This window comes from Sturnira hondurensis, unplaced genomic scaffold (genome assembly GCF_014824575.4).
Source record: "Sturnira hondurensis isolate 20B ecotype Veracruz unplaced genomic scaffold, ASM1482457v3 Scaffold0021725, whole genome shotgun sequence".
NCBI lineage: Eukaryota > Metazoa > Chordata > Mammalia > Chiroptera > Phyllostomidae > Sturnira > Sturnira hondurensis.
The window spans coordinates 62,962-126,476 of NW_028094356.1; the positions used below are offsets into that span (position 1 = coordinate 62,962).

Genomic DNA, 63,515 nt, shown 5'->3' on the forward strand with positions numbered 1-63,515 from the left:
GAGAGCAGGGGTACACTTCATTGAGTCAGATATTTTGCAGGCATTATTGCTATTTTTTCCCTCACTTGAGGACATTTTTTCATTGCTTTTAGAGTAAGAAGATGAGAGAGAGAGATGAAGAAACATCAATCAGCGTTCTTCTTGCATGTGCCCTGATTGAACCTGCATCCTTGGCATGTACCCTGAACAAGAATCAAAGCTGCATCCTTTCAGTCCGTGGGATGATGTTCCAACCAGCGGAACCACAATGGCTAGGGCAACATTATTGCTCTTTTTAAAGTAAATTTTCTAAACATTACACTCCAATGAATCACCAAGCACTATTGAACAACAACTGTTTGTATGACCTTCTTCAAATGGTCTGGGGTACTCTTGCATTCCACTTTTTACTGCTCTCTAACTGTGGCTCTACTTTCTTTTCCTCCAGTCATCACCTGGGATTGAAATAGCTTAGAGGCCCCCAAACTCAACTTCTAAGACCAGTATGTTGGGACATTCTGTGAGCATAGGCCAAAAGACTAGAAGGTGCTGAGGAAAATTGAGTGCAGATGAGATGAAGCATAGTCTTGATTCATCTTGCTTCCCTTTCTACCATCTCTCTGTGCCCTGGGTAGTATAGAGAATGACACTCTCAATCAGGTAATTGGTATTAAAACTATACTTAATGACTGAAAAACAAGAATGAGAGAAAACGGACAAAAAACACAGAAGATACTAAAAACTACAGATCGTCATTAGAAGAGATTGAAAAAGACACATGCACACAAATGGAAAGATATTCCATGTTCATAAATTGGAATAATCAACACAGTTGAAATGGCTATCTTACTCAAAGCAATATGCTGATACTGAAATCATCATAAAAGTTTCAATGTCATTTAAAAAATAGAACACAGAGCGAGGGGAAGATGGCGGCGGAGTAGGACAAAGGATTTAGCTTCCCTTCATGTGCTGGAGAAAAACCGGGCAGCTCTGCAGAGGAGCACAGCGAACACCCAACAGGGACCCAGCATATGGGAAGGCAGGATCCCAGAAAGTCTAGCGGACACTGAATGACCAGAGGTTGAGGAGAGGAGACGGACCGCAGATCAACCAGGTACGAGTGAACAGCGCAGAGGCTGCAGGCCCTCCGCCGGGCTGCGCCAGGGCCCTGGCTGGGCCGCCTTGATCTCTGAGAACCGAGGGTGGGTAACAACAACAACCCTGGGAGAGAACTAGTCACCGGCACCCTCTCTAATCAGCAGGGCGCAGATTGGAAAACACCAGGAGAGATCGGTTTGCCTGTAGTGGCAGAGAGAGGAATGGGCATTGGGAAGCAAACCAGAGATCTCTGATAACCCATGGAGTAAGGTTGTGGTTGCCAGTTTGGGGAACTGAGCAGCCCCGGCATTCCCAGTAGCCTGAGCCAGCGCTCCCACAGTCTCAGAGAGCTTTGGGATACTGGCAGTGCCCCTAGAAGAGCACCAGTCACCAGCTCCCTCCCTACCCAGCCGGGCGCAGACTGAGAAGCACCGGGAGTCCAGTTGTGGTTACCGGCTTGGAGATCTAGGGGTCCCCATACATTCCCAGTAGCGCTCATTCCCGGTGGTGCGCATTTCCGATATCGGGGGACTCGAACCGGCACTCACACAGCCTCGGGGAGCTGCGGGCTGCTGGCGGGGCCCCTGAAAGAGAACCAGTCACCAGCTCCATCTCTACACAGCTGGGCTCAGACTGAGAAGCACCGGGAGTCAGGCTATGGCTGCCGGCTTGGAAGAATTGTGAGTTGCCCCTTGTGTGCAGCCACAGCACTGGGAAAGGTCAAAGCCCAAGCCTGCGAGACCAGGAAAGCCTGGCTGGGAGGGAGCGCCCTCACGCCAGGCCAGAGCTGGGAAGCCTGGGGGAAAACCTGCTCTGACCAGTGCACAGGAGAGCGGCGCCATTCTGGATCTTGGGAGGGCACTGACAAGACCAGCTAAGTTCACCGAGACGAGAGAAAGGCCACACTAATAGCCCCTCAGGCTCCTCCAGCTAGTGAGACGAGAAGAAAATGTTTGACCAGCTGGAAACCAACAAGAGGAGTAGGTGGAAGTGGACAACACCAAGATACCTGCAGAAGACTGCACCACTGAATCTCACAGGCATCCTACCACAGAAGTTCACACCGTAAACCCAGGAAACCAGAACAGATCAATTTAAGAAGCTGAAGCCAACAAGAAGAGCAACATAAACAATGGGAAGACAAAAAAACAATCCCAAAATGAAAGAAAAGGAGGAAGTCTCAGAAAGAATGTTATATGAAATAGAGGCAAGCCAACTATCAGATATTGAGTTAAAAGCACTGGTTATCAGGAAATTCAAAGAGCATACAACGAGCTACCAGAAACTACAGAGGAGCTACAGTGAACTCTCTGCAAACTACACCAACATGAAGAAGGAAATAGAACCATCAATAAAGGCCAAGAGGAAATGAAGAATACAATTTCTGAACTGAAGAACACAGTAGAAGGTATGAAGAATAGAATCAATATGGCGGAAGATCGCATTAGTGAGATAGAAGACAGGATAGAAAGAATCTCCCAGACAGACCAAATAATGGAAAAGAGAATCAGAAAAAATGAGGAGAATTTAAGAGAAATGCAAGACAACATGAAACCTAATAATATCCGAATAATAGGAATACCAGAAGGAGAGGAAGAGAAACAAGGAATAGAAAACGTACTTGAAAGAGTAATAACGGAAAATTTTCCTAAGTTGAGGAGAGATAAAGTCACATGGATTCAGGGATCGCAGAGAGTCCCAATCAGGTGGAACACAAACAGGCCTACTACAAGACACATCATCATTAAAATGGCAAACCTCCAAGACAAAGGGAAAATCCTAAAGGCAGCAAGGGAGAAAAAGGAAGTAACATACAAGGGGGTCCCAATAAGGTTGGCTACTGACTTCTCAATGGAAACATTGCAAGCAAGAAGAGAATGGCAAGAAATATTCCAAGTAATGAGAAACAGAGGCCTACAACCAAGGCTACTGTACCCAGCAAGACTCTCAATCAAGATAGAAGGACAAATAAAGAGCTCCCAAGACAAAAGAAGTCTAAAAGAATACGCCTCCACCAAACCAGCTCTACAAGGATTACTAAAAGGGTTGCTTTAAGGAAAGGAAGGAAAAGAAAGAGACAGAGAGGAACACAGGTACACAAATGGCAATGAATAAGTACCTTTCAATAATAACCTTAAACATAAATGGATTAAATGCACCAATTAAAAGACATAGAAGAGCTGAATGGATAAGAAAGCATGACCCACACATATGCTGCCTACAAGAGACCCACCTCAGGTCAAAAGACCACCACGGACTAAAAGTGAAAGGATGGAAACAAATTTTCCAAGCAAATGGACAAGAAAAAAAAGCCGGGGTAGCAATTCTCATATCAGACAAAATAGACTTCAAAAACAGGCCATAAAGAGAGACCCAGAAGGTCACCTCATAATACTCAAGGGGAGAATCCACCAAGAAGATATTAACATCATAAATATATATGCACCCAACATAGGAGCACCCAAATATATAAAGAAAATTCTGGAGGACCTCGAGAAACATATTGACAGCAACAAAATTATAGTAGGGGATTTTAACACCCCACTCTCTAAAATGGACAAATCTTCCAAACAAAATATCAACAAAGATATTGCAGCATTAAATGACACCCTAAACGAAATGGGCCTAATTGATATATATAGAACCCTCCATCCCAAAGAAGCCAAATACACTTTCTTTTCAAATGCACATGGAACATTTTCCAAGATAGATCACATCATAGGACACAAAACGAGACTCAACAAATTTAGGAAAATAGAAATCATACCAAGCATTTTCTCTGATCACAAGGGACTGAAATTGGAAACCAATCCCACAGGAAAAAAACCAAAACACCCCAAAGCATGGAGACTGAATGGTATGCTATTGAACAACGAATGGGTCAAGATTGAAATTAGGGAAGAAATCAGAAAGCTTCGGGAAACTAATGAAAATGAACTCACAACAACCCAAAACCTATGGGACACAGTGAAGGCAGTCCTGAGAGAGAAGTTCATAGCAATACAGGCTTACCTAAAGAAGATAGAAACATTTCAAACAAACAACCTAACCTGATGCCTCCAAGAACTCAAGGAACAACAACAAGGACAGCCCAGAGCAAGTAGAAGGAAGGAAATAACCAAGATCAGAGCAGAATTAAATGACAGAGAGACTAAAAGCACAATTCTAAGGATCAATGAATCCAAGAGTTGGTTTTTGAAAAAATAAATAAAATAGACAAACCTTTAAGTAGGCTCATCAAGAAAAGAAGAGAGAGGAGCCAAATAAACACAATCAGACATGAAAGAGGAGAGATTACAACTGATACAACAGAAATAGAAAGGATTGTAAGAAATTACTATGTGGAACTGTATGCCAAGAAATTTGAAAACCTAGGTGAAATGGACAAATTTCTAGAAAAATATAATGTTCCAAAACTCAAAGAAAACGAAGCAGAAAACCTGAACAGGCCAATAACAGCAAATGAAATTGAAGCAGTAATCAAAAAACTCCCATCACACAAACGCCCTGGACCAGATGGTTTCACAGGAGAATTCTACAAAGCATTTAACGAAGAGCTAACACCTATTCTTCACAGACTATTCCAAAAAATCCAAAAGGAGGGAAAACTCCCCAACCCTTTTTATGAAGCCAGCATCATCCTAATTCCAAAGCCAGATAGAGACACAACAAAGAAAGAAAATTATAGGCCAATATCGCTGATGAACATAGACACTAAAATCCTCAATAAAATATTGGCAAATCGCATCCAACAATACGTCAAAAACATCATACACCACAACCAATTGGGATTCATCCCAGGGATGCAAGGTTGGTTCACTATACGCAAATCAATAAATGTAATACACCACATAAACAAAAGCAAGGACAAAAACCACATGGTCATATCAATAGATGCGGAAAAAGTTTTTCATAAGGCACAACACCCATTTATGAGAAAGGTACTCAGCAAAGTGGAAATAGAGGGACCATTCCTCAATATAATAAAGGCCATATAAGAAAGAGCTACAGCCAACATCATACTCAGTGGGCTAAAACTAAAACCTTTTCCACTAAGATCAGGAACAAGACAAGGTTGTCTACTTTCACCACTTCTATTTAATATAGTATTGGAAGTTTTAGCATCAGCGATCAGGCAAGAAACGGAAATAAAAGACATTCATATTGGAAAGGAGGAAACAAAACTGTCATTGTTTGCAGATGACATGATAGCGTACATGGAAAATCCTATAGACTCTACCAAAACACTGCTCGACGTAATAAATGAATTTCACAAAACAGCAGGTTACAAAGTCAATATCCAGAAATCAAAGGCATTTTTGTATACTAACAATGAATCAGCAGAAGCAGAAATCAAGAAAAAAATCCCATTCAATATAGCAAAAACAAAAATAAAATACCTAGGAATAAACCTAACCAAGGAGGTAAAATACCTGTATGCAGAAAACTACACAACATTGAAGAAAGAAATCAAGGAAGACACAAACAAATGGAAACATATATCGTGTTCATGGATTGGAAGAATTAACATCATCAAAATGTCCATACTACCCAAAGCAATTTTCAGATTCAATGCAACATCTATTAAAGTACCAATGGCATATTTCACAGACATAGAGCAAACACTTAAAAATTTTATATGGAACCATAAATGACTCCGAATAGCAGCTGCAATGTTGAGAAAGAAGAACAAAGTAGGAGGGATCACAATACCTGATATCAAACTATATTACAAGGCCACTGTAATCAAAACAGACTGGTACTGGCACAAAAACAGGCCCATAGACCAATGGAATAGAACAGAGAGCCCAGAAATAAACCCAAATCTCTACAGTCAATTAATATTCGACAAAGGGGGCAATAACATAAAATGGAGTAAAGACAGCCTTTTCAACAAATGGTGTTGGGAGAACTGGATAGCTACATGCAAAAAAATGAAACTCGAGCACCAACTTACACCATACACCAAAATAAATTCAAGGTGGATAAAAGACTTAAATATAAGCTGTGAAACCGTTAAAGCCTTAGAGGAGAGCATTGGCAAGAAAATCTCAGATATTCCACGCAGCAAGATTTTTACTGATACGTCCCCTAGAGCAAGGGATATAAAGGAAAGAATAAACAAATGGGATCTCATCAAAATTAAAAGCTTCTGCATGGCTAAGGAAAACAGTATCAAGATACAAAGAGAAGCAAAAGCTTGGGAAAACATATTTGCCAATTATACCTGAGACAAAGTTTTAATCTCCAAAATATACAAAGAACTCACTCGAATCCACTCAAAGAAGACAAGCAACCCGATTAAAAAATGGGCAAAGGACTTGAACAGACATTTCTCCAAGGAGGACATACAGAGGATCCAGAGACACATGAAAAGATTCTTGATATCGCTAGCTATCAGAGAGATGCAAATTAAAACCACAATGAGATACCACTTTACACCAGTCAGAATAGCTATCATAAACAAAGAAACAAACAACAAGTGCTGGAGAGCTTTTGGGGAAAAGGGGACCCCAGTTCACTGTTGGTGGGATTGCAGACTGGTGCAACCACTATGGAAAATAGTATGGAATTTTCTAAGAAAACTAAAAATGGATGTGCCTTTTGACCCAGCAATTCCACTGCTAGGATTATATCCTAAGAACCCTGAAACACCAATCCAAAAGAACCTATGCACCCCAATGTTCATAGCAACACCATTCATGATAGCCAAGAGTTGGAAGCAACCTAGGTGCCCGTCAGTAAATGAATGGATCAAAAAACTATGGTACATTTACACAATGGAATCTTTGCTGCAGAAAGGAAGAAGGAACTACTACCCTTTGCAACATCATGGATGGAACTGGAAAGCATTATGCTGAGCGAAATAAGCCAGGCAGTGAAAGACAAATACCGTATGATATCACCGTTAACAGGGATCTAAACAAACCAAACAAGCAAGCAAAATATGACCAATGACACTCAAAGACGGAACAGGCTGATAGGGTCCAGAGGGGAGAGGGGAGAGAATCATAGGGGAAAAGGGGATGGACTCACATGAACAAGTATAAAGGACACATGGATAATAACTAAGGGTGGGGGGAGGAAATGGGAGGGAGGCGGGGAGCACGGGGCGGGGGGAGGGTAGGGTTGGGAATATAAGACAGAGAGCTGTACTTGAACAAGAATTAACTAAAAAATTATTTAAAAAATAAATAAATCCATTTTTAAAATGAAAAAATATAGAACACAAAATTAACAGATTTGTATAAATCCACAAAAGTCCTGAATATCCAGAGCAACCCTGAGGAAAAAGAACAAAGCTGGAGGTATTATACTATGTGAATTTAAATTATACTAGAGAGTTATGATAATCAAAAGAGCATAGTGTTGGCAGGAAAACAGACACAGAGACCAACGGAGAAGAGTTTAGAGCCCAGAAATAAAAACCACATGTATATGGGCATATAATTTTTGTCAAAGCAGCCAAACACACACAACTGAGAAAAGAATGCCTCTTCAATAATGTGCTGGGAAAACTGGAAGGACACATGCCAAAGAATGAAGCTACATTATAGTTTGTTCACATGCACAATAATTAATTCAAAATGGATCAAAGACCTAAATGTAACATCTGAAACAATAAATTTCATAAAAGAAAACATAGGTACTAAGCTTATGGACCTTGATGATAGAGAACATTTTATGAATTTGACACAAAAGGAAGGGAGGTCAAGGCAAACATAAATTAATTGGATTATATCAAACTAAAACTTTCTGTATAGCAAAAGAAACTGCAAACTAAAACAAAACGTCAACCAACTGAATGGGGAATTTTAAAACAAGACCTTGACAAGGGGTTAGTATCCAAAATATATAAAGAACTCATGCAACTCAACACCAAGGAAACAAACAATCCAATTGAAAAATGGGGAGAGGACCCAAACAGACACTTCTCCCAAGAAGACATACAAATGACCAATAGATATATAAAGAGATATTAAACTTCACCGGCCATTAGTGAAAATCAAATCAAAACTACAATTGGATACTATCTCACACTTGTTAGAATGGCTATCATCAACAAGGCAAGTAATAAGTGTTAGAGAAATTTTGTAGAAAACCCTCATTCTCTGTTGATGGGAACATAAACTGGCACAACCATGATGGCAAACAATGTGGAGGCCACTTAAGTTGAAAATAGAATTACCTCCCTGGCCAGGTGTCTTTGTTGGAGACCTGTTCCAATACACCAAAATGTTGCCAGTCCAATCTCTAGTCAGGGCACACACATAGGTTGCAGGTTCAGTACCTATTCAGAATGCTTAAAGGAGGCAAACAATCATTGTTTCTCTCTCACACTGATGTTTCTCTCTCTTTTCCTCTCTCTTTGAAATCAGTGAACATATCCTCAGGAGAGAATTAAAAAAAGAGAGAGAGATAGAGTTACTATGTGACCCAGCAATTCCTCTTTTAGGTATCTACTCAAAAAAGTTGAAAACATATATTTGCAAGGACATACGCACCCGAATGTTCATTGCAGCAATATTGATGGTGGCCAACACATGGAGAAAAGCAAAGTGTCCTTCAATAGAGGATTAAATGAAGTGTGGTACACATGTCCTATGAAATAATACTCAGTCATAAGAAAAAAATGAAATACTGCTACTTGTGACAATATGCACGGACCTTGAAAATATTATGCTAAGCAAAATAAGGCACAAAAAGGCTAAAAATCATATGATTTCTCTGGTATGTGGGAAATAAAGCAAACTTGTAGCCACAAACAACAGTATGTTAGCTACCAAAGAATAGGGGCTGTGGGGGTAGTAAATGGGTAAAATGAGACAATATATGGTGACAAAAGATTATTTGATTTTGGGTGGTGGGTACACAATGCAATATATAGATCATGTGTTATAGAAATGTACACTCAACATTGATTTGATCTCATTAACCAATGTCACCCCAATAAATATGAGAAAAAGGGGGAAATAAACACAGAAAAACTCTGAATCGTGATAAAATGATCACCTTTAGATCTTTTTCAGGTTTTGAGCCCTAAAGGCTGGTTTTCTGGGGGTGTTAGTAAAGAATGATAGGATTTTCAAGATGGGGGCAGAGTAGGTGGAAGTTCTACTCATCTCCTCACAGGACCAAACTGTAACAACAACTAAATGAAAGAACAATCATTTTTAATAACTGAGGACTAGCTGAAGAGGAGTCTCATAAGCAAGGATTTAGAGAATATAACCCTAGTAAACATTTATGCACCGAACATAGGAGCAACTGAATATGTAAAGCAAATCTTGATGGACATAAGGGGAGAGATAGACAGTATTATTGTCATAATAGGGGATTTTAACACCACATTGACATCAATGGATAGATCTTCCAGACAGAAAGTTAAGAAACTTAGCTAAGAAACTTTAGCCTAAAATGACAAACTAGATCAGATGCATTTAATTGATCTCTTCAGACCATTTTACCCCAAAGCATCCAAATATATGTTCAAGTAAACATGGAAATTTTTCTAGAATATTACCACATGTTAGGACACAAAACCAGTCTCAATAAATTAAAGAAGATTGAAATCACATCAAGGATCTTCTCTGACCACAATAGTATAAAACTAGACATCAATTGCAAGATAAAATGTGAAAACACCTAAACACATGGAGACTAGATGACATATCACTAAACAATTAACGAACTTCTGCCAAGATGGAGACATAGGTGGAAACACTGCCTCCTCGAACAACTAAGTTTAAAGACAACAAAGTTTTAGTAACAAAAATGCATCCAAAACACAGAAAATTGAAGTATATGGAAGTTCGACAACGAACCATTCAGCTAGACCAGTAAGAGGGGCGGAGCCAGCAACTGGCAACTGGGTCATGCAGGAGAACTCAGCCACACTAACCCAGGGACCCAGGTGTGTGGGCGGCAGTTGGCAGATCCCAGGTGTGGGCTTGAGATGGGCAGACCCAGTGAGGGAGCAAGGCGGCAAGCAGACCACGTTCACACATTCACGCGCAAATAAGCCAGTGAAGAGCGAGCAGTGAGACAGACCACACAGGCTCCAGTGGTGGAAAGCAGCAGAGGGGACCGCCATTGCCCCTCTTTGACCCCGTCCCCACATACAGCATCACAACCCAGTGGCTGAGTTGCCCCGCCCTGGTGAACACCTAGGGCTCTTTCCCTCATATGTAACAGGCATGAACAGATCAAAACATCATGGCTCATGAAGAACTCAAAGCCCCAGAGCTGATAACTCTAAGCAACCAAGTAATAGCCAACCTATCAGATGCACAGTTCAAAACACTGGTGATCAGGATGCTCACAGAACTGGTTGATTTTAGTCACAAATTAGAGGAATATATGAAGGCTAAACTAATTGAAATGAAGGAAACTGCACAGAAAACCAATGATAGAAAGGAAACTGGAACTCAAATCAAGGGAGTGAACCAGAAGGAACAGTAAAATGACCAAACAGAAAAGAACAAAGTAACAAGAATTCAAAAAAATGAGGAGAGGCTTAGGAACCTCCAGGACATCTTTAAACATTCCAACATCCGGATTATAGGGGTACCAGAAGGGGGAAAGAAACAGCCACAAGTGGAAAACTTATTTGAACAAATAATAAAGGAGAACTTCCCCAGTCTGGCAAAGGAAATAGACTTCCAGGAAATCCAGGAAGCTCAGAGAGTCCCAAAGAAGTTGGACCCAAGAAGGAACACACCAAGGCACATCATAATTACATTAGCCAAGATTAAAATGAAGGAGAGAATCCTAGAAGCAGCAAGAGACAAGGGGACAATCACCTACAAAGGTGCTCCCATCAGACTGTCAGCTGATTTCTCCAGAGAACTTATGGGCAAGAAGTAGCTGGAAAGAAGTATTCCAAGTCATGAAATCCAAAGACCTACATCCAAGATTCCTGTATCCAGCGAAGATTTCATTTAAAATGGAAGGACAGATAAAGTGCTTCTCAGATAAGGTCAAGTTAAAGGACTTCATCATCACCAAGCCTTTATTATATGAAATGTTAAAGAGACGTATCTAAGAAAAAGAAGATAAAAAAATACAAACAGTGAAAGGACAGCAAACTCACAGTTATTAACAACCACACCTAAAACAAAAGCAAACTAAGAGGACAGCTAGATGGGGAGCGGTACCATAGAAATGGAGATCACATGGAGGGTTAGCAACAGGGGAGTGGGAGGAGGAGAAGGGGGGAGAAGGTACAGAGAATAAGTAGCATGGAAGGGAGATAAAAAATAGACAGTGGGAGGGCAAGAATAGTATGGGAAATAAAGAATCTAAGAACCTGAGACACTTGGACATAAACTAAAGGGGGGGGGAATGTTGGGGGGGGAGGGGTGTGCAGGGTGGAGGGTAATGAAGGGGGGAAATAAGACAAATGTAATGGCATAATCAATAAAATATATGAAAAAAAACAAAGTATGCTCATAGGCATTTAATATGCAGTATGGAAATGTCCTTCATAACTGTGTTTTAATTCCAAAAGAAAAAGTTACCAGTGTAATAGCCACTGTCTGTCATAAACACCGATTGGCAAATTTTCTCTGAGCAAAGTGTATAGTTTCTGAAATTATTTTCTCTCTTATATTTGTTCCTATTGTTTATTAAAATGTAATTTGATGACAGCCTTATTTCATATTTTAAAAATCAGCATTAATCCCTGTCTGATGTAGCTCAGTGGATTGAGCATGGGCCTGTGAACCAGAGGATCACTGTTCAAGTCAGGGCCCCTGCCTGGGTTTCAGGCCAGATCCCAATGGGGGATGCATGAGAAGCAACCATACATTGATATTTCTCTCCCTTTCTCCTCTTTTCCTCTAAAGATAAATACAATTTTTTTAAAAATGAAAAAAAAAACAATTAATGGGTTAACAATATGATCAAGGATGTAATCAAAAGATACCATGAAACAAATGAAAATAAGAACATAACAACCCGAAATCTATGGGACAAGGCAAAATCATGCCAAAGAGGGAACTTTATAACATCACAGGCCTACATCAAAAGAAAGGAAAAATCTCAAATAGACAATCTAGCTTTACAGTTGAAGGAACTGGAAAAAGAACAATGAACAAAGCTCAAAGTGAGTGGAAGGAAGGAAATAATATAGGTCATAGCAGAATTAAACAAAATAGAGTCTAAAATTAATTTAAAAATTGATGAAACCAAGAGCTGGTTCTTTGGAAAATTAACAAGATTGACAAACCTTTATCAAGATTCATAAAGCAGAAAAGAGAGAAGACCTAAACAAATAAATAAATTTAGAAATGAAAGAGAAGTAACAACTGACACCAAAGAGATACAAAGGATTGTAAGAAAATATTACACACAGCTATATGCCAACAAATTGGACAATCTCAGACAACTGCAATAGAATAACAATAAAAATTTTAATTTAAAAATGGGACCATCTGGAAGAAATGGATGAATTAATGGAAACATACAGTCTTCCACAACTCAATCAGGAAGAATCAGAGAATCTGAATAGACAGATTATAACTAGATAAATTGAAGCAGTAATCAAAAAACTCCCAAGGAATAACAGTCCTAAACCAGATGGCTTCATAAGCGAATTTCACCAAACATTAAAAAAAGAACTAATACCTATCCTTTTCAAACTATTCCAAAAAATTCAAGAGGAGGGAAGACTCTCAAGGTCACTTTATGAAGCCAGCATCATCCTAACTCCAAAACCAGATAAAGACAGGACATAGAAAAAAATATCAGCAACTGAACCTAAAAAACAAAAACAAAAACCAAGTAAGCAAACAACTAGAACAGGAACAGAATCATAGACATGGAGGGTTATCAGTTTGAAGAGAGAGAATCTGGTAAAAGGTACAGGTATTAAGAAGCATAAGTGGTAGGTAGAAAATAGACAGGGGGAGGTTAAGAATAGTATATGAAATGGAGAAGCCCAAGAGCTTCTATGTACAATCCATGGACATGTACTAAAGGATGGGGGGAATGCTGAAGGGGGCGTGCAAGGCAGAGGAAGATAAAAGTGAGAAGAAAATGGGACAACTATAATAGCATAATCAATAAAATATACTTAAAAATTACAGGGCAATATTTCTGATGAACAAAAATTTTAAATCCTCCACAAATATTAGTAAACTAGATCCAGTAATACATTAAAAAGCTCATACACCACGAACAAGTGGGATCTATTCCAAGGGTGCAAGTTTGCCACAATATCTGCAAATTGATAAATGTGATATACCCCACAATCAAAACCAAGGGCAAAACCACAGGGTCACAACAATAGATGCAGGAAAAGCATTTGATAAAATCCTGCCACGGATTTTCATAAATTCATTTATGAGAAAAACACTCAGCAAAGTGTAAATAGAGGGAACATACCTTAACATAATAAAGGCCATATTTGACAAACCTACAGACAATAGCATACTCAATGGGTAAAAATTAAAGCATTTCCCTTAATATCAGGAAAAAGATAGAGATGCCTGCTTTCACCACTGTTATTCAGCACAGTACTGGAAATCCTAGCTACAGAAGTCAGACAAGATTAAAAAACAAGAGGCATTCAAGTTGAAAAAGAATAAGTAAAACTGTCATTATTTGCAGATAACATGATATGTATGTTACTAGAAAACATCTGTATGTTTTCTATTTCTACTGATGGAAAATTGAATGGTATTCAAGTCTGACAATCCAGGAGTTAAAGAAGACACATTCATCCAGACCAGTAGGAGGGGTGGAGTTGGGCAATTTGGGTGGAGAGGATTCATGGCTGGTGGACCCTGCATGCACAGGGTAGTAGCTGGAAGACCTAGCAAGGCAGTGGATTGTGGTGTGGGGTGCAGTGAACAAGGTGGCAGGCAGTCTCACATTCATGCATAGATAAACCAGGTGATACTGGGGAATGAGATGGATGGTGCAACCCAGGGCCCCAGCACAGGGAAGTATAGCCTCAAAACACTCATTGAAAACACCCGTGAAAGTTAAGGCACTGGAAGAGACTCCCAGCCTCATAGGAGAGTTCATTGGTGAGACCCACAGGGTCCTAGAATGTACACAAACCCACCCACACAGGAATCAGCACCAGAAGAGCCCAATTTGCTTGTGAGAAACAGGGGAAGTGAATGAAGTGTGGCAGAGAGCAAAGCAAGCACTATTGTTCCCTCTCTGACACCTGCCCCTCATACAGCATCACAGCCCAGCGACCTGGGTTGCCCCACCCTGGTGAACACCTAAGGCTCTGCCTCTTACTACATAACAGGCACGTGAAGACAGAAAAAAAATAGTCCAAAGAAAAGGACAGATCAAAGCTCCAGAAAAAATACAATTAAGCAATGAAGACATAGCCAACTTATCACATGCACAGTTCAAACCATTGGTAATCAGGATGCTAACAGGATTGGTTGAATTTAGTTGCAAATTAGATGAAAAAATGAAGGCTACACTAAGGGAAATAAAGGAAAATGTTCAGGGAACCAATAGTGATGGGAAGGAAACTGGGACTCAAATCACTGGAGTGGACTAGAAGGAAGAAAGAAACATTCAATCAGAAGAGAATGAAAAGACAAGAATTCAGAAAAATGAGGAGAGGCTTAGGAACCCCCAGGACATCTTTAAACATTCCAACATCAGAATTATAGGAGTACCAAAAGGAGATAAGGAGGAGCAACAAGGGGAAAAGTTATTTGAACAAATGATAAAGGAGAAGTTCCCAATAGACTTCCAGAAAGTCCAGGAATCTCCAAGAGTCCCCAAAAAGTTGGACGCAAGGAGGATCACACCAAGGCACATCAAAATTACATTACCCAAGGTTAAAAATAGGTAGAGAATCTTAGAAGCAACAAGACAAAAGGAGATAGTTACCTTCAAAGGAGTTCCCATAAGACTGTCAGCTGATTTCTCAAAAGAGACCTTCCAGGCAAGAAGGGGCTGGAAAGAAGTATTCCAATTCATGAAAGGTGAGGACCTACATCCAAGATTGCTCTATCCAGCAAAGCTTTTATTTAGAATGGAAGGGCAGATAAAGTGCTTTTCAAATAAGGTCAAATTAAATGACTTCATCATCACCAAGCCTTTTTTATATGAAATGTTAAAGGGACTTACCTAAGAAAAGAAGACAAAAAAAACATGTACAGTAAAATGCCAGCAAACTGACAATTATTGACAACCACACCTAAAACAAAAACAAAAGCAAACTACACAAACAACTAGAACAGAGACAGACACATGGAAATGGAGATTACATGGAGGGTTATCAACAGGGAAGTGGGAGGGGGAGAAAGGGGAAAAGGTACAGAAAATAAGTAGAATAAATGTTAGGTAGAAAATAGACAGGGGAAGGATAAGAATAGTAAGGGAAATGTAGAAGCCAAAGAACTTATAAGTATGACAATTGGACATGAACAGAAGGGGGGAAATGTGGGTGGGAGGGGGTGTGCATGGTGGAGGGGAGTGAAGGAAGGAAATGGGAAAACTGTAATAGCATAATCAATAAAATCCATTTAAAAAAGAAAAAAGAAAAAGAAACCAAAAACTTGAAGCATATGTACATCTTTATGTTCATTATGGAGTTACTTACTCTAGCCATGATTTGCAAGCAGCCCAAGTGCCCATCAGTAGATGGCTGCATATAAAATCTATGATAAAATTATATAATGGAATACTACTCAGCCACAAAAAAGAAGGAAGCCTTACCTTTTGTGACAGCAATGATGGACCTGGAGGGTATGATGCTAAGAGAAATAATCCAGTCAGAGAAAGAAAAGCAACCTATATTTTCACATGTATGTGGAATATAGTGAACAAAATAAACTAACAAAATAGAGACAGACTCATGAAAACAAAAAACAGACAGAAGCTATCAGAGGGGAGGGTGTTGGAAAGGGTGAAAAGGGTAAAGGAATTAAGTAAAGACAAAAAAAGACTAATGGACACTGAGAACAGTATGTTGGTTGTCAGAATAAAACAAGGGATGGAGGGAGGTATAAGAATACAATGGGGGGATAAATGGTGATGGAGACTGGACTTGGGGTGATAAACACACAAAATAATATGCAGATGATATGTTATAGAATTCCTTACTGAAACCTGTATAATTTTATTGTCAATGTCACCACATTAAATTCAATTTAAAAAAAGGATTTCTGGCAACTTCCTCCCCTCTGTAAATCAGTGGCTCAAAGGAGAGGAGAACAGTCCTGGAAGTATTTCCAGTGATGCCACATCAAACTGGTGTTTCGTGTTTGATTATAGACACCTAAATCCATGGGCTCTGTCATGTGAATTGTGATCAGAGTAGTTAGATTTTTAATTGTGTACTCATAATACTTATGTTAAAATATCTGATTATTTCAATTTTGATTATATATTTTTTGTAGGTTGAAAGTTTTTATTTTTATTTTTTAAAATTATTTAATTATTTTTCAAGTACAGTTTTCTGTCTTTTACTCCCAACCCATCCCACCCCTCATCCTCCCCCCTCCCTCCCATTTCCACCCTTCTTAGTTGTTGTCCATCTATCCTTTATATTTGTTCCTCTAAATCCCTCCCCTATTTTTCCTGAAATTCCCTCCCCTCTCCCCTCTGGTCACTGTCCCCCTGTTCTCTATTTCAGTGTCTTTGGTTATATTTTGCTTGCTTGTTTGTTTTGTTGTTTAGCTTCCNAATCATAGGGGAAAAGGGGATGGACTCACATGAACAAGTATAAAGGACACATGGATAATAACTAAGGGTGGGGGGAGGAAATGGGAGGGAGGCGGGGAGCACGGGGCGGGGGGAGGGTAGGGTTGGGAATATAAGACAGAGAGCTGTACTTGAACAAGAATTAACTAAAAAATTATTTAAAAAATAAATAAATCCATTTTTAAAATGAAAAAATATAGAACACAAAATTAACAGATTTGTATAAATCCACAAAAGTCCTGAATATCCAGAGCAACCCTGAGGAAAAAGAACAAAGCTGGAGGTATTATACTATGTGAATTTAAATTATACTAGAGAGTTATGATAATCAAAAGAGCATAGTGTTGGCAGGAAAACAGACACAGAGACCAACGGAGAAGAGTTTAGAGCCCAGAAATAAAAACCACATGTATATGGGCATATAATTTTTGTCAAAGCAGCCAAACACACACAACTGAGAAAAGAATGCCTCTTCAATAATGTGCTGGGAAAACTGGAAGGACACATGCCAAAGAATGAAGCTACATTATAGTTTGTTCACATGCACAATAATTAATTCAAAATGGATCAAAGACCTAAATGTAACATCTGAAACAATAAATTTCATAAAAGAAAACATAGGTACTAAGCTTATGGACCTTGATGATAGAGAACATTTTATGAATTTGACACAAAAGGAAGGGAGGTCAAGGCAAACATAAATTAATTGGATTATATCAAACTAAAACTTTCTGTATAGCAAAAGAAACTGCAAACTAAAACAAAACGTCAACCAACTGAATGGGGAATTTTAAAACAAGACCTTGACAAGGGGTTAGTATCCAAAATATATAAAGAACTCATGCAACTCAACACCAAGGAAACAAACAATCCAATTGAAAAATGGGGAGAGGACCCAAACAGACACTTCTCCCAAGAAGACATACAAATGACCAATAGATATATAAAGAGATATTAAACTTCACCGGCCATTAGTGAAAATCAAATCAAAACTACAATTGGATACTATCTCACACTTGTTAGAATGGCTATCATCAACAAGGCAAGTAATAAGTGTTAGAGAAATTTTGTAGAAAACCCTCATTCTCTGTTGATGGGAACATAAACTGGCACAACCATGATGGCAAACAATGTGGAGGCCACTTAAATTGAAAATAGAATTACCTCCCTGGCCAGGTGTCTTTGTTGGAGACCTGTTCCAATACACCAAAATGTTGCCAGTCAAAACAGCCTGGTACTGGCACAGAAACAGGCCCATAGACCAATGGAATAGAACAGAGAGCCCAGAAATAAACCCAAACCTCTACAGTCAATTAATATTCGACAAAGGGGGCAGTAACATAAAATGGAGTAAAAATAGCCTATTCAACAAATGGTGTTGGGAGAACAGGCTGTTTTGATTACAGTGGCCTTGTAATACAGTTTGATATCAGGAATTGTGATCCCTCCTACTTTGTTCTTCTTTCTCAAAATTGCAGCTGCTATTCCAGGTCATTTATGGTTCCATATAAATTTTGAAGTGTTTGTTCTCTGTCTGTGAAATATGCCATTGGTACTTTAATAGGTATTGCATTGAATGTGTAAATTGCTTTGGGTAGTATGGACATTTTGATGATGTTAAGTCTTCCAATCCATGAACACGGTACATGTTTCCATTTGTTTGTGTCCTCGTGATTTCTTTCTTCAGTGTTGTGTAGTTTTCTGCATACAGGTCTTTTACCTCCTTGGTTAGGTTTATTCCCAGATATTTTATTTTTGTTTTAGCTGTATCAAATGGAATTTTTTTCTTGATTTCTGCTTCTGCTGATTCATTGTTAGTATACAAAATGGCCTTTGATTTCTAGATATTGACTATGTAACCCGCTGTTATGACAAATTCATTTATTAGTTTGAGCAGGTTTTTTTGGTAGAGTCTATAGGGTTTTCCATGTACACTATCATGTTATCTGCAAACAATGAGAGTTTTGCTTCCTCCTTTCCAATTTGGATGCCTTTTATTTCCTTTCCTTGCCTAATTGCTGAGGCTAGAACTTCCAATACTATATTAAATAGAAGTGGTGAAAGTGAACAACCTTGACTTGCTCCTGATCTTAGTAGAAAAGATTTTAGTTTTTGCCCATTGAGTATGATGTTGGCTGTAGGTCTTTCATATATGGCCTTTGGTATATTGAGGAATGCTCCATCTATTCCCACTTTTCTGAGTGCCTTTCTCATAAATGGGTGTTGTACCTTATCAAAAGCTTTTTCTGCATCTATTGAAATGATCATGTGATTTTTGTCTTTGCTTTTGTTTTTGTGGTGTATTACAGTTAGTGATTTGCGGATATTGAATCATCCTCGCATCCCTGGGATGAATCCCACTTAGTCGTGGTGTATGATCTTTTTGATGTATTGTTGAATGTGATTTGCCAATATTTTATTGAGGATTTTAGTGTCTATGTTCTCCAGTGCTATTGGCCTGAAGTTTTTTTTTCTTTGTTGTGTCTCTATCTGGTTTTGGAAGTAGGATGATGCTGGCTTCATAAAAAGAGTTGGGGAGTTTTCCATCATTTTGGATTTTGGGGAATAGTCTGTGAAGAATAGGGGTTGGCTCTTCCTTAAATACTTTGTAGAATTCTCCTGTGAAACCATCTGGTCCAGGGCGTTTGTGTGATGGGAGTTTTTGATTACTGCTTCAATTTCATGTGCTGTTATTGGTCTGTTCAGGCTTTCTGCTTCTTCTTCATTGAGTTCTGGAAGATTCTATTTTTCTAGAAATTTGTCCATTTTATCTAGGTTTTCAAATTTCTTGGCATACAGTTCTTCATAGTAATTTCTTACAATCCCTTCTCTTTTTGTGGTATCAGTTGTAATCTCTCCTCTTTCATTTCTTATTGTGTTTATTTGGGTCATCTCTAATCTTTTCTTAATGAGCCTACTTAAAGGCTTGTCTATTTTGTTTATCTTTTCAAAAAACCAACTCCTGGATTCATTGATCCTTAGAATTGTGCTTTTAGTCTCTATGTCATTTAATTCTGCTCTAATCTTGGTTATTTCCTTCCTTCTACTTGCTCTAGGCTGTCTTTGTTGTTGTTCTTCCAGTTCTTGCAGGCATCGGGTCACGTTGTTTGTTTGAAATGTTTCTATCTTTTTTAGGTAAGCCTACATTGCTATGCACCTCCCTCTCAGGACTGCCTTCACTGTGTCCCATGAGTTTTGTGTTGTTTTGAGTTCATTTTCATTTGTTTCCAGAAACTTTTTTATTTCTTTTCTAATTTAATTCTTGACCCATTTGTTGTTTAATAGTATACCATTCAGTCTCCATGATTTTGGGTGTTTTGTTTTTTTTCCTGTGGGGTTGGTTTCTAATTTCAGTCCCTTCTGGTCAGAGAAAATGCTTGGTATGATTTCAATTTTCTTGAATTTGTTGAGGCTTGTTTTGTGTCCTACCATGTGGTCTATCTTTGAAAATGTTCCATGTGCATTTGAAAAGAATGTGTATTTAGCTTTGGGGGGATGAAAGGCTCTATATATATCAGTCAAGTCCATTTCATCCTGGGTGTTGTTTAATGCTTCTATATCTTTGAAGATATAGATATATCTTCTATATCATTTTGTTTGGAAAATCTGTCCATTTTAGACAGTCGGGTGTTAAAATCCCCCACTATAATTGTGTTGCTGTCAATATCTTTCTTGAAGTACTCTAAGATTTTCCTTATATATTTGTGTGCTCCTATGTTGGCTGCATATATATTTATGATGTTAATGTCTTCTTGGTGGATTCTTCCCTTGAGTATTATGAGGTGACCTTCTGGGACCTCTGGTCCCTCTTTATGGCCTTTTTTTGAATTCTTTCTTGTGTGATATGAGTATTGCTACCCTGGCTTTCTTTTTCTTGTCCGTTTGCTCGGAAAATTTGTTTCCAGCCTTTCAGTTTTTGTCTGTGATGGTCCTTTGTCCTGAGGTGGGTCTCCTATAGGAAGCATATGTGTGGGTCATGCTTTCTTATCTATTCAGCTATTCTATGTCTTTTGACATTTAATCCATTTACATTTAAGGTTATTATTGATAGGTACTTATTCATTGCCATTTTTGTCCCAGAGTTCCTCTCCGTCTCTCTCTTTTTCTTCCTTTCCTTAAAGCAGTCCTTTTAGTATTTTTTGTAGAGCTGGTTTGGTGGAGGCATATTCTTTTAGACTTCTTTTGTCTTGGAAGCTCTTTATTTGGCCTTCTATTTTGATTGAGAGCATTCCTGGGTAAAGTACCCTTGGTTGCAGGCCTCTGGTTCTCATTACTTGGAATATTTCTTGCCATTCTCTTCTTGTTTGCAATGTTTCCATTGAGAAGTCAGTAGCTAACCTTATTGGGGCTCCCTTGTATGTTACTTGCTTTTTCTCCTTTGCTGCCTTTAAGATTCTCTCTTTGTCTGGGAGAGAATCTGGCTTCGCATTCCTTCTGGAAAAACACTTCTGCACCAACTGTGCATTCACAAAAACACTTCTGTGAATGCCGCAAGACATGTCAACAGTGAAGCCGCTTTGACAAAGGGGCTTTGACAAAGGGAATTTTGACATTTTTATGATAATGTGTCTTGAAGTGGGCCTCTTTGGGTTCCTCTTGATTGCGACTCTGTGATTCCTGTATTCGTGTGACTTTTTATCTCATCAGATTAGGAAAATTATCTCTCATTATTTTTTCAAATCGGTTTTCTATCCCTTGTTCTTCTTCTCCTTCTGGTATCCCTATTATTTGGATATTATAACGTTTCATATTGTCTTGCATTTCTCTTAATCCCTCTTCATTCTTTCTGAGCCTCTTTTCCTTTCCTTGCTCTTTCTGGGAAATTTTTTTTTTTTTACTTTGTCCTCCAACTCTTTGATCCAATCTTCTGCCTCATCAATCCTGCTTTCCTTTCCTTGTACTGTGTTCTTCAGTTCTGAAATTGTATTCTTCATTTCCTTTTGGCCTTTGGTGATAGTTTCGATTTCCTTTTTCATGTTGATGTAATTTGTGGAGAGTTCATTGTAGCTCCCCTCTAGTTTCTGGAAGCTCATTGTGAACTCTTTGCATTTCCTGATAACCAGTGCTTTGAATTCAATATCTGATAGTTGACTTGCCTCTCTTTCTAAGGGTGACTTGCCACTCTCCCTACAAAACTAGGCAGACAGGATTCTGCCTGGTGCTGCCCATCCCTGCCTAGATGGGGAGGGAGGGAGCCAGCTCTCTTCCAAGGACCCTGCAGCCAACTCAAGACTCCACCAGATTCTGGGCTCCTGATGAGTCCTCCGTGGCAGAAGCCCCCAATGGTGGACACAGACAGAAGCCTCTACACCCCAACAATGGTAATAGCAGAGGCTCCAAGGCTGTTACCTGCTGGGTGAGGGCTGCCCGCCCAGCCGCCTTCGTCCTACTCACATCCCTGAGACCCCACCGACCTGTAGCACTCTGGTCCCTTACTCTCTACGGTCTCTTATTTTCATAAATGCTGGGAATTAGTGGTGGGGAATTGATTGTGCTGTTCCTCAGTAGATCTGCCAGGATTTTCTCCCAGGGGTATGAGAACTGGAGTCACTCCTTCCTACTCCGCTGCCATTTTCTCAGTTTTGATTATATTTTTAATTATAAGCCTTCTAGGATATTGCTATGAGTTATGAAAATGTGAAGAACATGCATTTAACAACCTCATGCTAAGATAACTGGGTTTTGGAGAACGCTGAGCCTGGAATTACTAGCCTATGTAATTTGGAACCAGTTCAACTTAATTTAAATCCTTGCAGGATGGTAAAGAATACTGGTCTGCAGAACCTTGTCTATGCTTTCTTGCCAAGTAAACCTATTTTTATTTTGAAAAAGCAAGTGGGGGTTAAGAATGGCTTGTTCTTTTGTGAAGCCATGATGGACTCTTGTGTTCACTTTTTAATTTTTTTTTATTTTTTAAGTATTAACATCACACAACTGGTTAAGTAATTTACTCTCTTGGCAGGGTTAGCCAATGCAATCAAACGAGAGAAAACAAAGGTGTGAAAATTGGAGGAATAAGTTGAGGTATATGAATGTACAGTGATATAACATTGCTGAAGTACTCAAAAGAATCAAGGAACAAAAACCTAAAACAAATAGAAAATTCAGCAAGACAACAACCTATAAAGTAATGCCTAAAAATGGTTAATTTTTAAATACACAAACAAAAGTGAAATGTAAAAAGGTTTTCACCTATAATATCAATAGAAAGAAAATAAGTAGGAATAAACTAAACATAAAAGTGCAAATCTTATATATATATAAAACTTTATATTTATTTAAAAAATATTTTCATTTTTAATTTACAGAGAGTGGGGAAGGAAGGGGGAAAGAGAAGGAGAGCCATGGTTGGTGTGGCTCAGTTTGTTGTTGCATTGTACCATACACCAAAAGGTTGTGAGTTTGATTCCTGGTCAGGACACATACCTCGGTTGATGTTCAATCCCTTGGTCAGGGTGTGTACAGGAGGCAACTAATTTGCCTTTCCTACATGGCCCATCCAGGACTGGCAACCCAAGTGTATGCTCTGACTGGGAATTGAAACGATGACCTTTTGTTTTGCCAGGTTACCCAATCAACTGAGCCATACAGGCCAGGACTATGAAGAAAACTTTGAAACAATGGTCAAAAGACCTGAATACACAGTTCTCGAAAGAGGACATACAGATGGCTAATAGACATATGAAAAGACGTTCAAGGTCACTAACCATCAGAGAGGTGCAAATGTAAACCAGGATGAGATACCATCTCACACCTGTCAGAATGGCTACCGTCAATAAATTAACGAACAGTAAGTGCTGGTGAGGATGTGGAGAAAGGGGAAGCCTTTTGCAGTGTTAGTGGGAATGCAGACTGGTGAGCCACTGTGGAAATCAGTATGAAGATACCTCAAAAAACTAAAAATGAATATGCTTTTTCAACCAGCAATCCCACTTCTGGGAATATACCAGAAGAAACCCAAGAGACAAATTTGAAAGAACATAAACACCCCTATGTTCATTACAGTGTTATTTATAAATGCCAAGATATAGAAGCAGCCCAAATGTTCACCAATAAATGAGTGGATGAAACAACTATGGGGCATTTAGACAATAGAATTCTATTTGGCCATAAAATTAAAAACAAAAGAGAATTTTACTCTTTACAACAGTATGGATGGAACTGGAGAACATTGTGCTAAGTTAAATAAGCAAGTCAGAAAAAGAAATATACCATATGAGTTCACTCATAGGTGAAATCTAATGAACAAACTGAGGCAACAAACAAAACAAAGACGGACTCATAGATGCAGAGCAGATGACAGCTGGTTGGGTGGGGAGGTTAGCGGGTGGAGGCATTGAGCAAAATGGACTTGTGGACATGGACACCAGTGTGGTGACTGCTGGGGGTGAGGGAGGTATAAGGGGACCAAATGGTAATGGGAAAAATACAATAAAGCTTAAATTAAAAATAATAAAATAAAATAAAACAACCCAGGAAAAGGAGAAAATGGGCAAATATTCAGCATGTTCTTGGATAGGACAACTAAATAAACATGCACATGTGGATTCACCATGAAGTAAATGCAGTGTGATCTGAAGGGAAGCAGAGTCTGGCTCCCCAAATTGTGCCACTTTGGCACCAGGATTATTTTGTGCTAAAGGAAATGGAGACCAGAAGATTTAGGGAAAACACTTCCTTCCCCCTTACCTGACTAGAAGAATTTAAATAGGGTGCCTGCCCCAAAAGAGAGCATTTACCAGAGGTACCTTTTTCATTCAAAAGACTTACCAGCTCTGCAACAGAGCCAACATCTGATGATCAAATATCNACTTTGGCACCAGGATTATTTTGTGCTAAAGGAAATGGAGACCAGAAGATTTAGGGAAAACACTTCCTTCCCCCTTACCTGACTAGAAGAATTTAAATAGGGTGCCTGCCCCAAAAGAGAGCATTTACCAGAGGTACCTTTTTCATTCAAAAGACCAGCTCTGCAACAGAGCCAACATCTGATGATCAAATATCTGCTCTCCTCATCTCTGCTTTTGAATTGCCCTCCTCCCATTTGCAGGTCCAGGCCTCTATCCCATTCCTGAGCTCTGGATGGCAATAAGCCTCAATTGCCTGCCTGCTTTTGGTTGGATTGTTTGGCGGATATAGTAATGACATTGACACCTTAACTGGAGAAAATGAAATTTAATTTCAACCTATAGGAGCTCCAAAGATGTGAGCCTTAGGGCAAGTCAGGATTTCATAGTATTTGCATGATTGGTCAGTTCTGGAATCTAATTCACAGGGTCCAGAGGATTACTGGAGACTGGATACACAAGAGGATCGCGTAGCTTTTGCTGAATTGAAATTTGTCTTCTGCACTGTCGAAATTTAAATCAATGTACCAGGAACCAACACTTTCCTGTTTACCGAGGACATAATTTGCAGTTCCTATAAAGCCAGCATAACAGGCTGATGGGGCCGCGTAGTGTTGGGTCCAGATGAAAAACCTTGGGGAAGGCAGGCCTTTGATTAGACTTTCTGGTCAGTAGGCGAGGTGACTACAACTGAGCCTTGAAAGTAGGCTCGGTCACTCTGCAGTGGGAGCCTGTAAGGATCCTGAGGATCTGCCCAGCTCCTAGGTTGCGCACTGAGGAGATGGTGGAGAGGGCCGTCCTGGACTCAGGCTTGGGTGGGGCTCTGACTCCTCCTGCCTTCCCAGAGACACAGGTGATTAGAGGTCCTGAGCGGCTCCAGTTCCTCCAGCTGCTGCATCGCGCACTGCTGTTGCTTTGCAGACATTCTGACACCTTTGCAGACACCTTTACCGGTCTGTTGTGGGACCCACTGGGAGACATGGCAAGTGCGGGAGTCAGGGAGGGAAGGCTGGACCTTGCGGGGCAGTCCAATGGCCCAGGTTTGGACGTGGCGGGGCTCTGGGGCTTCTTCCCACTGGAGTTCACTTAAGGAGCCCAGTGCAGCAGCTTACCCTGATGCTGCGAGGTGAGCTGTGTTTGGCTGCTGCAGGCTCCTGGATGCACAGTGTACTTTGGAAAGATACACTCAGCTTCGTGCTCTTTGGGGAGGAGGCCAGGGGCATGGGAGCGGCACTGAGCCTCCCTGGCTACTGCGTGGGGCTCCTGGACCACAGGTGACGCCTGCCCATCCTGGAGACACAATTTACCTTGGCTCTTCTTCCACTACAGTGACCCTGCCCACCCCGTGGCGGCCAGAAGGCCGGGGGTAGGGGGTGGGGGTGGGGGGTGGGAGGGGGTGGGTGGTGTGCATCACTGGGCTGTCCTTGGGAACTGATGGGGACAGAGATATGATGAGGTCTGGGTGTGCCTTGTGGGGGGGACACAGAGAAAAGAAGGGCTCCAGTCGGAAAGAGGGGGCTCCTGGCTTTCGGGTGCTAGGCCTTAGCCTTGCACATTGGATGTGACCTGTGCTCTGGATGGTGGCCAATTCTGCACCGTTGAGGTCACTCAGGCCTGTGTAGATAAAAATGAGTCTGTTCCAGATCGTGTTACTTCTCCCCTTTTTATTAAACTTACTGTAGGCAAAACATTACTTGATTTGGTGTCCGCAGGGCTAACAGGACCTGGGGAAACTTACAGTTATACTGGGGTCTGTGGTGCTAGAAGTAATTGGTGCCTGAGCCACTTTCTTTCCCCTCTTCCCTTTCCGCCCCAAGTTCTACTTTGGAAATGAGAGGTCTGACACATTAAATTCAAATGTCGCCAGGAATACTCAGATGCTAAGGGTAAGCTGGGTCAGTGCTGGGACTTCCTGGGCCCAGTTGTAACCCATGACAGGGATATGATTCAGGCCTGCTTGCTTCCTCCTCTGTGTGGTTTAGAACTGATGGGGGAAATGTCAGAACTGACAGAGGATGTCAAAGGTAATCTGTGGATTCAAGTACTGCAGTGTTGTTGTACTGCTGGGGCTAAGTACTGTGCACAGTGATCACATGAATGATGTGATTGCTAATATGGGGTGTGTTTCAGTGTTTCATGACTAGTGAGTAATTACATCTTTCATTTTATGCCAACACAGATAGAAAGGGTACAATTTTTGTTGTACTCGGGGTCAGTAGACTAAGTGTTTAAAATTATATGAGGCTAATTCCAATCCAAGTCATTTGATTACAATCTAGTACATTAGAGTTAACTACAGCCAGTAACAGTAGAGTGCAGTTAAAATGAATGGAATCACTGGTCTTGTCCACTTATACCAGTGATTTTCAAGGGGGTGTGCAGCAAGAACTTTTAAAATATGCAATATCTGACTATGGGGGGATCCCTCAAACCCGGAATTATCTTCTGGAGAGCAGACCCGTTTAGTCCAGGCTTCCTGGACTAGGTGAGCAGTCTAGGAACCCATCTGTATCGGTGTACTAGCAGGCATTGTTCTTCTAACAGTTCAGAGGCTGCATTTGCCTTCAGTGAATTGTGTTTTAAAGACTCAGTGATGATTTATGAAGGTACCTACCCATGCCATGTGATGCCCTTTGTTCACCATCAGGGTGAGAGACTGGGAGAGGAGACAGGGGCTACTAGACTATTCCTTGTATCTGAGCACGTGAAGGAATTACCAAAAAGGCTTGACTGATACGTAGAACATTTGGTGAAAAGATGCCCTACATACACGGAAAACTGGAGAAATGGAGTGGGGAGAGGCAATATTAACATAGTGATTAAGAGAGTGAACTCCAGAATCACACACACCTGGTTTCCAACCCTTTCTCTGCGACTTGTAGCCCTGTGACTTCAGGGATAAGACACTTACAGAATGAAGACTTGATTTCTTTGCTTGTCCAATGATGATATTCTCAGTGGGCCTCACAGACTTGTAAGGATCTTTTAGGAAAAGTGCTAACATAAGACCTAGTGCATAATATGTACTCAAAGAAGTATTATTTTTCTGAAGTTAAAACTGTTAAGTATAAGTATTAGCTATTGTTTTTAAAAAATATTTAATTTTAGAGAGGGGAAAAGAAGAAGAAAGAGAGGGAGAGAAACATGGATGTGAGAGAGAAACATCAATCAGCTGCTTCTTGCACAAGCCCTGACTGGGGACCAAACCTGCAACCCAGGCATGTGCCCTGATGGGGAATTGATGGTGACCCTTTGCTTTGTGGGTCGACGCCGAATCAACTGAGGCACACTGGTCATGGCTGTTTTTCTTAAATTTTTTTTCCTTCTTTATTTATTTGGTAAATGTTTTGCTACTATCCTTGGTACCTATTTCTACTGCAGTCTTTTTCAGTTGGTTTTCTTAAACTTTTTGAAGCCCATTTTGCTGCATTCTCTTATCAAATTTAAGAGTAATCCATGCTCTGGCTGGTGTGGCTCTGTGGATTGAGTTTCCACCTAAGAACCAAAAGGTCTCTGATTTCATTCCCAGTCAGAGCACACGTGTGGGTTGCAGGCCACACCCTGAGTTGGGGGCGTGCAAGAGACAACCTGTCTGTGTTACATTCCCTCTCTGCCTCCTTCCCCTCTCTCTCTAAAAAATGAGTAAATAAAATCTTTTTTTTAATAAAAAAAGATTTTATTTATCTTTAGAGAGAAAGGGAAGGAGAGAGGGAAAGAAATATCAATGTATGGTTGCCTGTCATGCGTCCCCTGCTGGGAACTGGCCTGCAACCCAGGCATGTGCCCCAACTGAGAATCGAACTTCGATTGTGTGGTTCGCAGGCCCGCACTCAATCCACTGAGCTACACCAGCCATGGCATAAAATCTTTTTTTTTTTTACAGGGCCTGGCACAAATAATGCCCCCTTTTTATTACAAAATTTTTTTATACAAAATCATAAACATGTAATTCTGTAACATAACAATATCACACTCAAGCACACCAAATGACATTTTAGGTGAAATGTTCAAATTAAAACTATAAATTATTACACCCATATTATTACCCTAACAACCACACTCAAGCAGGAAAATCTTTAAAAAATAAAAAGTATTTCACTGGTTTTAGCTGCCTTTGGAATAGGCCATTACATAGTTTGGTAATTATGCTCATTGTGTTTTATTGCTGATACATTTCCTAATTGTTTCATGATTTCTTTTTGTCTTGGCCAGAACTATTAGAACAAAGTTACCCAAGTATCAGATAATAGATGTCTGTATTGTGTATCTATTTGAGAAACAAGAGAACTGCGCCTAATATTTGTTTTATCAGTGATGTTGGTGGCTGCTGAAGGAGGTAATCTTTGTCATGTTAAGGAAGTATGGGAAGTATTTTCTGTTTAAGGACTGTTATCATAAGAGGAATATCCATTTTTTATGGTGAACGTATCTTCTGCTAAACGATTTTCCTGTGTATCCTGGGTAAACCTCCAGGGCTATGAAAGGGTATCCTGTTGATTTATTGTTTTGTATTTATTTAGCAATTTGTATAGGACACAAATATAATTTTACCCTTAAAGGCTATCAGCAGTCATCTTCAACTGAGACATGTGTGAGAGCTAAAAAAAGTAATGCTTCCCACCTTCTATTTTCTTCTAGCTGGGCTAATACTTAAATTAACAAAGTAACAGGAGAAAATCAAAGTTTTAATACATGTGCATGGGGAACTCACATAGGTTTGAAAATTCCAAAGATCGAGAGGCAACCTTGGGTATGTAAGGTACTTTTGGACAAAGGAGAAAATGGGGGCTTCTCAGATATGAGAAGCGAGGAGGGGTGCATTGCGGGTAGATGAGGAAGAGTGGAACACACACGGCACGAGAATTTTGCCAGGCAAATCAGAGACAGTGGGACGAGGCGGGTATCTAGCTATCTGCCCCTGCCTGAAGCCTTCCTGTTTACCATACTTTGTACAAATCAGGCTCAGTTGACATCCTCAAATCTTCCAGAAGTCAGTTTCTCTGTCTGAATCTCTTGGGCAGGAAAGGAGGGAGGGTCAAAGGTTTTTCCCGAGTTTTGTTTCTTAACAGGTTAAAATCAATAGCCCCGAAAGGCATCTTAGGGCAACAGAACTTTGATTCCCTTCAAATGTAATGCTGTTCCGGACTTTTATGAGCTGTGGAGATTGAGCTGTTTTTGCTCCTCTTCTGCATTAGTGTTAATAACTGTTGGATATTAAAGACAGAAGGGGAAACCGATTATCTGGAATACCCCCTTTCTCATACAGGGAACAGAAGTCAAGCACTTCATTCAGGCAGGGTTCCAGAGCTGGGAATGTACACCCTGCCTCCTTCCTGACTTCTCCCTTTTCCTCTGAATGGCCTTGTTTTTCTTTCAGTTCAGTATTTTTCAGGAGACTGAACCTGCTTTATGTTGAGGAACTATTGATCTTTTAGTTTCAAATTTCCATTACACAAAGAAACAAAAATGCACTGATTTCCCCTCAGCAGCAGTAGAGCGCTGAGGGCTGGTCAGGCCAGTGCCTCCCCTGGAGGAGAGGGAAGGCAGGTTGTGCTTTCTTGGTATCAGGGACAGAAAGGTCAGAGTCTAACACAGATTTGTTAGGGACATTACCAGAGACACGGTGCTTTATTAATGGTCTTTCTTAGGTTGGCATTTGCATTTGAATTACTATTCCTTCAACATTTAAGGGGAGAATGTGTGTGGATGGTAACAGTCTTGTGTGGGGTAATGAGGGGGAGCTTTCCTTGGAAAGTAGAATTTGGAACAAACCTAACATGCCCAAGGTACTAAAACTCTGTGCTTTCTCGGTTCACCTAGAAGAGGCTGAGTGACTAGGGGCCACATGACCCAGCAACCTCACTGTGGGTTAAGCCATTTTAGGCCAAAGCCAGAGGTGTCCCTGTCCCAGGCAAGAGATGACCAGTGTGGTAGAATGGGTCCAAAGACATTTGTCTGGGTCTTGACATTTGATTGTATTAGGAATGCTCAAGATCGTGTGTCTTGCTTTGGGATATCTCCTTCTTTTCTAATTACTATTTCAGAAGTGTCCCCGTTTTGTTATTCTTGGAAAATAAGTTTTTGCAGTGCCTGGAGGAAAAGAATTTCCTGAGACCTGCATGGGAGGGTGGGGCTCCATGGTGAGCTCTACTGATGACATAAAAGTAAGGGGGTTCCCTTCCTGACTTCCCAATGTCCCCATCTCCATCTGTCTTGCCGTGGAAAAGGTCCAATCTTGTCTTCAGTAGGGCTAGGACGAAGGTCACTGTGCAGAGTTTTTGGACTCCATATTAAAGTCCAGTCCAGTCCAGCATCTGGCCAGTTTAGCGTGGGTTTTCAGCTGTAGTCCATTGCTGTGCTGCAGTAGTTAGGCTCCTTCTGGGAGCCTGCGTTGGAGTCCCAGTGCCATGGGCCATGTGGCTGCTAAGGCCACGTGGTTATGGAGAGAGCAGGCTAGTGCAAGTGCATTACCTGGTTGGGGGCTGGGGGGACAGAGATTGATTTTTGTTCCTTTGGGATTCTATTAGCTTGTGTTTGGGATGGACCAGGTGTCCTTACAAAATGACTAATCAAGTTCCTAAGTTTCATTGGGGATTGGATGGCTTTACACCCCCTAGTTAGATGGCTTTATACCCCCTAGTTAGACTGGCAGGCCTCTGTTGCCCAGCACTTTTCCCTGCATTCCCCAGCAATCCCATAGCAGAGGCAGAAGGGAAGGGTGTTAATCCCCTTGGAGGAGCAGTTCTGTAGTTCCCTGGAGTGGGAAAAGCTGTAGCTTCCTGCTGAAGCAGACAGGCTCATGCTCCCTATTTTACTGAGCTCGATGTCTAAGTCCCGTTGCTCCCCTTTTCTAACTAAGTACTGATCGTGACAGTTTTACCAGCTGTTTTTCTGAAAATTGATACACAGGCAGCTTTTCCTGATATTAAACCCAGATAAACAAAAATACATGTAATTCTACATCAGTTTTGTATAATGTCTACTTTTATTTGTATCGCTTTTTTCCAGGGCTCCACAAAATCCTCAAGCTGTTTCTGTATCATCAAAGCATAAGTTCTATGCAGAAGCATTTTAATAATGAACACTATCCATTGTATTTTCATGAAAAATTACCTGTATTTTGTTGTGTGTAATGCGCAGATTTTTTGTCCAAATTTTTGCATTTTTAATTTTTAAAGATGCTATTTACTTATTTTTAGAGAGAGGGAAGGGAGAGAGAGTGGGAGAGAAACATCAGTGTGTGGCTGCCTCTCACACACCCTCTGCCTGCACCCCCAGCAACCTAGGCATGTGCTCTGACTGGGGATCAAACCAGTGACTCTTTGATTGGCAGGCCTGCTCTCAATCCCCTGAGCAATACCAGCCAGAGCTTTTGCCCACATTTTTGAGGGAAAAATAAAGATGTGCATTTTGCATGGCTAATAATAATTCTGTAGCTATATAAATGTTTTTAATTCTTTCATTTATGCTTATGTGTTAAAAGTATAACTCCAGAAAGCAATAACAATATCCGTATGTAAAACAATACCTTAGAATATGATCACTGGTTTGTTTCTAAACATAAATAAAAAATTACGTGAAAAAAATAAAATGAAAGATTTTTTTTCCCTCCTACACGGCAAAAGAGCGTAGTGATCTAAGATACGTATGAAAGTCTCAGCAAACCAGGTATATTCGGTTCCCCAATGTTCTGTATAACGAATAAAGAAGAGTTTGAAAACACAATGTTTAAACAATGAGAGCAAAGAAATATATCAGTTATATTCACTATATAGCGTCCAGTGGCTCCTGTGAGAAATTTCCACAAACTCAATTTGCTTCTTCTCTCCTAGTGCTGAAGACCAGAGAAGTTTGAAACAGGTTTCACTGAGTGGAATTGAGGTGTTGGCACGCAGGGCCGAGCTCCCTCTACAGGCTGAAGAGGAGAATCTATCTCCTTGAATTCACAGCTTGCAGAGCTGTGTTCCTTGCACTTGTTGGTTGTCTCCCCTCCCTGGAGTTTCCAACTCAGCAGGGTGGCATCTTGCTTCAGTCCTCACAGTGCTTTGTTCTTTAGTGAAATTTCCTTGTGCCTCCCTTTTGTGAGGATTCATGTGGTTCCATTTCTGGACCACTTGAATGATCTTCCCTATCTCAGTGATAATCTCACCTCAAAGTCCTTAATTTGATCACATCTGCATTCTCTTTTGCTATACATATGAAGAATTACAGATTCTATGGTATTAATGGGGGCCCCTTATTCAGCTATGAGGGGTGAAAAAATAATACTTTTCATTCCAGCTTTTAAATTCTTCTAGCTGGGCTAATAATCCAATGAACAGAGACAGATTAGCAGGAGAAAATCAAATTTTATACAAGTACCTGTGGAATTCACAGAAGCATGAAAATTCCAAAGACAATGAAGCAAAATTTGGTATATATTTTTATTCTGGACAGAGGAGAAGGGGTAGGGGAATGGGTTCTTAGATTTCAGCAGTGGGAATGGGCCACTTACAGGTCATTGAGGAGCAGCCAAACACACATGGCAGGCAGATTTTTGCCTCAAGGGGACGTGGGGTAACCTGGCTACCAGGCCCCTGTTTGGTGCCTTCCTGATATGTCGTTCTTAATTCAAGTTAGGCTGAAGTGAACCTCCTCGATTTCCTTCCTGAAGATGTAGTTTCCTTCTACATCTCTTAGGTAGAAAAGGGGGAAGGTCAAAGGTTCTTTTTGAGTCTTGTTTCTTAATAATGACCTTAAAGTTAATACCCCAAAAGGCAGCTAGCTTCCTTTCCAGGTGGCAAAACCTTGGTCTTCTTCATAGTTTGGGGGCCATTATGTTAATCAGTGGTGATGGCAGTTACAAATGAAAGGCCTGCTGGGGAAGAATGGGCTAGCTCTGCAGTCTTCACAGGTCTTTCAGTTAGATACCTCCCTTCATGCCCCCCAACTGCTGCTCCTGCTCTCCCCTTTTCTTGTTCTGTAGGTTCCCACTCACTGCTCAGATGAGTCATTTCCCCACTGGGAAATACTAGTTTGGTAAATGTTTTGAGAGATGCTGTTCCCTCAGAGACCCCTCCTCCAGGGCCTGCCCTGCTATAACTGCAACTCCTGAGTGGCAGGCCCTTCCCTGCCTTTGTCCTCTCTACTGGTTCCTCCTGGACACACCCTTCAGGCTCTGTCTTGAGTGATGACTTTCAGGGTAGCAGTCCAGACATGGGGCATTGTCCCTGAGTACATCATGTCTCCCTCCTTAGCTTGTGACAAGAGAAATTTTTAGATGGTCTAAATTAAAGTGACAGCAGTCATTGGGTGAGGGAGACAGAACACTTGGCCTGTTAATAGCTGTGGACCAGCTCTGACAAAAGGCTGCTCATTCTGCTGTGTATCCTGTGTTGGGATTTAGGATCGATTTCTCAGCAGCTATTTCCATAACTATCCAAAAGAGATAATAGCCAGAAGCCATCAAATCCCAGGAGCCCTGCTATCTGGACCTCAGGAGCCTTGACTTGCTCTTTACACATGAACTTGCCAGTCCACAGCTACTCTACAGGTGCAGACACTTCCTTGCTGACTCTGTGCCTACCCCAGAGCTGGCCCTGCTTTAGCTTCTCCCACCCCCTTAATCTGTAGCTACTGTCATTTCTTTTACAGTGGCTTGCATCTCCAGGGTACCCTAAAATGGAGTCTTCTCTTCTACATTATAAAAACATTCAACCATCTTTTCTTATGTTACTTTGTGATTGGATTTATCTTAGGAATGATTTTTGAATTATAAAGTAATGCTTATAAGGCCATATGACACACCAAACAATGCAGAAACAGAACCAAAAGTGCATAACTCCTTTACTGACCTCTCCCCCGGGAAGCTGACTAGGGTAAGTGGCTGAGTGTGTGTCTTTCTCCATTTTCTCTGGGCTCACAGACAAGTGTGCAGGTACAAATCCTCCACCTTCCTCCCACAAAACAGGATCATATTATAAACTGAACTTTCATTTTCTTTTTACCTAATATTAGAAATACCCAAAATAATTTTGAGGTTTGCCCCAAAGAAATAGAGTTTTGGATCTTCACATATTTGCTGGTAGACCCAACGTGTCAGTGGTAACTATGAACAGAGTGAGTTGCAGTCAATGTGTAAACCTATGGTTATGCAATACTGATTTTAAGTCCTTTGTTTCAGACTTACCATCATGGACGCTGTGTCGGAAGCAAATGGTACTTTTGCCGTAAGCCTGTTGAGAAAGCTGGGTGAAGACAACTCAAAAAATGTGTTTTTCTCTCCCATGAGCATCTCCTCTGCCCTGGCCATGGTCCTCCTGGGGGCAAAGGGAAACACCGCTGCCCAGATGGTCCAGGTACGTGTCAGACGCCATTTCTGACAACAGTAAACACTATTAGTTTGTCAGTTAACTGTTCTTCCACCTTTCAAATCCCAAAAGACTTACTCTCTGGTAGTGTTTCGAGGCTGTGGGTAAAATGTTGCCAGGGAGGGACATGTTAGCCCTGTGCAAGTGCCCTGGGGTGAGCACCCCTGATCTCTTAGGGATGGAGTGGAACCCTCTAGTCAGGAGAACGAGTGGTTTTACCACCCCCTGGTAATGGTTTGTCTAGGAGTTTGTGAGTAGATTCAAAGTCACAAGGTCCAGGGTGAGTCCTGTGGTGGTCTTTGGGTACTGCACATGCTTTTGAATTGTTAAAAAATTTATTTTAATTTTCTTATTTAACTGTAAAACCTTTCCGTGGTGTTTCATTTATTTGTTGTTGAGTAAGTACCACCCCAAAACTTAGCACTTAACATGAAGATTTACTCTGGGTGGATTAGCTGGTGCTTCTGTTCCACTTGGCTCTGCTGAGTCACTGGAGTGGGGCCTCAGGCCTCTTCTATCCAGGTGGCCTCCTCTGTGGGCTGCCTCCATCCCTAGGCCTCCCACACATGGTGTCTCTTTGGTAGGGTACTTGGGCTTCTTCATAGGACAGTGTCTAGCTTGAAATTGGAGAACCTTAAAAGAGTAAGTACTTATCAAGCCTCTGTTCTGTCACATGTTCTTAGTCACAGGGCCAGAGTTGGCCCCCAGAGGGGCTGTACAGGGCATGAATGTGAAGGACACAGCTCATTGGGGCCCCTCCCTGAGAGCCATGGTCTGCCTTCTGTCTCCTAATGGTTCACAGCCCTTGCATAGGTAAGATACACTTAACCCTCCCAAGACCACAGAGTCTAATATCATCATGGGGCCATACTCAGGTTTGAAATTAAGGAGAAAGAGGATATTGGGCTACTCAGTGTGGTTCCTGGGTGCAGAGCTTTGTGAACTATAGAAAACTTATTGCCCCTTCAGCTCCCAATATGCAGTGGTGACAATATGCAGTGGACATGCCCTTCACATATTGGAAAAGGAGGTGTCTCAGACTGCTAGAGCTGCCATAACAAAGTACTACACAATAAGTGGTCTGAACAAGAGAAATTTCCTGGCTGCTGTTGCTCAGTGGATTGAACACCAGCCTGTGAACCAACAGATTGCCAGTTCATCCCAGTCAGGGCACATGCCAGGATTGGGGCCAGGTACCCAGTAGGGGGTGCACAAGAGGTAACCCACTATACACTGATATTCCTCTCCCTCTCTTTTCCCTCTCTTTCTCTAAAAATAAATAAATAAATGAAATCTTTCAGAAAAACACATTGAAAAAGCCCCAGAAAATTATTTTCTCCCAGTTCTGGAGGCTGGAAGTCTAAGAAAAGGTGTCAGCAGGTATTCTAAACAGTTGTGGGATTTCTGTATAACTTAAATCTGCTTCATCAGACAAAAGCACATGTCTAGTACCTGTTTGAGGCAGGACTCTGTGCTGGGGGACAATGTCCTTAAGATGCTCAGAAGGCCTCTTTGCCTAGCAAGAGGGTCTGTGAGGCATTTCCTTAATTTTTCTAAGATTTTCACAAAGCGGATCTTTATCTTGACCTTTGGGTCTGTGCCTTGGATTTGACTATTGCCCTGAGATCACTTCTCATTTTTAGAATCATTTGCCTGCTGGAGAGGCTGGGAATAAGAAACATTAGAAACATTTTTATTTTCTACCCAGCAAGTCCTACATTGGAAATGTTTCTTTTAAATCTGCCTGAAAATGAAACAATTTTTTCTTTAGCTCATGCTTAAGTTCCCATACTTTAACCCTAGGAGCTAAAAAAAACCCACATGTTTTGGAACATCTCTTTAACCAGATTCATGATTGATTGGCAAAACATACAACCTCTCCCTTCATTGCAGGTGACAGTCTGTCCCGTTCTTCTGCCGGTACATGCATGATCTTCCTTTCTCCAGCCTTTGGTAGGAATGTCTGCACTGCCCTCCTAGCCTCTACTCACCGTCTCCTGACCCCTTTCATTCAGCCTCTGTCAGCTGCCCAGGTTGGAAGCAAGTGCCAGACTCACTTTAGGTTTCTGTTATGGCACAACTCCATGTCTAGATTGCTGCATGGATCTTCTGTGGCTGGGAAACTAAATGACAATGGTTGATTGCTTTTCAGATTTTGTGGCCTGACCCCAGGGTGCCAGCTGGGATCACTCATGGTCCAAGAAAGGCCTCTGTCACGTGTCTGGGGCCTCAGGCTGGCTGTTGGCTGATGCCGCCATTCTACAAGTAGCTTTCCCCCTGAGGTGCTGCTCTCCAGGGCTTTCTACCCAACTTCCATGGACAGCTCGAACTTCCTTACAGCATGGTGGCTGGGGTGCAGGAGAAGGCCCAGTGTCACTTCTCTTGCATTCTGTGCTTAGAGCCATCACAGGACCAGTATGCACCCAGGATGGGGCGGGGGGTGGGGGAGGCTGCATCTTCGGTGTCAGGGTGGCCTGTCTTTTCTAGAATGAAAAGCCTTATTTTTAGACAGACTACAGGTATTGAGCACCGAGAAACTGGGTTTGCGAGGGGCCTTTTCTTCTCCTGCCAGTGCAGACAGGGCTCTTACTCCGTGCAGGAAGTATTATAGGGATCGAGTGGCTTTCAGGTTACTTTCTGTCTTTAATGGAATGAATCTTCTTTAAAGCGGTAGTGAGGATCTGAACAATTCTTAGACAGAGTTTAGTGTTGTATCCAGTTTCCTGAAGTCCAAGCATGCTGAAGTTGAACATTTTTATTCTGTTTTTTATTTTAGGCACTTTCTTTAAGTAAAAGCGGAGGTGCAGGTGAAGATGTCCACCAGGGTTTCCAGTCACTTCTCACCGAAGTTAACAGGACGGGCACACAGTACTTGCTTAGAACTGCCAACAGGCTCTTTGGAGGAAAGTCTTATGCTTTCAACTCAGTGAGTTATCCTTGCCATTTTTCACCAAGAAATGAAAGATCACAATGTGGCGGGGAGAGGGGTCATGTGGTACAGCAGAAACCTGGTGGGCTACAAATTTGCCCCATGTATATGAGCTCAGGACTCACGCACTTTCTTAAACTCTCAGTTTTACCCTCTGTAAAATGCTCCGTATCACCAATACTGTCTAAATACTAATGCAGCTTAAGTGAATTATTATTATTTAAAAAGTGACATACAGTACAGTACAATTCAAGGTGACTTAGCCAAAACAAACAAAAGATTAAAATGGTATTTCTAATTATTATTTTTTACTTATTGGTAGTTTTTTGTGCAGTGTGAGTTGTTAAACTTTTTTCACATGGTCCAAGAGTGAGATACTTTGTTTATTCCAATTCAGAATTTTTGTAGGTCCTTATTTGTCTAAGTATATTGGTTTTTTTATAATACTATTCAAATTTTCAAAAAGCACTCATGTGATTTGTGAATATAGACTTCTTATTTAAGAACACAAAAAGGCAGACAAAGCAAGAGCACTCAATTTTTCTTTTCCATACCCTATTGCTCCCCTCCCTCATATAAGAACTTTTATAGATTTGAAGTTTGTATTCCCCATACATATAGGAATTTTTCCCCTGTATAATGCCATTATACCATAAATATTGTTTTGTAATTTGTTTCTTTCCAACTAACACCATGACTTAAATTATTTGCATCTTAGAATATGTGGATTTACCTTACACTTTAACTATTATTTGGTATTCTTTTTTTTTCATCATTTTTTCTTAGCTTTGTTTTTCTCATAGGAAGATACTTGCACTGTTTTTAGAGAGGAGGGGAGGAGAGAAAGATAGAGAGATACAGAATGAGAAGGAAAGAGGAAAAGAAACATTAGTGTGAGAAAGAATTATCCAACGGTTGCCTTTCTTATGTACCCTGACTGGAGATCGAACCTGTAACCAAAGAATGTGCCATAATGGGAATTGAACTGGCAACCTTTTGGTGTATGGGAAAGTGCTCCTACCAACTGAGTCACTTGACCAGGGCCTGAATTTTGGGAGTTTTTCTTGTTTGTTTGTTTAAATTTATTTTTATTTTCTCTTTTTGGTTGTCTGATATTCTTTTTTTCCCTTTAGTTTTGTTGTTGACATTAATTCAGATGTCCCCATTTTTCCCCACTTTGCCATATCCACCCAACCTCTAAAACCCCTTCCCTTTGGCAATCACCTGTCTGTTGTCTGCATTTGGGCAGTGCGTACATGTTCCTTGGCTAATCCCTTCACCTTTCATCCAGTCAGTCCTCCCTGCTGACAGCTGTCAGCCTGTTCATGTGTCCATGTCTCTGTTTCTATTTTATTCATCAGTCTATTTTATTAATTACATTCCACATATAAGTGAGATCATATAGTATTTGTCTTTCTCTGGCTGGCCTATTTCACTTAGCATAATAGTGATCAGTTCACCCATTCTCCATTCTGTAAAAAAGATAAGAATTCTTTCTTTTTATTTGTGCATACTATTCTACTGTATAAATGTACAACACCTTTTAATCTACGCATCTACTGATGGGCACTTGAGCTGTTTCCATATCTTCCCTATATTGTAAATAATGCTGCTATGAGTTAAGGGTACCCATATTCTTTTGAATTGGCATTTCAGGATTCTTAAAATATATTCCCAGAAGTAGGATGTCTGGGTGAGAAGGCAGTTCCATTCTTCCATTTTTCCACAGCTGCTGTGGACAACTCCATACTGTTTTCCACAGTGGCTGTGCCAGTCTTCATTCCCCCCAGCAGTGCACTAGGGTTCCCTTTTCTCCACATCCTTGCCAGCACTTGTGTGTTGACTTATTGTTGGTAGGCATTCTGGCAGGTGTAAGATGATATGTTGTTGTGGTTTTAATTTGCATCTTTCAAATGATTAATGACACTGATGATTTTTTTCATATGTTTATTGGTCATCTTTATGTTCTCTTTAGATAATTGTCTACTCAGGTCCTTAGTCCATTTTTAAATTGTATTGTTTGTCTTCCTGGTATTGACCTGTGTTAAGTTCTTTACATATTTTGAAAATTAACCCCTTTTCAAATGTATCATTGGTAAATATGTTTTCCCCTACAGTGGATTCCCTTTTTATTTTGTTGTTGGTTTCTTCTGCTGTGCAGAAGCTTTTTAGTTTGAAGTATTAAATAGTTGCATTTGTTTATTTTTTCCTTTGTTTCCCTTACCCTAAGAGACATATTGGCAAAATATTGTTATGAAACTTGTCTGAGATTTTACTGCCTACGTTTTCTTCTAGGATTCATATGGTTTTTTGACTTACATTTAAGTCATTTATTTATTTTGAATTTATTCTTGTGTATAATGTAAGTTGGTAGTCCAGTTTCATTTTTTCATGTGGTTGGGCAATTTTCCCAACACCATTTGTTGAAGAGACTGTTTTTAGTCCATTTTATGCTCTTGCCTCCTGTGTCAGACAGCCATGGTTGACTTTTGGGCTTTCTGTTCTGTTCCATTGATCTATAGGCCTGTTCTTATGCCAGTGCCAGGCTGTTTTGATTACCACGACCTTGTATAGTTTCATATCAGGTATTGTGTTACCTCCACGTTTGTTCTTTTTTCTCAAGATTGCTGAGGCTGTTTGGGATGGTTTTTTTGGTTCCAAATACGTTTTTGGAATTTTTTTCTAGATCTGTGAAATACGCTGTTGATATTTTAATAGGAATTTTGTTGATTCTATAGCTAGTGTGGAATCTTTAGATAGTATGGATATTTTAATGATGTTAATTCTTCTAATCCATGAACATGGTATATGCCTCAACTTATTTGTATCTTCCTCAATGTCTTTCTTCAATGTCCTGTAGTTTTCCAAATACAGGTCTTTTACCTCCTTGGTTAAATTTATTCCTAGATTTCTTATTTTTGTTGTTGTAATAATATATTTAATTATTTTCTTAGTTTCTTTTTCTTATAGTTTCTTATTGGTATATAGAAATGCCACCACTTTGTGAATAATTTTGTATCTTTGCCAAATTTGTTTATTAGATCTAGTAGCTTTTGGGGGGAGTTTTTAAGGTTTTCTATACACAATATCATCTCATCTGTGAATTATGACAGTTGTACTTCCTCCCGTCCAATTTGGATGCCCTTTTTTTCTTCTTGTCTGATTGCTTTGGCTAAGACTTAAGTATTATGATGAATAAGATTGTTGAGAGCAGACATCTCTCTCTCGTTCCTGGTTTTAAGGGAAACACTTTTATATTTTGCCCATTGAGTATGATTTTGGCTGTGGGTTTGTCATATATGGCCTTCATTTTGTGGAGGTATGTTATCTGCTCTTTTTAAGTATGCGTGTACTGTAATCATTCTTCCATTGATGTGCATTTAGTTTGTACCCAACCTGAGCCATATGGGTGATATGGCCTTGTAAAAGAAAGTAAGGGAGTGAAGTCTTAAGTGAATATTAGAAAATATTGTGAAATTGCTGTCCAAAATGCTCTAGGCACACCACAGTGTGATACTTTATTTTTACAACTTGCTTTACTTATTTTTATCAGTCTTAGAGATTTTCTAGTTGATTATCATCTTTTTATAAGCCTATTTATAAAGAAAAGCAGAACTTTCAATAATTACAAAGAGATGGTCTCAGGATTACCTGTGATTACAGCAACAAATTAAGGAATACACACAAACACACAACCAAAGAAGTAAAAATAATGACAAAAACATAAATACAGAGGGCTTGAGTAAAAAAGTAGTGCTTTTAGAATGTATGAGAATATAAGCAACTATCAACTTAAAATAGACTGCTATTAACATAGTGTGGTATGTACAATGCACATCATAACCACAAACCAAAATTCTACAAGAGATATACAAGCAATAAAGAGAAAGAAATGCAAACACACTGTAGAAAGTCATCAGTGTTGAAGAGAAGAGATCAAGACAAGAGAAAAGAACAGAGCAGAGAACTACAAAAACAATCAGAAAACAATAAAATGGCAATAACTACATACCTATGAATAGTTACTTCAAATGTAAATGGACTAAACACACCAATTAAGAGACATAGGGTGGCTTAATGGCCGAAAAGAAAAACATCTGTACATAGGTTGACTATGGCTCAGATTGAAAGATCCATATAGACTGAAAGTAAATGGACTGGAAAAAATTGAAAAATGATAAAATATAACATCAAAGTAAAAGAAATGACATCAATACTTGTATCGGACAAAATAGACTTTAAAACAAAGTTGGTAAAAATAAACAAAGATGGGCATTTCATAGTGATAAGGGGATCAATCCAACATGGGGTTATAACTGTTTTAAACATTTATGCACCCAAAATAGGGGCACCTAAATATGTAAGTCAAATATTGACAGACTTAAAGGAAGAGGTAGATAGTAATACAGTCATAGTAGGGGACTCTGACATTGACATCAAGGGATAGTTCATCCAGACAGAAAATCAATAACAAAACAGGATCCATAAATGACACATTAGGCCAGGTGAGCTTAATAAATATCTTTGGAGCATTTCAGCTAAAAGCAAAAGAACATTCTCTTCAAGTGCTCATAGAACATTTCTGAGGATAGAATACAGGCTATACATATAAAATTTTTCATTAAATTAAGAAAATTGAAATCATGTCAAACATCTTCTCTGATCATAATGGTATGAATTCAGAAATAAAGTATAAAAATTAAACTGCAAAACACAAAAACAGGTGGAGGACAAATAACATGTTACTGAACAATGATTGATTGATTAATTGTGATTAATTGATTGTGATTAATTGATTGTGATTGATTAATCACAATATCAAGGAAGAAATCAAAGTGTGTTTATCTTGAGATAATGAACATGAAAACACAATGACCCAAAGTCCTAGTCAGAGCAGTTGGGCAAGAAAAAGAAATAAGAGACATCCAAACAGAAAAGGAAGAAGTAAAATTGTCACTATTTGCAGGTAATATGATACTATATGTAGAAAACCCTAGATGCCACCAAAATACTGTTAGAACTAATGAAGAATTCAATAAAATTGCAAGACATACAATTAATATACAAACAACAATTGTATCTCCATACACTAATAATGACTGGAGAGAGAAATAAAAAAATAATTGTTTCTTAATGTACAAAAGCAACAAAATGAACAAATTACCTAGGAATAATTATAACCCAGGTGAAAGAAGGTGAAAGACTTGTACCTGATAACTATAAAACAGTGAGAAAAGAAATTGAGTAAGGCACGAATAAATCTAAAGATGTGGTATTCTCATGGATAGGAAGAAATTAGTATTGATAAGGTGTCCACAATACCCAAAGCAATGTATAGATTCAATGCAATCCTGATGAAAATACCAGGGACATTTTTTGCAGAACTAGATCAAATGAACCTAAAATTTATTAAAACATTTTTTAAATTGTTGTTCAGGTATAATTTTCTGCCTTTCCCCACCACCCCTCTCCACTACCCCACCCCTCTCCACCTCCCTCCCCTGTTTGCACACACCCCCACCACTTGCTCCTGTCCATGTGTCCTTTATAAATGTTCCTTTAAACCCTTCACCTTTTCCCCCTATAAGGCCCTCCTCTCTCCCCTCTGATCACTGTGAGCATGTTCTCAATTTCAGTCTTTGGTTGTATTTTGCTTGCTTGTTCATTTTGTTGATTAGGTTCCTGTTAAAGGTGAGATCATATGGTACTTGTCTTTCAGTCCCTGGCTTATTTCACTCAGCATAATGCTCTCCAGGTCCATTTATGCTGTTTCAAAGGGTAAGAGCTCCTTTCTTTCTGCTGCATAGAATACCATTGTGTAAATGTCCCATAATTTTTGGATCCATTCATTTACTGATGGGCACTTAGGTTACAGAACTTAGGTTGCAGAACTTGGCTATTGTAAATTGTTCTGCTATGAACATTCAGGTGCATAGGTTCTTTTGTATTGGTGTTTCAGGGTTCTTAGGATATAACCCTAGCAGTGGAATTGCTGGGTCAAAAGGCAGGTCCAATTTCAGTTTTCTGAGGAAATTCAATACTGTTTTGCATAGTGGTTACACCAGTCTTCCATCCCACCAACAGTGTACTAGGGTTCCCTTTTCTCCACATCCTCTCCAAAACTTGTTGTTTGTTGCTTTCTTTATCATGGCCATTCTCAGTGGTGTGAGGTGGTATCTTCTTGGGAACCGCCCTGCCTGGTTTCAGGAACTGTAACTGCCTCCCATGGCTAAGTGAGTGACCTCTGTAAAGTGGGCCACAGGAGACAAAGCTTGTCTCTGGCAACAAGCACTGCTTCTGCTCCTTCCCCTGCCCCCAAAGCATGGTTGACATCTGTGGCAGGTATGACCCCTCAGAGATGGGCAACTTAGGCCAGACATGATCACTTGGGAGGCCATCATAAAAGGACTCGGGGGGCTTCAACAAAGAGAGAGCAATGGACCCTGGTCCACTGGCTATTGTGACATAGCCCGAGTCCCCATTTCCATCTGGGAGAAGTGCTTCCTGGCTCTAATACACTTAAGCCTAAAAATCTATGATGGGGAGGTGCTGCAGCTTCTTGCCTTGCTAAAGTGGTATCCTGGGTAAATGAAGCATAAGAAAGAATATGTAAAAATCCTGTGAAACCTGCTTTGTTTAGAATGCTCTCATTTAAATGATAAGGATCCAAGGAAGAAGGTTGTTCCTCAAAGTTTTATGGCTCATTAGCTACTGACCCTGACTGAGAATAAGCGCTCATATTTCTTTGAATGCTATCTACTGTTTGATCCTTACCTGTATTCTTGTGCAAATGAACCCAATAAAAGTCCCTTGAGCAGGGGGCTCTTGTTCCTTCCCCTTTGAGGAATTGGCCACCTTTCCTCCCCAAGCAGATCATGTCTTGGTAGTGTTTCCTTTCATCTGTGGTGGATGGGGGGACTTTACACGCGAAGTTGCCCCCACAGTATCTCATTGCGGTTTTAACAATCCTACAATTTTTATGAGACCATAATAAATCCTGAATAAACAAAGCAGTTTTGAAGAACAAAGCTGGTGACTCATGCTCACTACCTGATATCAGATCATGCTATAAGGCTATAGTTATCAAAACAACATGATACTGGTATGAAAGCAAACACATAGATCAAAGGAACAGAATAGTTCCGAAGTAAACTCACCAATATGACCAATAAATTTATGACAAAGGAGAAAAGAATATTCAATGGTGTAAAGACAGTCTCTTCAATAAATGATGTTGGGAAACATGCAAAAAGTGAAACTAGATCACTTTCTTATAAGACATGTAAGAAAAAACTCAAAATTGGTTAATAACTTATATGTAAGACCTGAAGCCCAAGCAATCCTAGAAGAAAACATAGGCAATGAACTTTTTGAAGTAACTTTTAACATTTTTTGACATGTCTTCTACAGCAGAAGAAGCAAAAGAAAAAGTAAACAAATGGGACTACATCAAAGTAAAAAGCATCTGCACAGTGCAGGAAACAGTTAACAAAATGAAAAGACAACTAGCTGAGTGGGAAAAGATATTTTCCACTGATACATCTGATTAGGGGTTAATATCCATCATATATAAGGACCAAATACAACTTTACACTAAAAATAAGGAAACCCAAAACAAAACCAAAAAGAATCTAATTAAAATGGGCAGGGGGCCTGAACAGAAATATCTCCAAAGAGGACATACAAATGGCCAGTAGACATATGAAAAGGTGTCAACATCATTACTCATCAGCGAAATGCAAATTAACACCACTGTGAGATATTACCTCACACTTGTCAGAATGGCTATCATCAAAAATCTACAAACAACCAGTGTCAGCGAGGATGTGGAAAAAAGGGACCCTTTGTGCACTGTTGGTGGGATTGTAAATTGGTGCAGCCACTATGGAAAAGAGTATGGAGGTTACTCAAAAAATTAAAAATAGAACTGCAATATGACGCAGAAATTTTACTTCTATGTATTTATCTGAGTTAATTTAGAACTTCAATTTGAAAGGATACATGCACCCTTATGTTCATTGCAGCATTATTTACAATAGGCAAGAAACAGAAGCAACCTAAGTGTCTATCAATAGATGAATGGGTAAAGAAGAAACAATACATATATACTATTAGACACTACTCAGCCATCAAAAGTCAAACCTTGCCATTTGTGACAATGTGAATGGACCTTAAAGGGTATAATACTGAGTGAAATAAGTCAGACAGAGTAAGACATATACTGTATTTGCCATGTATAATGCACACCCACATTTTTGGCCCAAAGTTTAAAAAAAAAAGAAAAAAACCTTTGTTTTAATTTTATAATGAAATTTTTAATTTATTTGTATTTAGATCCCTGTTTTTTGTATTCTAAAGTAATTTTATAATTCTTTTATTTTCAAACATACTATGGTATGAGAAATTTTGTGTAAGAAGGAGTTATACAACTAGAGTTATACTTTTAAGGCATAAGCATAAATAAAATAATTAAAAACATTTATCTCATTATGGAATTAGTATTACCCATGTATAATGCTTATCCTTATTTTTCCCTCAAAAATTGGGGTAAAAAGATGCGCATTACATATGGCAAAATATGGTACTATAATTTCCCTTATATGTAGAATCTAAAGAAAAAAATAAATGAACGAATGAAACAAAAACAAACATAGATACAGAGAACAAAGTGATGATCACCAGATGGGTGAAGGTTGGAGGACTAGGTGAAACAGCTGAAGAGATGAAAAATACAGATTAGAACTTACAAAATAATCACAAGGATGTAAGGTACAGCGTAGGGAATGTAGTCACTTATATTGTATAACTATGTATGGTGTCAAATAGGTTGTAGACTTATGGGGGCAATTAATTTGTAAGTTGTATAAACATCTAAACACTATGTTGGATACCTGAAACTAATGTAATAGTGAATGTCAACTATAATTGAAAAGCGGAAAACAACAACAACAAAACAGCAGAAGAATTGACAAAGCATGAATTATGTGAACATTAAATAAATGATATTTCTAGATCATTTAGTAGAGTGGGTCCAACATGCTGAGGATTCAGATGTTAGGTAAAACAGTACTAATGATAACTCACCTGGTCTTCAACACAACCCTCTGAGATGCAGGTACTGCTGTGTCATCATTGACTGACAGGGGAAGAACAGGGAAACTTGAGAATCGAAGCATACTTTTTAAGGCCACACAGCTATGGAGTCACAGGACTTGTGTTCATACCTATTGTACTATGTTGCCTTTCTTCTACACTGAAAGAGAAATATGAAATTCTGTAATATAAAAACAATCCTGAAAAGTAGAATTAAGTACTTAGCTGCAAACTGTTCAAAAGGAAGATGAGAAAACCATTCCACATTGCCCTGTCATCAAATTCATTGTTTCATTCCATTTGTTTTCCATCAGATTGTCTCCTTTTACGTGGCATAATGTAGGTGTTCATTAATATTATCATTTCACAGATTATATTAACAAAATACAGTTAAAGCTTTTGGGGGGAGTTTCTCTCACTATCTAGAATGATCTACCCAAAATAGTAGCCACTGGACACATGTGGCTCTTTAAATTTCAGTATAGTTAATTAAAGTAAAACAAAGTCAAATGTTTAGTTACTTAGCAGGAGTAGCCACATTTCAAGGGCCAGTCGTCACATGTGGCTTAGATTTAGAACACTTCTGTCCTCACAGAAAGTTGTGGTGGAAGTGGTGGTGAAGAATTACACATTTCCTCTATGTTATGTGAACCAGGAGGAAAAAAAACAAAGACAATAGGCCGTGGTTTTGAAATGTAGAGGGATCTGTGGCTCTTGCTGTGGGCAGGATGTCACTTCCCAAATGCAGTGGCTTGTTGGGAGTGACAATCTGTAGTTGCTCCTTGTAATGTCTTTGTGTTTACCTCATTGATACACAGCCTTAAGGATCTCCCTTAAGGATCTAGCAGTTTTTGATGTGTATTTGACATTCAGATCACTATTGTACTTAGCTTATAAACTAAGATCAGATGTAGCCGAAAATTGATAAGTTGCATTTCAGGTTAATTCCTTATTTATTTATCTTTCAATTTGTTTATTTATTCCCCAATATTTGTATTCCTCGTATTTATTTATTCCTCATATTACATGTAAATCTTAAAATTATCCATGTTCTATTTGTCACAAGAAGGACTTAATCTCTGGCTGGTGTGGCTCAGTGGATTGAGTGCCAACCTGCAAACTAGAGTGTCACCGGTTCAGTTCCCAGTCCAGGCACATACATGAGTTGTGGGCCAGGTCCCCAGTAGGGGGCATGGGAGAGGCAACCACATTGACATTGCTCTTTTTCTTCACTGACATTGCTCTTTTTCTACCTCTCTTTTTCCCTCCCTTCTCCTCTCTAAATATAAATAAATAAAATCTTTTTAAAAAAGGCTTAAGCAGGCAATGTTGCTTGTTTTTCTGAGTGTGCAACTGTGTTGCTTTCTCTCCCAGTCTTTCAAAGACTCCTGCCACAAATTCTACCAAGCAGAGATAGAAGAGCTCGACTTCTTCAAAGCTGCAGAGAAGGCCAGGACACACATAAACTTCTGGGTAGCAAAGAAGACAGAGGTGAAAATATACTGTTATTCTAGTTTAATAGTATTTTAATCAATTTTACTGTTAATTTCTTCATAAGAACATCAAGTGTAAATGAATTTTTTTTTCTCAAAATAACTGTAAACTGCCCTGCCTGAGAACATGAGTTCATGAGCATCATCCTGAGATGCCAAAGTTTTGGGTTTAATCGTGATCAGTGCTCATTCAAGAATCAACCAATGAATGAGTAAAAAGAAGAACAAATCAGTGTCTGTTTGTCTATCTCCCAGACAAAACTCTCTTCTCCCCTCCCCATTCTCCTCCTCCCCCTCACTGTCCCCTTCTTTTCTCTCTTTATCATCCATACATAAAAGAAATATGAAAACTGTAAACCTTTAAACTTCACTAACAATACATGATTATTTTCTCTAGCATTTTCCTGCTCCTATCAAAATACATGGCATGTCTCTAAATATCCAGTACGCCTCTTCCAGAACAATCCACACTTTGAATTTTGTTGTTGCTCATGTTAATCTAGTTCTTCTTTTGACAAATAGTGCAAAGAAGCACTTGGACACAGGTCTCAGGCTGTCTTCCTGTGCAGCGTAGCTCATGCCTGCAGAGTCCTATGCAGAATGTTCAGGGCACCCTCCCCTCATGATGATTCTTCCTCTGAACTGTTCTCTACTCTTGCTATGAACTTGGACCTTTCTTTAGGCACTAGGCATTCCTATCTCACTTGTGATGAATTCATCCTGCATGTATTACTTTGTTAATTTGCATGTTTTATTCATGTGGCTGTGTTTTTAAAGTACCCCTTTTACACGGTGATATGTGGGGAACCATGAACTCCTTTATCTGAGTACTGGTTTGTACAAGGAGATGGCCCAATCTGTATATTATTCCTAAAGCGTACTTCTTAGTTAACTGGTTCTGTAATTCTTCATTTCAGGTAAAATTACAGACTTGCTGTCTCCAAATTCAGTTAATCCAGATACTTATCTGGTTCTCGTGAATGCCATCTACTTCAAAGGGAACTGGGATACTCCGTTTAACAAAGAACACACTGAGGAAAGATCATTTAAAATCAGCAAGGTGAAAATTTTGCAATAAAAATGGAGATTTTTAGAAAGAGTCCCTGTGTTCAAGGGCGTGTGCTCTCAGTCTTGGGGACCAGCTTGGGGGCCTGGTTTGCCTGCAGCACCATTAGGGGGCTCCTGTGGCTCTAGCAGATGAAGGGAGGTGGGAACAGAGGGCGGAGGGGACCGAGCTCTTGTCACAAAGATGAGTTGCTCTTAGGACTTGAGTTTTCACTCCTTTGGAGTGGAGGGGAGCCATGGAAATGTGTTTAGTCAAAGAGTGATGTGGTCTGATTTAATATGGGATTTAGCCGATCCCTCTGGCCACTGGGTGAACAAATCAGAAGGAGGCAGGATACTTAGGCGTCTTTTAGGAGGTCATCCCAGTGACCAGGCCTAGGCTGATAGCAGTGGAGGTAGAAAGAGCAAGTCAGATTGTTGTTATATTTTAAATGAGCCAGGATGATTTATGAATGATTCCGATGTGGGTTGTGAATGACAGGAGTCAGAAATATGCCAGGGATTTTGACAACAGCACTAGTGGCAAAGGCATCAACTGAGATGGGAAAGTGTAGATGGAGCAGACTTGGAAGGGAGTATGAGGAGCCCAGTGTGACATGTGGCAGTGCAGTTTTCTTTTATGTCCAAACGCAGGTGTCAAGTAGGCAGTATAATATGTGAATACTGAGTACAGGGGACAGGTCCCAGCTAGAATCATAAATTTGGGAATGCTATTTAAAGTCACAAGACCGAATGATGTCACCAAGGGAGAAGCAGTGTAAGGAGTAAGCCCTGGTTACCTGAGTGACCAGAGGTTGAGGGAATGAATTCACACCAGCAAAAGAGAAGCTGATGGCTTGTGGAAGCCAAGAAAGTATTTCTAGGGGCCTAGAGTAGTCAGCTTGGCTGATTCGTTCAATGTGTAAAGTGGGTCCTGTTTCAATTTACTGTCTATCCTTTTAATTTTTTTAATAGGATGAGGAGAAGCCTATGCAAATGATGTTTAAGAGCTCTACCTTTAGTATGATTTACATAGGAGAAATATTCACCAAAATTCTGGTGCTGCCATATGTTGGCAAAGAGCTGAATATGATCATCATGCTTCCTGACGAAAACGTTGATCTGGAAACGATAATGAGAATGAGTGCTAAGGACCAATGGTGCTGTCATGGCGAGGAGATTACACTTGCATTTCTGCTTACCAGAAATGGTTGTTTATTATTTTTAAATGTGTTGTCCTTATTTTGGTTGTGCAAAAAAGCAAAGCATATCCACCTACATGTCCATCTGGACCGGAATTCCCTATTTCTCCTTAAGGCACCATTTTAACATCTATTGCAATGCTTGTTTGGCTGTAATCATTTCCTTTTGTCTTTTTTGTTGTTGTTGTTCTGAGAAGCTCTTTATTTCATTTTCTATTTTAAATTATACTCTTGCTGGATAGAATAGTCTTGGTTGCTTGTAAATGTTTTTTCAGTACTTTAAATGTTTATGCCAATCCCTCTGGCCTGTAGTGTCTCTGTGGAGAAATCATCTGATATTGTTATGGGAATTCCCTTGTAAGTAACTAACTGTTTCTTGCTCTTAGAACTAACATTTAAGATTTTCTCTTTGTCTTTAAACTTTCCCATTTTAATTATGATGTGTCTTGGTATGAATCTCCTTGTGTTCATCTTAATTGGGACACTCGCTTCTTAAACTTCACAAGGACCAGAACAGGAGGCTCTAAGTCTGGTACTGCACCCTTCCTGCCTGATACACACGCTGTGGATGCAGCCCGCTGCGTACAAGGGAAAACACAGTGAGTTCATGCTCCCTGAATGCAGCCCTAGTCATCAGTGGAGAGAAGGAAGAGGGCTATCTAGGGAATTTTTCCAGTACTGCCTGTCCCTCCTGCCTGTCCTCCCCAAACCACAACTCCATCAAGAGTTGGGGGATGGTTTCTGCAGGCACAGAAGCAGAGGAGAAACCAGGGAGTGGGCAGTAAGGTGTCAGTCAGATGTCATAGACAGTCAGATGTCCATGCCTCCTTTCCACCAGGTGCCCACGTGGATACACACTCACACACAGGGATACTGCAGCCTTGCTGAGAGTCTCNGGCACCATTTTAACATCTATTGCAATGCTTGTTTGGCTGTAATCATTTCCTTTTGTCTTTTTTGTTGTTGTTGTTCTGAGAAGCTCTTTATTTCATTTTCTATTTTAAATTATACTCTTGCTGGATAGAATAGTCTTGGTTGCTTGTATCTGCTTAGCAGTTTCCTACTTTTCCCAGTGATATTTCTGAAGTAGAAACCACCAGTAGTAACTTCCCATTACTGACCTCCGGTACCACACAGCATACAGCACTCACTTCATAGCATAGCTTCTCTTGGGCAGCACTGTTGCAGATCATAAAATCTTCAACCCTCCTCTTCTAGGTGGAAAAAAGCCTTACTTACGAGAAATTCATTGAATGGACCAGGCCAGATATGATGGATGAAGAAGAGGTGGATGTGTCCCTGCCTAGATTTAAACTGGAGGAGAATTACGACTTGGAGGACGTACTTCGCTCTCTGGGCATTACTGACGCCTTTGAGCCAGCCACAGCAGACTTCTCTGGAATGTCACCTGCGAGAGACCTGTTTCTGTCCAAGGTCGTGCACAAGTCCTTTGTGGAGGTCAACGAGGAAGGCACAGAGGCTGCAGCCTCCACTGTCCCCTTCATAGTGTGTGAATGTGGAAGTCTCACCCCGTTTCTGTGCTGATCACCCCTTCCTTTTCTTTATTCAGCACAGCAAAACCAACAGTATTCTGTTCTGCGACCGATTCTCCTCCCCATAAGGAAATGGTCAGCTCTGCCTGTAGCCCTACTTCTGTCTCCTACTGACCCACTTTTCCTCTGACACTTTACAATGTGCCTGACCCAAAGTGACCTTTGATAACAATCCAAAAATAAAGGGCCTGATTTTGAAGTTCCATGTTTAGAACTCTGTGTATTTATGTGTTCATGTGTCAGTGCATTCCAGGGTCTGAAATGACCACTCAGGAGGGTCTGTGGTCACACTGGCAGAGCAGCACTGGCTGCTTAGCAGGTTCTCTCCCCTGTGTGAGAGGGGTCCCCCAATCCTCACACCTGTGCAAGGCCTCAGGGCTTCACTTGGGGGCAGAGTGCTGTGCTCACGGGGTTGTGCAGCTTTTCTCTAGGCTCAAGGGGGTTGGTGGTCATTCTCTCTCTTCTCTACACATTGGCACTATTAGTGAGATAATAGTGTGGAACAGGGACTATGAGGAAAGGTGGGAAGCAGGGCTCAGAGACCCTCAGCAGGGAGCTCTATTGCAAAACGTGTGGCGAGCTCTCCAGAAGCCAGCACAGGAGCAGGGAGAGCAGTTACCTAGGCTCCCAATCAGTCCCATTTCCCACATGTGTTTCTGCCTTTATTGTAGCTTGCTTTTGTGATCTGTTGTCACATACCTGTGCAAATGTACAACCACCTCCTCCCCTGAAAAGTTAGACTGCTAGCAGGAGCCAGAGATAGGTTGGTTCAGTATTGTAATTTACAACAACTTCATGAGTACACACCAAATGAGTTTCTATTTTACTGCAAGTATTAGAATAAAAGAGGTGGCTTAGGTTTCTGCAGCCACTCGGTGACTTGGTAGAAATGTGATCAGTGTGCTCAGTGATACAGGAACCAGTTGAATTGTGAAGTTTAAGAGGCAGAGCTGTGCTGTGTTGTTGGGGACAGCAGCAAGGACTGCCCCACTGTCCTATTTGCAGTCATCCAGAGCCCGGCTTCCATTGAAAGTAATTGTCGTGATGGGTGTTTCCATTCTGTCACTGGTGTAATCAAGTGAGCAACTTAGCTGTGGGGAGTGACTGGGACTGTGGAAACATTGGTATTATGAGTGTGATGAGAAGAGGAAAGGGTTAGGAGGGGTGGCTGGTTTGTCACCACCCCCCGCTCAGCACTAAGTGGACTTGCCATGTATTGTACAATAGTCCCTACCTAACCTTTCAGGTGCCAAGGCATCTTCCCTTTTCTTGGATGAGAAACTTAAGGCACATCAGGAGTGAGCTATGAAAATGAATGCCAGTGGTTCTGTTATAGACCTATATAATATAGGTAAGAACTTTGCTGTGAAAAAAGTCATAATGTACACAAAATAAACATGCATTGTGCTCTAAAGGGCTCCTTTTAAAACTCATTTTTTTAGAGATTTGATTTATTTATGTTTCGAGGGGAAGGGAGGGAGAGAAACATCCCTCTCCTGCACCCCCTCCTGGGGACATGGCCTGCAGCCCAGACATGTGCCCTGACTGGGAATCAGACTGGCAACCCTTTGGTTCGAAGGTGGGCACTCAGTCAACCGAGCCTCACCAGCCAGGGCTGCATTTCTCATTTTTAATTATACTTGATGTACATTATCATATTTGTCTCAGGTTGTACGTTAGTGATTAGATATTATGTAACTTATAAGTGATCTTCCTGATAAACCTCTCACACTTTACATTGTTAGACTATTACTGAGCATATTGTCTATGCTCTACTTTATATCCCCATGACTATTCTGTAACAACTATTTTGCATTTAATCCTCTAATCTTTTTGCCCATCCCTTCACCCTCAGTGCCAGTCTGGTAACTGTCAAACATGTTCTCGGTCTCTATGAGTCTGTTTCTCTGTTCCTCTTCATAAAGAGGAACTTGTCTTCTGGATTCAGTTGTTGATAGATGTGTTTATATTGCCATCTTATTATTCAGATTTTTAATCCTCATAAAGAAGATGCTTTAACATTTTATATAATACTGGTTTGGTGGTGATTAACTCTTTAGTGTTTTCCCATCCGGGAAGCTCTTCATTTGGCTTTCCATTCTAAATGATGACTTTGCTGGGTAGAGTAATCTTGGTTATAGGTCCTTGATTTTCATCACTTTGAGTATTTCTTGCCAATCCCTTCTGGCCTGCAAAGTTCCTTTTGAGAAATCAATTGATATATTCATGGGGCAACCCACTCCTCTGTGTTATGGAGCTCTATGTGGGGGAGGGGTTAGAGAGGGAACAATGCCACTTGCTTGGCTCTTGCCCCACTTTGAGTCACTTCCTCCACTACCTATAAGCAAACTGGGCCTTTCTGGTGCTGATTGCTGGGTGGGTGGGTTTGTGTACATTCGAGGACCCCATGGGTCTCTGCAGTGTGCTGTCCTGTGAGGCTGGGAGTTTCTCCCACTACCACAACCTNGGGCTTCCTCCATCCAGTGACAGTGAAGGTGGCATGTAAAGGGTAGTGTAGGGGGCAAGCACTCCTGCCAGAGCGAGCAGCCCAGTAGGTGCCCTGCACCAGGATGGGGCTGGGTCCTTGGCTGGAGTGGGAAGAAGTCAGGTATGGCTGGGATGTAGGCACAGAGCACCCAGGGCCTGGATAGGAGGTAGGGGCACATGCTGCACCTCAGAGATCCGCTCATGGATTCTGGACATGTCCTAAGAGCATGAGAAGCCTTGAAGAGTTAATAAGCCTCAAGAGTGCCATGAGGGGTGTGTGTGCGCACATGTGCACCTAAAGATGACTCTAAGCATTTTGTAGAAAATGGGTTGTAAGGGGCAAAAGTGCATGAGGGAAAGTTATTTAGAAGGTTGTTGCAATAATCCAGGCAAAAAAGAGATGGTACTTTGGACTAGCATAGTAGAATTTTAGATGAAATAGTGGGCAAATTAAACATAGGTAGGACGTAGACTGAACTAGATGAGAAGCTTGGTTGGATGTGAGTTATGGTCAGTCCCAGGTTTTGGGCCTGAGGATCCAATGAACATTCCTGCCACTTAGTGACTAAGGCCGGGGTGTCAAACTCATTTTCACCAGGGGCCACATCAGCCTTGTGGTTGCCTTCAAAGGGACAAAAAAATTGTAGGACTGTATAAACGTAACTACTCCTTCACTGTTCAGGAGTTGAAATTCCATTTGGCCCTTTGAAAGCGCCAGCATATGAGAGACAGAATCTAATTGGGCCATGGCAGCCCAGAGCACATTTAAGAAATACTGCCCCCAAAGAAAGCAGACAAAGTGACAATACTAAAAAGATGGCTGGCTTTGGACCCTTATTGGCAAGAGCAAGGCCAGAGTGAGCTGGTGAGCTGGTGCCTCCTTGTTTGCCTAGACGCTGCTCCAGGGCAAGGTAGGAAACATGGCAACTACACAGATGGAACGCGGAGTTTGATGAGCAGCCACAAAGTGTACGGAGACACTGAGGATGATGACACCCAAGAGAACCCAAGCCGAGACACCAATACTTCTGGCAGCAGCTGACTGACATCCGTGGTCAAGGGGGCTTGGTTTGCCCATGATGACTGAAGATTTCACCACTAAACGTCAGGCTAATTATGGTTTCTCAATGATGGCATGTCTGACTCTACTGAAAACACACAACATGGTTGTAGAAATTCTGAATAAACTCTGCAGAGGAAAAATAATACCCCAAAGTCACTGATCTCAAAAAGAGGGTAGAAAAAAAGAAAAGCTGCATGTTGAAGACAGGAACACAAATGTACAGGTTGTGTGACTGGTTTGCCTCCAGACTTCATAGTGGAGACATTTATATACTTTTTCCATAAACTGAGCATGATTATGAGAGATCCTTAAACCAAATTAAAGGTCCAGCATTGTTGTGGACCATTTTGCTGGTTTCAGGAATTGCAACCCTATCCTCCTGTGGCTAAGAATGAGCGAGTGACCTCTGCAATGCGAGCCACAGGAGACAAGGCTTGTCTCTGGTAGCAGATGCTGCCTCAGTTTCCTCCCTGCCCCGAAAGCAAGTTCGGAATTCCCTGACGGGTAAGTCTCCTCACAGCAGAGAGAAACCTAAGCAAGACTCAATCACTTGAAAGGTCATCGTGGAAGGACTCGGGGCTGCAACAAAGATCGAGCAATAGACCTGTGACCTGCCCCCCTCCGCCATAGCCTGAGTCCCCATGTTCTCTGGGAGAAGCCTTTCTTGGCTCTAATTCCCTTAAGCCTGAATACCTGATGGGGAGGGGTGCAGCTTCTTTCCTTGCTAGAGCCTGTCCTGGGGAAAACTCTGGCATTACAAAGACTTCCTGATAAACCTGTGAAATCTGCTCTGCTAAGCGTGCTTTCATTTATATGTTAAGGGTTTGAGCAGGAAATGAGTATGTCTCCCCAAAGTTCTGCAATCCCCTTTCCTGACAGACACTGACTCAGACTAAGCCCTCAGATTTCTTTGAAATGTTATCTACTGTTTGATCTTTGTGGCCCTGTATTCCTGTGTATTACAACCCAATAAAAGGCCCTGGAGGAGGGGGCTCAATGCCTTTTCTTGCTGAGAAACTAGCCAATGCTCAAGGCCTTTTTCCCCTGAGAAACTGGCCACTGCTCAGAGCCCTTCCCTTTTGAGGTATCGGCCACTTCTCCTCCCCAAGCAGATGAGGCCATGTCTTGTTTACTTTCATCCATGATGGACAGGGGGATTTGTGGGAAAAGTCGCCCCACAGAGCTCTACAAAGATAACCAAGGCAATCTCAAGGGGGATAGACTTTGGGGTTACCTTGAGAGGGAATCTGGATATTGAATTAATAGTTTTGAATGAAGGTAAAATTAGAAGCTGGAAAGTGCATGTTGAGGTGGTCAAATTTCAACTGAAGGGGAATATGAGGCTTTAGAAAAGAAGAGGGACAGGCACCACAGGAGGCGGCTTCCCCTGCAATGAAAGCAGCTGGACTGCTGGAGCATCCTGTGTGCACCATGAGCAAGCTGTCATCATCAAAGATACCTCATCCTGCGGCTTTTGAGGATGGTCCGTTGGTGCTGAGGGAGGTCAGAGAAAACTTTTAAGGAGAAAGTTCAAAGTTTAGGCCAATTACAAAAGCCGAGATTTGGAAGCAGCCCAAGTGTCCATCAGCAAACGAGTGGATAAAACAACTATGGTACATTTACACAATGAAACACTACTTGGTCATAAAAAAAGAAAATTTTACCCTTTGTGACAGCATGGATGGACCTGGAGAACAACATGCTAAGGGAAATAAGCCAGCCAGAGAGACAAATACCATACGCTTTCACTTACATGTGGAATTTAATGATCAAACTGAATTAACAAGGAAAATAAAGACAGGTTCATAGATAGAGAGCAGGCTGGCAGCTTCGGGCTGGGGCATTATAGGGTGGAGGGATCAAGGAAAAGAGAGAAAGGATCCAAGGGCATGGACAACAGTATGGTGATTGGAGGGTGGGGTGGAGGTGGAAGAGGGTGTAAGAGAAAAATGGTAATGGAAAAATATAATAAAAATACTTTTTAAAAATAGTTTGGGCCAATTAGGAAGCCCCTTCTCTTTGACAGACACCCAGATGGTGTAACCTCTGTGTCCTTGAGGAAGCCCATCACTATACTCAAACCCTCAATTGAAGGTGGTGGGATGGCTGCCAAATCCCTGTCCAAGCATGAGATGGGCACAGATGACCAGCTTGAGGATACCCCATGAGAAAGGAAAGAAAAGCTGAAAGAATGGGAAACTTTCTTGAATGCGCCAAGGCCAAAAGAGGCAGGTGCTGTGCTCAAACTGCACATCTGCCTTAAAGGTCAGGGTCTTCTACAGTAGGGCATTTCCAGAGCACCTTAGCACAGCGAGGGTGAGTGTTCGAGAAGCCACAACTAACACGGCATGTAAAGAAACTACACACTAGTCAGCAGCAAAGAACATTCCCACAACAGAGATGGCCGAAAGGACCAGTCTGACAAATAAGATTGTCAAAGGAGCCAAAAACACAAGAAAAGTAGCACACTACCAAAATGTTATGTGGAAGTAGATCACGTTGAATTCTGTATTTGATTAAATCTGCTTTTCTTACCCCTTCAGAGTTGAGGCTGTTGCAGTAGTACACACTCTCCAAGCTGCATTTTCCCTTTCTATTTTGAGAAGGGAAGTGCCTTTGTAATTCCATTTATTGCCTTGATGTTTCCTCCCAGTTGTTGAGTTTGATACGTGATGCAGATAGTTCTTGTATTTTACTGTTCTGGAGCTGTATAGTTTGTACATGTCCTAAAAGTATTTTAATGACTTTGGCATGGTGCCTGTGTTGGTTAAAGTTGTATAAAGCACTAGTTCTCTTTTTGTATCTTAGGTGTGTTTATGGTTTATATACCGAAGTTAGCATGGCTGTGCTTTTCTTAATAGAATGATACTATGGATCTTGAGTGTCTATTACAGGAGAGTTATGTGCTTTCAATGTACAGGAAGGCAGCAAATAGTTTTAAGATTACATATTTGTCTACCTGTACTATCTTGGAAGGCTCATTAATATGTTACACTTAATATTCTCCACAGTTTTTACATTCAACTTTATGAAAAGTTAGTTTCTGATGCAGAGGTTTAAATTAGACTGTGATTTGATCGAAAGTCCTTTTAGTGTTTTACCTCAAAGGGACACTGTTAGAATGCCTAAAATTCAGTTTAATTAAAAAAAATACATGACAGTACACCTGAAAATAATATAATAATGCATGTGAACTGTAATTGAAAAATAAAAGACTTAAATGGAAAAAGAGAAAAATACACACTATAATCTTTTTCTTGAATTTCTGAGATGTTAAAGTGCTGTATGAAAGGGAAAAATGAGTGTCTGGATGAGCATTCTTGCAGCAATGCTGTGCTCACAGGCAACTGAGAGGGCGGGGCAGAGGGGCAGAGACAGGGATTAGACTCATGCCTCAAGCTTCCAGAGCATTTTTATAAATGGAAAATACTTAAATTATGAAAGGTTGATGTAATTTTCTTTTCTAAAAACTCAGTCGTTTTTATTGATAATGAAGATTGCTTAGTTTTGAAACTTAACCTAGAACAGAGGCATACTAAAAGTAATGCTATGCTGCATTATTTAAGATTATTAGAAAGTTACTTGATAGATGTTTTTATGATATATTCTGACTTTAGAAAATGATCATGAGTGTGGAATAAATACTGCATTAAATCTTTTCAAAATATACTATATATGTCATGATATTTGAAAAGACAGAAGATGGGGGAGATTTTGAAAAAAGGTGCTAAAGAACATGGCCCTAAAAGACAGTGTGACGAAGGAAATTTCTAAAGTCTGTAGAGAGAGGTCTGGAAGGACAACCTTTGAAGAGCCTCAAAAGAGATGATGGCCAGAAAGGCTCTGCAAGAGGTCTGAAAGTGACCCTGAAAAGGAACCCGAAGAGAGAATGGCCTCAAAAAGGGTCTGAAGAAGATGTCTTCGGAAGAGACTCTGAAGACTGTGTTGAAAAGCAGTTTGAAATGGTTCCAAAACTTATTAGAAGAAAATGGTGATGAAAATTGTTAGGAGAAATGACCCTGAAAAATTAGAATTTGATGATGATGGGTCTGAGTGAGTGACGAGGAAAGCTCTAAGAGTGTGAAGATTCAGACGCAAAGGAAGAAGATGAACGTGAAAAAATATCCGATGACGCATCATATGGAAACGAGGAGGAAGAACACGCAGATGGGGAAGGGCTGATGACGCCTAGGAGTTGGAGGGAGGTGACACAGGTGAAAAGTGTGGGAAGATGAGGATTCCAACAACATGGTGTTTGATGAGAAGTAGATGCCGTGTCTGGTGTGAAGGGACCTGCAGTGGGTGAAGGGCCCCTGTCCACAAGTGGCGGCTTTGTCCTCACTAGTGATGATGAGGAGGAGGAAGAAGGAAGAGAAGATTTAATATCTTAAACTTGATTTTAGGGGGATACATCCACCTACCTGCACCCACACCGTGGGCTAATTATTAGAAGTGTTACATGAACACATGCATCATGATACTGTAGGATGCCACTGGACTACTGTTTTTCATTGTAATCAGCACTCAGTGATTTTAAATATATTTTAATTGGCTCTTCATTTAAAACTCCATAGTCATAATGCAAGTTAAAAAAAGATATAAAAATAAGTCCATAGCACTAAAACTCTAGCTAAGAAAAGATTAATCTTTCCTATAAAAAATAGAAGCTCTCAAGTTATGAAGTAAAACACAAAACTATCTAAAGCAGCTTAATGTGAAGAGAAATATCTGAAAAAAAAAACCATTATCCATGAACATTGAATATAGGGGGATGGAAAGATATTAGAGAAGAAAAGAAAAGAAAGCCTTGGTGAATAATGCTATTAGAATAGAAGTCAATTCAACCAGCTGATTACTGGATTTTCAGGTCTGGCCATATAAAACCATGAAGACACTCATTCATGCACATCATCAGTTAGGTGCAGCTAACTTTGTTGTCATTTAGTGTTATTACTGCATCTTCTTCTCTTTGCACATGCTCCCATCTCCTAGTGTGTTGCTCATGTGATGTATACAAGACAGAGAGTGCTACTGCCCGAAGTACCAAGAGGGCGTGCAGGGGATAGGATCTTCCTTCCAGATGGTTTTCAGCCTCTGGGCCCAAGATGCCACCATCCCCTTTCTTTCTTCTTCTGATGCAAACTCAGGAGCAAAACTGATCTGAGAGGCAAGGACTTTAAATCCACAGAAGTGCAATGCGCCGTGCAATGCACCGTGCAATGCGCCTTTAAAGCCACAAAGAAAGAAAGGAATTAATTAGAAGCTACACCCTTTGCATATCATTCAGTTAAATAACTGAAGAGAGATGGTATGAAACAAAACTTCAAAAAACAACTGAACAACTTTAATGCTACTGGGTGACTGGAAACAATTTAAATGGCCCATAACCTTCGGACGCTGGTCTGTATCGGGGAGGTGAACTCTAGGCAACTGGAAGCTCCAAATTCTGTTATGAAAACTGAGATTAATCTGTAATCTTTGCTACTGATTCAGACACTAAACTTCATGATTTTGATTGATTAGGAAAATTATCATATATTCATAGCATGGATCATTCTACAATGAGATTCTTCTAGCTATAATGTGCCACCTGGAAGGTTAAGATATATGTTAAATGAAAACAATAAGGAGTTTGAAGCAACATTTATGGTATACCATCCAAGTAAAAAAAATAATACTAAACCAAATAATAAAAAGTATATATGTAAGAATATATATGAGCTATAAGGAAATCCATATTACTGGAAATTATTATTTTTAAGGTTAAATTAAGAGGACTTTCTAGTTTTATATTTTATAGCCTCACTTTTTTCTATAATATAGACTTTTGCTAACTGAAAAAATATAAAAATGTCTAAACAAGAAGACGAATTTAAGCTGGGCTAATGGCACATAAGACAGCAGTTGGCCAATGGAGAAAAAAGTTCAGGTTTGTAAATTACCATTTCTCTCAAGACAACATCACTAAATGGAATCATCATGCCATCTTTTCCAAATCAATGACCATTTCCCTCCCCTCCTCCTCACCTCAAAATATCGCTCACTTCTTTGCATTCCTTCCCTGAAAACCTGTCACACCCTTGTCCAGGCCTGCCCCATCAGGGTGGTGGGCGGTCAAGAGGCCCACACATCACTGTCACATTTTAAAAGTAAGATCACAGCCCTGGCTGGTATAGCTCAGTGGACTGAGCACCAGCCTGCAAACCAACAGGTTGTCAGTTCCATTCCCAGTCAGGGCACCTGCCTGGGTGAGGGCCAGATCCCTAGTAGGGGGTGTGTGAGAGGCAACCATACACTCATGTCTCTCTCCCTCTCTTCTCTCTCTTTTAAAAATAGTCTTAAAACAAAAAATAAAAGGGAGCTCACAAAGGTAAATATGTCACAATTCCCTCCCTGCATAACAACTTGGAAGAACAGTTCCTATTTAGGTTTTTGGGTCTCTGTAGAATTTTTTGCTGCCATCTGGTGGCCTGACCAAAGCTCTCTTTCTCCTCCCAAAAGCCTTGCCCAGTGTTGAGGAAGAAAATGGTGGCGGAGTAGGATGGAACGACTCTAGTTCTCATACCCCTGGGAGAAAATCATGGCAGATCTACTGAGGAACAGCTCAATCAATTCCCCAACCAACAATTCTCCAGCATTTATGAAAATAAGAGACCAGAGATAGTGATGGACCAGACAGCTACAGGTCGGTGGGGTCTCAGGGACATGAGTAAGGACAGAGGCGGCTGAGTTGGCAGCAGCCCTGGGCCAGCACATAACGGCCCTGAGCCATGGCTGCTCCAGCGGTGGGAGCCCTCAGGCTTCCGTCTGCGCCCAGCAACAGGGGTGTCTACCACGGAGGACTCATCGGGAGCCCGGCACCCCTGAGTAAAGTCACGGGCGGTAGGAAGGCAGCCCTTGGCCGGCGCATAAAGACCTCGGAGCCGTGGCTGCTGCAGCTGCCGGGGGCCCAGAGACTTCCATCTGTGCCCAGCGACAGGGGCGTCTGCCACAGAGGACTCATTGTGAGCCCGGCACCTGTGAGTAAAGACAAAAGTGGCAGCAGCAGGGCTGGCTGCCCTCGGCCAGCCCATAATGCCTCAGAGCTGCCACTGCTGCTGCGTTAGGGGTGTAGAGGCTTCCGTCTGTGGCCAGTGCCACGGAGGACTCATTGGGAGCCTGGCACCCAGTGGAGCCTTGGGCCAGCTGCAGGGTCCTTTGAAGAGAGCTGGATCTGTCCCTTCCCATCTAGGCGAGGTTGGGTGGCAGAGACCTGTCTGCCTAGCTTTGCAGGGAGGGTGGCAAGGACAGGGGGCCATGTTCAGTTGCAATCTGTGGTTGCCAGCCCACCAGCCCACCAGCCCAGGACATTTGAGAGGAGCATTGTCCTAATCGGTCAGGTTGGGGATTGGGCTGGGCTGAGACGCAGGCTCTCTGGAGAAGTTTTTATTGGAAAGTGGACTGAGGTATTCTCCTAAGAAGGCAGCTTGACTCGCTTCTCACCCAGGCACAGGACTGGGAAGGACCAGTACCAGGTCCCGTGGAACCCAGGCAGCCTGTTGGGTGGGCGGGCGCCCCCACCCCACTCTGGTAGCCTGGCTGGTGTGTGGGAGTGTGCCTGGGCCTACAACCAGCCCACAGAGAAGCCCTGCCAAAACCAGAAAAACTGGATTGGACAGTTTGACACCAAAAAGAGAGGTTTTTTTTTT

The 63,515-nt window shown here is 40.8% G+C and overlaps 2 protein-coding genes across 2 annotated transcripts; both read left to right on the forward strand.

Moving 5' to 3' along the window:
* The first annotated feature begins 25,857 nt into the window (after window positions 1-25,857).
* LOC118978274 (serpin B6-like) lies at window positions 25,858-48,637 on the forward strand. The gene is given in 5 exon segments (XM_037033640.1): window positions 25,858-25,888; window positions 34,777-34,951; window positions 37,740-37,889; window positions 48,360-48,471; window positions 48,474-48,637. Coding segments are annotated over 4 exon segments (555 nt in total). The 5' UTR covers window positions 25,858-25,888; window positions 34,777-34,786; the 3' UTR covers window positions 48,602-48,637.
* Window positions 48,638-49,370: 733 nt separating this feature from the next.
* On the forward strand, window positions 49,371-56,544 carry LOC118978275 (serpin B6-like; the record flags this gene model as incomplete). The annotated part of the gene is made up of 5 exons (XM_037033641.1): window positions 49,371-49,538; window positions 50,498-50,653; window positions 51,943-52,211; window positions 52,515-52,519; window positions 56,540-56,544. Coding segments are annotated over exons 2-5 (420 nt in total), but the record flags the coding sequence as incomplete, so codon positions are not given.
* Window positions 56,545-63,515: the final 6,971 nt, after the last annotated feature.